We start from the raw sequence: 60,948 nt of genomic DNA on the forward strand, positions 1-60,948 counted from the left end.
TCTGGGCACCACAATTTAAGAAGGATGTTGACAAGCTGGAACGTGTGCAGAGGAGGGCAGCTAGGATGATCAAGAGTCTGGAAACTAAGCCTTACGAGGAGCGCTTGAAGGAGCTGGGTATGTTTAGCCTGGAAAAGAGGAGACTGAGAAGAGATACGATAGCCATCTTCAAATATCTTAAGGACATGGAGGAAAGGAGCATGCTTGTTTCCTCCTGCTCTGGAGCAGGCATCTCCAAACTCGGCCCTCCAGATGATTTGGGACTACAACTCCCATCATCCCTAGCTAACAGCACCAGTGGTCAGGGATGATGGGAATTGTAGTCCCAAAACATCTAGAGGGCCAAGTTTGGGGGTACCTGCTCTGGAGTGTAGGACTCAAACCAATAGCTTCAAGTTACAAGAAAGGAGATTCTGACTAAACATTCAGAAAAACGTGACCCGGAAGCTGTCTGCGGACAAACGGCGGCTCCCTCAGCCAGTAAAGAGTCATCCACGACTGGACTTAACGGTCAAGGCACGCCTGACCATTAGGTCCAGTTGCAGATGACTGGGGTTGCGGCGCTCATCTCGCTTTATTAGCCGAGGGGAGCCAACGTACAGCTTCCAGGTCATGTGGCCAGCATGACTAAGCCACTTCTGGCGAACCAGAGCAGTGCACGGAAACGCTGTTTACCTTCCCGCCAGAGCGGTAACTATTTATCTACTTGCACTTTGACATGCTTTCGAACTGCTAGGTTGGCAGGAGCAGGGACTGAGCAACAGGAGCTCACCCCATCGCAGGGATTCGAACTGCCGACCTTCTGATCAGCAAGTCCTAGGCTCTGTGGTTTAACCCACAGCACCACCCGCGTCCTTTACCTAAAGGGTGTAACTTACCCTGGGACATTCAAGGCCTAGTGCAGGGGTCTGCAACCCGCGGCTCCAGAGCCGCATGTGGCTCTTTTACACCTTTGCCGCGGCTCCGGGGCGTATACTAGCGAGGGGAGGAGGCGCATTGTGCGCCCCGACACTCCCCACTGTGGCGGGCGCTGTACTGGCTGTGACGTCGCATGGGGGCGGTGTGTGCGTTAGTCACGCACCGTCCCGACGTCACCTTCCTGCCCACTGCCAGATCGCGGCTCCGGAGATATATTTGTTTTAAATGTCGCAATGGTTTTGCGGCTCCCAGGTTTTTCCCCCTTTGGAAACGGGTCCAAGTGGCTCTTTTTGTCTTAAAGGTTGCAGACCCCTGGCCCAGTGAACAAACAACAGCCAGCCTACTTCAGAATAATTTAGCTGTGAATAATTCAATTATATAGTGGGTGACCCTATGAAGGCTTTAGGCCTTTGCTGCTTTGCTCCAACCAAATGTGGAATGTGTGGCCTACGGTTTTTCCCCGTTTTAAACTTTTGACCAGGCAGCTTTAAAACGGGCTCTTCCTCCTTTTCAAGGGGGCATCTTCTTCTTCTTCCTGCCTCTATCCCAGCTCCCCATCCCTGCGATTCCTTTTCTTCTCCAGCTCCCTCTCGCTGCACAGAGCCTGGCAGACAACAAAGCCCTCTCCCAGCTCCGATGACCTTTCTTGCCCAGAGTCACCGGCCAGTCTCGCTCTGGACGCGCAGCCGCGACAGCCGGCAGCCGGGGAGGACGCTTGCATAACAAAGGCGGCCCTCCCCGCCGCGCCGGGGCCTGGCGTCCTCCTCGCCCCCCGCCCTGCAGCAGCGGCGGCGGCGGCAGCCCATTTGCCTAACGTTTCCCAGCCCCTTCTATGTTTATCTTCTCATGCAAATGGGGCGCGGGAGGGAGAGAAGGGAGAGAAAGAAATCAGGAGGCCAGACAAGCACGGAGAGAAAGCCTTAGAATCGCATGGCTGCTGCTTCCAAAAACATGCCCCGCGCTCATATCTATATATGTGTACATATGCGTGTTCTTGCAGTGGTAATGTTTTAAGGTATTGTTTGTCGCCTTGTTCATACGCCCAATTTCTTTCTCTCTTTCCGCATCCACATGTACACGTGTACATAGATGAGTGTGTGTGTGTGCGCGCATACATACAGCATGCACACAATATATGTATGTGTTTATGTGTCTAGACATACATATATAGAGAACACACACTATACATATGTAGGTACAGTATATTCCTGTGCATGTATGTCTGTCTGTGTCTCTGTATACACATACTTATGTATATTTCTTTATGTGTCTGCGTGCACGCTATTATGTATCCATCTATGTATATGCATGCATGTGTCTGTATATACATATTACAGTGCTTTTTTCTGGGGGGACGCACACCCCTAAACATTTTGTGCATTTACGTTTGGCCTCATTGAGGGGTAGTATATCAATACCAATAGGAAAACGAGAGTAATTCTTTTAGGGGGGGAAAGCACTGTACATATAACACGCAAACATCTCATAGATTTTGTGTGCTCGCGGGCGCGCGCGCTATATTTATTTTCATTTGTGCGCGCGCGCCTGTAAACGCTATAATCTGCAAGCTATGGATCACCGGAGCCGGAAGATCGAAACAATAAGCAAAATAATCGGTTGGTGTTTTGATCTGCCGGCTCGGTGGATGCGCTAGACGAGGCTTGACTCTCTCGCGTCTTCTCCCCCCCTCCCTCCGCCTCCTAGTCTTTTATTTGGCCCGTTGCTATGGGTTACGGGATCAAGGCCGGCCGGCTCCTCTCCCCCCCCCCCGCCTCCGTCTCCCTCCCCGACAACCAGCCTCCAGCAGCGCTTGGGCACATGGAGGGCGCGCGGAACGCAGCAGCAGCAGCGTCCCCGGGAGGGGAGCGAGGGCGCGCGCGCTGCTGCTGCTGCTGAGCAAGCGCCTTGCACACGCCCGCACTTCAGCGCGCAACATTTGCTGCTGCTGCTGCAGGGGGGGGGGGGTTAGGGGAAAAAGGTCCAGCCATGTGGGTTGGAAGGGGGAGGCGGGGGATGGAAGAGTGGATCGAGGCCCTTGGAGGTAAGGAACCAGCAATCTTGTTACTCCAGGTGGTACCCAGAGGAGCAAAGACTACTTTGGGGCGGGGGGCGGGATGCAGAGGCTTGTTGAGTCTAAGGCAGTCCTCTTTTGGCTCCTCAGGCAAATGGTTAGTAAAGAGATTTTTCCGTGCGGGTTTTGTGTGCCTTAACGGCAACAAAAAGTTAGGCAGTGGAAATCAACTCAGGGGTGTTGCTAAAGTCAACTGTCCCATCTTTATTTTTCTTTTTTTTAAAAAAAAAATCCACCTGGAGGAGCAGCAACTAATCCGTGAGAAGGAAGTTCTTGGGAAAGCGCTGCGATGGAGCGAATACTTGGGAAAGTTGGGTTTGTGGATGCGCGCCTGGTTTCGAAGTCGCAGGAGTCCAGCAGGGAAAGGGTTACTTTGCTTTTGGGAAGTTCGAGACCCTCTCAGAAGGATACTCTCCCTCTCTGTGTTCACCCTCTCTAAACCCCCCCCCCCCGCTGCCCTATTTGTAGTTGTGTATCTGGTATTTGCTGTTCGATGTAGAACCGGAGCGATGCCATTTTTAAGGGAAGAGTAACATTTCAGGCAAAAGGAACTATTCTGTCCGATTGTTTCGGGTTTGTATCAAATTAATATGAGAGAGAGAGAGAGAGCACAAAATATACAGAAGCAGTAGCACTTCTGATTATTTTCAAATAAATGATGTATAGAATTGTTTTTATAGATGCAGTGTACTCAAAAGGAGAGAAAAACAATATGGTATTTTATAAATGCTGATTTTCTCTCTCATAAGTCTGGATTTTTAGCCTTTGCTAAAAAGAAACTAAACTATTGGGACACTATACAATTTAAGCAAAGTTGGATGCATTGCTAAAGCAAAGTGTTCCTTTTATGCGTGAAAACACTTAGTTTCCTATGAAGGAGAACACTTTTTTTTGGTTAATGTTTTTATAACTACCAGGAAGCAAAGGAGCTGAGTACTTTTTTAAAATTTACATTGGGGTGTGTGTGGAAAGACCCTAAACTGTTTATTTAAAATGAAAAATTGTGTATTGTTTCTTGTTTCCTGCAAAAGCTGAGTTGTTCCAAATACCAGGTTGTTGCAATATGTTTTCTGTAAGGTGTTGTGTATTATGCCAAAAAGTGTAAAATAAAAATAAAATAGTGCTCCTGCTACCAGTAGATACTGACAAAGAACAAAAATATTTTTTAGCTGTTAGCCTGCATGAAATAATGGATAAATATAAACTTTGGAAATATAACATTTTTTTCTCCCTTATATTTTGAATGTATACAAAAAGGGAAAGCATTAAAAAATTAAAACTGGGAATTAATTGACATTAAAAGGGGGAGAATGTTAATGATATATGATTAGAAAATGAAATATTATAGTAAATCTCATCATTAATACACTACAAATGTTAGCCAGAAGCAAGTCAGCACCCTGCATTTAAATAAAGAATAAAATAATAAAATACTTACAGGATATTTTATTTTGAAATGTGACAAAATACAAACATTTTCTACACATATTAAAAAGGTAGAACACAGAAGAGTCAGCATGTAAATATTTCACTAATATTTGGTGTACAAAAAAAGAACATCACAGTTACAGTGTGAAAGGCAGCTGTCCAAGGTATAGGAAGCAACTAATACACAGTAACAATACAAAATGTGAATTTGTGCAATGTGTGATAAAGCAAACAACACTCTGACCATAACAAATCCCAAACTCGAGACTGAATAAACTCTGAAATGATGCTCAGGCTGAAATAACTAAATATCAAATGAGGAAATATCAAGTAAGTGCAATCACATCGATGTTGAGAGGTTTTTAGGCTTGGTATCTTCGCAGACTACTAAATCTAAAGTGCACAAATTGCTTCAAATTAACAGTAATGAGCACAGCTATGTCATTTTAAAAAGTAAACAATGTCTCCTTCCAGTTCATTTTAGTCACTGCTGCAGTTTTCCTATTTAATGTCTGTTGCTAATTTTTCAGCAACAATTCCTATCACTGTATATTTAATGGCTCAAATTATTATTATTTTTCCAACAGCAGCCTAAATATGTATCTTGCTGCTAGCTCTCTTTCAGTGATTGGGCCCCTGGATATTTTTGTACAGTTCAACAAAAATATTATCTGCAAGACACTTAATGAAGTTTACCTTGTGCAAATGCTGACATCACATGCACACAAAAATCACTGGCTTGTGGTAGTTATCTGGCCTCCCCATTCCTATCCCCCAAATTCACCCTGGTCCTTAAAACACAATTGGAGTGTAATCCTATTCCTGACTACTTAGAAGTAAGGATCACAGAGTTCAGGGAGGTTTCCTCCCAGGTACTTAGGCACAGGATTTCAGCCTTACTAGATTTGAACACAACTTATTTCCTAATAAATGAAATTTTGGATGGAGTGCCAGTGAAGTTATAGTGAGGCTGTCAAAACATACACAAATTAATTCATGGCACTGCCAAGCTAGATACTTTAAACATCTGCAGTGATACAGTAAGCTTTCATCCAGAAGTTTATTTCTGTTACTTGCTGGTTAACGTGTTCCCTTCCTTCATCCTCCAGCAAGAACATTCACTTTAAAACAGTGTAAATATATATAGATAGATATCCATGTAACAGCACAGGTTTTTTAATGATAGGCCTCTTCACAAGACACGTGTTTCTTAGTGACGCACAAAAAAGTAAGACCTGTTGCCACGGTTAGGCAGGATTATACCACCATCCTATATATGTCTCAACTGGGGTTTATTGCCAGGTAGACTGCAGGACTGCAGCCTTGGAGTAAGCCTAACTGAACTCAATCTGGCTTACTTTTGAGTAGACATATACAGAACTGCACGGTCAAGCCTATTTAATTCAAGCGGCCTGTAACTGGCCATATAGCATTGTACCCAAGCGGTCCCTTTCAAGGTGAAAGCTTAATAACGAAACATACTTTTCAGAATACGACTGAATGGTGTTCTGGTTTTCTGCGTTGCAGCTGAGTTACGTAGTCAACACCACAGTAGAAAGACCACCACAGTATCACCATTTAAAATGCCAGATAAAAATATATTTTGTGGATTCCCAGAATGTTGATATTCCAGGGTTTCCCCACCCCCACCCCTTTCCTTTCCCTTAAAGTGAACCCCACAGTATCACATTAAGAAATCTCATTGATTTAGGTGTTGTGGTGCAGACAGTATTTGTATCGTTCAATATAACAAAGGCTACAAAATGCATACATAGCAAATGAACAGGCTGTTTTGAAAACTGTGAAAAGGCATGCCTTGGAAGTTGGGTGCATGGTCAGTCTATGTCATCTGTAACTTTCGACCAAGATAGAAGCCGTATATCTGTCATTGGAGTGATGGCAACACATAAATGATATTTCAGGGTTCTTCAGGAACTGTGTCTGTGCTTCCTTTACATCCATGGGAAATGTTATCATCACTGCTGTGTCCAAGCCCTGAGGATGAACTGCAGAGGGGGGGAAAGTGGGGGGGAGGGAGAGAAAGAAGAGAGAGGAAATTGGTTTTCACAACACACTCAAAGCCTGAGTAACAGAGGAGAACTTTAATTATCCCCAGTCACAAAAGAGAGACAGGAAATTTGGACTTTTAATTAGCCATTTGGAGTGCAGTTGGATATTTTTTTTAGCGAGATAATTTAAACGCGAATAATTCAAGTCTGACTAAATGAAATTCACATAATCAGAATGCAGATAATTGAATTTCTACTGCATTCATTAATTCAGTGTGGAGGTGTATGTGAAGACTTCTATGATGAGCTGTCACAGCTCAATAAAATCTCAGTCAATTAATTTTTTCATTATCTTAGCACTGCATCAACAACAACAAAAGTGAACTGTGTTTATTATCATATGTGCATGTTTAGCAAAATGTAAGGAAGTAACCTTTCGGAATCGGAGTCTGCATAATTCTCCTTTTTCCTCCCTTCGTCTTCTACAGGAAACCGACGTTTCAAACAGGCAAACTCGTGGATTGCGTCCTCAACGGAATATTTCGTGTGTCCAGATACACATGCCTCAATGTCCTCTGGGTTCAGCTGGGTTTGTACAAAGAGGTGAAGTCTACTATCTGAAAGCAGAAGAGGATTCTGCAGAATCCTTTAAAGAAAATAAAGAGAAAAAATGAACCACCTTCCAATATCATTTTTTCAACATTGTCTTCCTTTTAAAAATATTTTAAACTTAACTTCCAATATAGTTTTGAATCCAGTATATATGTTGGCTTGGTTGGATGTGTGCTTTTCTTTAATAAATTATTTGGAATTTTAGGTGAATAAAAGCATGGCACTAATAGTTTTGAACATCTGTTATAAGAATAATTCCAAGGGCATTTTTTTCCATTTAACCATCTGCTACTACCATGTGGATCAATTACTTTTTTGGCTGGGGCGAAAGGGCTGATATAACATACTACTATGGAAACTGGTTCAGAATCAGTTACTTTGTATACACATCAAAAACATTACTAAGTATAAGGCGCTGTAAGATTTGGACCTTCAAATGCCTCTGTAAAACAGAAATCATTTAATGCACAAATGCAAAAAATATGTATTTTAAAGATATGTACAAATTGAATGCCATGTGCAATTCTTATCTACTGTTACACAGGTTGGGAAAGTAATTTGTGGAAGCTGGAGCAAGGGAACCTTACATTTCAGTGACATTTTAAAATATAATTGCAATACACACATTGAAATAAAAAACACTCAGTTCTGCAAAAAATGTTTAATTCAACTAAATGTGCAATTAGCACAAACTGTATTAAACAGTAACAGCATTCTCCCCCTCCCTGGCAGAACTAATCTGGTTTTTGCAAAACATTTTTGAAAATGCAAGTGGATTGCTCCCAGTAACTGGAGAATTAGGTCCTTAAAATACTACACAGATAAGCTTAGCTGTTTTAATAAATAGTTCATAGCATCCAGCCCCCAACTTTCATTTCTGAAACCAATCAAAGTAAACAATTTTCTCTAAGGGACCATTCGTTCAGTATGGCCAACTAAAGCCATCCCTTGCCTGCCCCATGGAAGGTTAGCATAAGAGCACATTCTGATTGTCTCAAGTGTCATTTGGCCATTAAAACTAGACAATGTTATTAAAATCTTTTCTCAGAAGGGTCCAGTACTTCATACTGTATAATACGTCTTGAGCAAAAGCCTATCGAGTCAATAAATAGGCTAGGCCTGGAAATCTACAGTATTAATTATTATGAGGATTAAAGAAGGAAGTAGGATGGTTCCAGTGTCAGGTGAATAAAAGGAAGTGAGATGGTCAAGCCAAAATCAGTTATGTCTACCTGAAACAAAACGGGGGTGCCTATATATTTATCTGGAAAAAAGGGGATGGTCACCCACTAAACTTTGAGTGCCGTATACTGAACAAAGATTTTGAATACTGCATTCAGACAGGTTAAGAATGCCTGTATATATATCAGCTGTCCATAAACACCAATGGATTAGGGTTCAATGCCCTGTGGCGAAATCCTGCGCACAGCACAATCTTAACTACGTCTACTCGGAAGGCCTACTGAATTCAATGGGCCTTACCCACAGGTAAGTGGAGTTAGGAATGCAACCGAAGAGGATACTTATAGGCAACAGTAGATCCAATGAAATGACCAAACTTAAAAGTCATGACTGACTTTAAGTCCGTTGTTTTCAATGGGTCTGCTCAGAGTACAACTAAACCTTTGGCCATCAATATGCCACACGTTATTTGAGCACTTTCAACTGCAATGAGGCAGGGGAGATATGAAGAATTAAGCAAATATTCTCCGGCTTTCTATTACCCTCCTAATGGTGAGTGAAGCAGCCTTTTTCTACCCGCAACTATCCAAACAACAGCAAGTCTCCAAATACCCCACTTGCTATGAGGTGCAGTGGTTAGCGTTGGACTAGGCCTGAGGAGACGGGTTCAAATCCTCACTCGGCCGTGAAGCTCACTGGGTCGTTGCCTCAGTCTAGCCTACCTCATAGGGTTGTTGGGGATAAATGACGAGGGGGAGAACCATGTACACAAACTTGAGCTTCTTGGATAAAATATGAGATATAAATGAAATATATAAATAGTATATAGAGTATGAATGACTTTTCTTAAGCCATGTGATATATTGAATTCTGTTAATAAACAACGGATCAAATTGTAGCCAAAGTTAAGCATTTTACATTGAAGAAAGGGTTGCTCAATTATTCCATCAAACTCACTAGGTCTTAATCTTAACTCAGAAACCTTTCTTGATGCCTTCAGTAGCTTCTATGGCTTCAAACCATAATTGACACAAAAAAGCAGTAGCATTGGTTTGTTTGTTTTTTAAAAAAAAGAAAACTATCAGTGTTTGCTCTCTAAATTTGTTGCAAGATCAGGAAGAATGAAGGATTTTTTAAAAAAACAACATACTGACATCCCTATTTTTAAATTCAGAGTTTTGTAACAAAAAAGACTTTTGAATACAGCACGCATGCATGCAATTCAGTTCTCAGCAGGTTTTTTTTTTTTTTGTAATAAAATAATAATAAAAAATGGTGCTATCAGTAGTTTGATTTTGCCACCCAACTAAAGCCTAAGTCACTGTTCATGAGAGTATACTCTGTTACTGCTTTGTTGCTGTTTGAAATGTATTTTATTTTCTTTATAAAATAATTGGTAATCTTTAAAATTGATTTTTGATGGTTTGAGGCATTGCGCCACAAAAGTAATGAGCACTAATGTCAATGATATTGGACAGAAATTCATTTTAGCTTTATTTTGTGTCCAGTGCAATTCTGCTAAGCCTTGAACCGACGAAGTCCTGTTATTAACTTGCTGGTAACCTAACACTTGGGAACAGCAAACAGAAGTGATAAAAGCACAGGTTGGTCAGCACCTCAAGGCTACCTTCTCCCCCCCCCCCTCGTTCCCTGCCCCCACCCAATAGCTATAATTCAATTTCCAATTTTATTTTGCATTAGGCTCGTTATTTTACAGTTATTCTCTTTTCTGCTTAACAGTGCCATCTGGAGGTTATGAAAGAAGTGAAGGGACCAGAAATAATAAATCAGAAAGACGCCCCTTAAACAACAGGTACAGGAACTTGGCAGCGCAAACATGTCGATGCTGAGTCAACCTGTGAACTGAAATATGGGTTTTGTTCACCCACATGCCCTAAAATCATCTTTCCCCCAAGCTTTTTATTGTGAAATAAACCGTGGGGCTCCGATATTTTTTGCATTAAGAGGGTCTACTAGTTGAAATGTATATAGTAAGCCCCGTGGGTTATGTTCTGGGAATCATGCCTAATGTCAAAATCACCTTAAAAGACCTTGGGTGCAATGGTGGGAAGGATTGCCAAAGTCTTTTTTCCTGGATGCCTGTGCCCTATTTTTATTATTATTGCCAGGCGCATAAATCTGAATGTGCACAAGTTAAATGCTGGGATAGCTCAGTCAGTAAAGCATCAGACTCTTAATCTTAGGGTCACAGGTTCTAGGGCTGGGCGATATCTGGTTTTCAACATTGTCATATATCACCAGCTAAACATCAGGATATACTGATATATCACAATGTCTGAATGAAGGATGGAGTTATGTAGAGGCATTGGCTGGCTTCAGAGTTTTCCCCCACATTGTGATTTTTGCTTAGCGGGTACACCCCCCCACCCATGTTTTGCAATATATTGCCAGGTCAAAAATTATGAAACCAGTATCACAGTATAGACTTCAAACCAGTTTTGGGTAATATATGATGCCCAGGACTAGGGGGTTTGAGCCCCACATTGGGCAAAAAAATCCTGCACTGAAGGGGGTTGGACTAGATGACCCCTGGGTCCCTTCCAACTCTAGGATCCTAAGTTGCAGGCTTCATGCAGAACTAACCACAAGTAGCTGTAAATGTCTTGCTTGCCTGCCTCATATCTTGAGAGGAACACAGCACATGCGAGAAGGGGTCTGCATGCATGCTACTGTAGGCATATATGAGGGGAGAGCCAGGCCCAATCAGGATCTCCTCTTTGCCTCTACATGTATAAACCCCTTTGGCATGCATAGAAGGTGGGAGAAATCATCACCCTTTATATCAGCAGTGAGGGTTGGCAGGGATAGCCAACACAGTCATTCTCCTTCTGCATTCTTTCAGCACAAAGTGGGGTTGTCTAAACTGTGGTCTAAACCACTGAGCCTCTTGGGCTTGCCAGTCAGAAGGCTGGCGGTTTGAATCACCGTGACGGGTTGAGCTCCCATTGCTCTGTCTCAGCTCCTGCCAACCTAGCAGTTCAAAAGCACACCAGTGCAAGTAGATAACTAGGTACCGCTGCGGTGGGAAGGTAAACAGGGTTTCTGTGCGCTCTGGTTTCTGTCATGGTGTCCCGTTGCACCAGAAGCAGTTTAGTCATACTGGCCACATGACCCGGAAAGCTGTCTGTGGACAAACGCCGGCTCCCTTGGTCTGAAAGCGAGATGAGCACCGAACCCAATAGTTGCCTTTGACTGGACTCAACTGTCCAAGGGTCCTTTACCTTTTTTTAACCTAGCTGATGGGAGCAGGGTATCTTTCAAGGAAAACGCCCCAGGGCAAGAGACATGGAGAAAGAGGACTAAATTTTCACACTGCAGTTTGACGTTACCAGCCAAATCCAAAATGGCAACACCTGCAGAGCACCTGAATTTACAGAAGAACAAATAGATATATATGAGGCTTCAATGCTCTTATTAAAGTGGGATACAATCAAAGGGTTTTGCAGATTTTACATTTTCGTACACACCTGTATGGACCCATGAAGGGCCTGAGGCCTGCTTAGTGGCCGCACTCTTCCCTACCTAGTGGTGGAAGGGAATACCAGTCTGTGCATGCTCAGAGGCACTCTCTGTTGCTTCTTATATCCGTGGGTCAACATCCCGGCTCACATAAAGCTTGGGGCATTTGCAAGCAAAGAGGCTTTTAAGATCCTAATCTCTGCTGGAACAGGAGCCTAAACCCACCTTTTGGCTCCTCCAAAGAACAGTTTGTGCATAAAGTAATCTCTGCGATGTTTGCTTTTAGACCATCCGCAGAGGGCTCAGGATGCGCGAATCAGAATGAATTCCTCCTCCCCAAGCTAAAAACAACTATGTTTTAATAAGGGCAAAACATGTGGTTGGTCTTGTTTGGACAGAGGCCAAAATCTGGTTCTTTTCAACATGATTTTATTAGGTATATTACACACTGTTCTGTTGGAGGAGAGCATATGGCTGAGCAGCGCAACTTAATCCTAACTAAAGATTTCCTGTATCTTCTGTAACCCAATATAGTGACAGATGCAGGCCTGCATGTGTGCAGAAGGTTCACACTCTGATTTTGTTTTCAACAAATTTACTCAGCCCATTTACATCATATTATGATGGGAAGGCAGCGGAAGGGAGGGAGCAGAGGAGGAGGAGGCGAAACAAGGCCGCAGAAACAAGCAAACACAGCCTGTGTTCTGGTGCCCTCTATTGAATGCACACACATAGATGTTTCAGCAGGAATCTTCGCGAAACGGAGGCTACAATAAAGTTTACCAAAAAAAATTTTAAAATGCAAATAATAATAATAAAAGAATACTTTTAACAAAATTGAAAACTGAAATGAGTTTTCCATGTGTAGAAAAAAGGTAGCATACAAATTACATGTATGTTTTCAGGGTCTATTGTGCTGACACCACCTAGAAAGAGAGAGAAAAATTCTTCTAGAGAATTGAGGCAATCCTAGAACTGTAGAGTTGGAAGGCCCCACAAGCGTCATCTATTCCAACCCCCTGAGACGCAAGAAATTTTTGCCCTGCATGGTTCTCGAACCCACAACCCTGAGATCAAGGGTCTCATGCTCTACTGAGAATAAGGGGTTCTTAGCTGCCATTGGTTGAAAAAGCATGAAACGAGTTCCAGTTCTGGAAGTTTCATCCAGTATTTATTGGAGAATTGATTTGTTTTCTATTTGGAGTGTACTGTTTGGATCATTCCAGTGTCTTGTACACAGTGTACCTTGTTTGTTATTATATAGTGGCCATGGTAGGTTTTGTTTCCGTTTGCTTGTTCCACTTACTATCTTAATTGTTTCCTGTGACTTTCTCATTTTGTTGCCGACATTGGAAAACCCCTTCTTGGTTTTGTTTCATTTACAAATGCATTCTCTTGTAGTTATCGCATGGAAAAGAAAAAAATAATAGCCATCCTTATAGTTTAGGGGAGAATTTGGGTCCCTGCCATTTTTGTCTTAAAATCCACAATTTTTCCCTGAGGTGGTTAATAGCAAGAAATCCAAGGAAGGGGGTTTGCAGAGGGGTTCTGACTGCGGGACCCCAATTTATGAAACAGTATCCCCATTCAGTGCCAAATTTACATATAAGCTAAACAAGCTATAGCTTAGGGCCCCACTCTCTTGGGGGGCCACAAAAAAAGTTTAAAGGGGGAAAAACTGGATGTATATTTCCAAAATATAAGATAAAAACCAAATAAAATAAAACCTACATACAGCAACAGTGTTTTGCGTTGTGTATGGACCTATTAGGTCCATAAATTACCATATAGCATATATTCAACACAAAAACAGTGACAATTTGTTGTTGACAAAGGACAGCTGGACATATTACCTTCAGTAGCTTAGGGCAGGCTTCCTCAACTTCAGCCCTCCAGGTGTTTTTGGCCTACAACTCCCATGATCCCTAGCTAGCAGGACCAGTGGTCAGGCATAGTGGGAACTGTAGTCTCAAAACACCTGGAGGGCCGAGGTTGAGGAAGCCTGGCTTAGGGCCTCATCAAACCTAAATCCGGCCCTGTCCCCATGATGTTGTGGGCATTAAATTCCAGCACACGTTCCACAACCCCCTATGTTATGCGGACTCGCCCTTTCTGCAGAAAATCTGGTACATTTTTAAAAAACCTGTTGCTACTCTCAGCAATGGGCAGTGCCGTAATGGGGGTGTGTGTGTCCCCGGGTGAAACCTCCAGAGGAGCACCCTTGAGCCTCCATATGTGTGTCTGCGCGCGCGTATGCGCACACGTGTGTGTACAGAAATGTGTTTTTTTTTTTGGGGGGTGCCAAATTAAGTCTTTGACCCAGGAGAAGTAAAGCCTAGTTCTGCCTCTGGCAACAGGCATTCTTGGCTCGCTCCTCTGCCCTCTCTCCCATGCCAACCGGCAGCAGGAACTATAATGGTGCTGGAGAGAGCAGCAGTGGACCTACCTAAGCTTCCACAACATTGATGGTTGTGTGGAGGTCTTCTTTCATTCCCTTTCCTTAGGAAAAGCAGTTTCCTTTAATTTGCTCCAATAAATGGAGACGACCCCCATAAGAGGCCAGAATTCACACTGCCAACTAGATTATAGACTGTGCATCTGTTCTCAAGGAGGATAGATGTACCATCCTAGCCAGACACTATCAACAGAAATTTGTGTGGGGCCTGGACTTACGGTTTGGCATACATTCTAGTCAGGAACCTCTCACTCTCCTCCCTCTCCTCAGATGTGGGGCGGGGGGGGGGCACAGAAAGTTGGAACTCGAACCCTAGGCTGCTTTTTTGCTGCCCTCCTCCATTTTTCCAGAGACTCAGACTATAAGCAGCTTCTGGCACCGAAACAGCCATGGCTATTTATAAAAGCTGCAGACCGTTTTATGTCAGTGCTGCGCTGGCTCTGCAGAGAGAGACGAAAAGCCTGTGCGTAAAAATTAATTAATTGGGAGCGCCTGCTCGTTCACGTTAATAAAAACCCAGCCTCTGGTTTAGATATTCAAAGTAGGAGAACAGAGCATGTCCAATGTTGAGGGACAGGCTCTGGCCCTTCCCTCAAAATTCTGAGTAGGGCAAGCACAGATTCCGCTCGCCAGGAAAGCTGCAGGCCTCTGAACACCTTTAGCTCCTCTGAAGCATAAGGAGCTGCCTTTCTACCCATTTCTCCTCAGGGATCCAGGCAGAGGGCAGGGATTGAAACCAGGGACCTTTGGCAAGCAGGGAACCTCTGTCCACAAGCCCGCAAACCTCAACCATGGGAACATTTGATCCAACCCCGCACAATAATTTAAAGCTATATTCACTGTAGAAAAACCAGTCTGCATAGTTGTCCCATGAATACAGGTATCCCTAATGCTACTCAGTCTTGTACGTATTTCTAGGGGTGAGCAACTAATGGCCCCTGGGGTAAATCCAGGGGCGTTTTGTGGCCCTCAGTTGACTGTGGCACTGAAAAAAGGGTTTTGTGGGTGGAGAAATGGCTTGTGAGCAGGAAATTTAGATGGGGTGGGGGTCCTGATCTCAAAAGTGGCACAGTTTGGGTGCCAAGAAGGGCACATAATTGCTTTACGCAATTCGGAGGCTATTTTTATGTGAGTGAGGCTTCTTAATTCTAATTTAGGAACATGCTTTCAATTTTCCTGTTGGCTGTAGTAGTTCTCTTACATCTCTGGGCTAAAATCGGTAGTTTATTTTGAGCATTTCTTCCCTTTCCAGGGAATCTGCACCTTGGAAAGGCTGGGAATCCCTTATTTATGAATTATGCTCCATTACACAATGCAACTCTCTCCTCTTCCATCTTCCTGCTCAACCCACGAGCCAAGGAACATAAATACAGGATCCCACACCCCTCACTACACATTGCACAGATGGGGGATTCCCCAGCCCTTCCAGTTTGCGACACCCCAAGGCAGATCCTCCATCAGACGATCAGCGCACTGATGTTTATGTGGCCACAGGATGGAAGGGAATGCCTGTATAAACACTGTAACAGGAGCTATAATCCTAGCTGTTTCTCCCAGACGTTATAAATCCTGCTTATGAATAAGAGTCCTCTGCGCCAGTAAAAAATGGCAGCTGCAGGCAATGAAAGTACATCAGGGCTCTCCCTCGCTGGATCTTTCCTAGGTAATCTCACTGCGGTGAAGAAAAATTATGGGAAGCTTTATGGGACAGGGTAGAAGCTAAAGGTGTGGAGGGGGCAGGGGATCAAATATGAAATGAGGTTTATTTTGGCAAAAATAAACTGTTCTGAGCATGCCAGTAGCAAAAAAAAAAAAAATGAATGTAGTTATATAGCATTATGACAAGAGTGCTATTCACAGCATCTGATACCAATAACACAATACAGTCGTACCTTCGTTCTCAAATGCCTTGGTATTCGTACGTTTTGGCTCCCAAACTCTGAAAAGCCAGAAGTGTTCTGGTTTTCAAACATTTTCAAAAGCCGAACATCTGAAGCGGCTTCCGCTTGAGTGCAGGAAGCTTCTGCAGCCAATCAGAAGCTGCGCCTTGGTTTTCGAATGGTTTCAGGAGTCGTACAGACTCCTGGAATGGATTGAGTTCGAGAACCAAGGTTCCACTGTGTTAGAATAGGATTGTTTTTACAGCTGAAAAAAGTGTTGGCCCATAGACCTGAGCAATATTCTTTTTAACAGCTGAATGGCCATCAATAATGGATTGGCCATGTGAACAAGGGTTGGTGAATGGATTTACAATCGTCGTAATTTTATATAAGAACATATGGGGAGCTCTGGTGAGTGAGGCCATAAGCTCATCTAGTCTAGCATCCAGTGTCGGATATACGTATAAGCTTAAGAAGCTATAGCTTGGGGGCCCCAAAAATGTAAAGGGGAAAAAAACCTGGATGTACATTTCCAAAATATAAGTTCAACAATTACTTTGATAAAATACTACTTTGTTATGTGCAAATGGCTTGAGATACCTATTAGGTCCATAAATTACCATGTAGCATATATTCAACACAAAAAACAGCCAGAATTTGTTGTTGACAAAGGACAGCTGGACATATAAAGGGCCCCATTACCTTCAGTAGCTTAGGGCCTCATCAAACCTAAATCCGGCCCTGCCAGCATCCCATTCTCTCAGCAGCCAAACAGATGCCTAGAGGAAGCCTGTACACAGGATGTGACCATTAGGACCACTGTGGACTTAATGGTCTTACAGAGTTAAGCAGCTCTGTTGAGCAGAGCCCTAGACGTCTGCCCCAAGTCTGACCATAGTGGCACCACTTATTTTCAAGAGGGTTACTAATCGATTTCACCATTCCAAAGGAGAAGGTTCGACAGCAGCCGCATGCTTGCTGGACACAACCAAAATGATCACAGAGATGGAGCAATCCCCCTATGAAACAAGCTTGCAGCGTTGGGGATTTCTCAGTTTAGAGCTCGGGAAACTCAGGTCTCCAGCTGTTTTTGAGGCTACAACTCCCATCACCCCTAGCTAGCAAGACCAGTGGTCAGGGATGATGGGAACTGTAGTCCAGAAACAGCTGGAGGCCCCAGTTTGGGAAACACTGGTTTAGAGAAAAGTTAACTCAATAGTCCTTTATAAAATTATGTCTGGCATACAGAAGGAGGGCAGAGAAGAGGTTTTTCTCCCCCTCTCCCAACCCTGGAACTCAAGGACAGCCAAAGAAGCTGCAGGCTGGAAGATTCAGAACTGAGAGTACAGCTTCACACAGTGTATAGTTGAGCAGTGGAACTCATTGCCACAGGAGGCAATGTTGGACAAAATCATACAGATTAAAGCTTTCAATGGCTACAAGCCATGATGGTTCACCTCTGCCTCCACAATCAGAGCCAGCAACGCTTCTGAATACCACTTGCTGCAAGCCACAGAAAAGGAGAGTGTGGGTCTTGTGTTCAGGTCCTGCTTGGCGGTTTCCCACAGGCATCCGGTCGGCTACTGTGAGAACAGGATGCTAGACTGGATGGGCCATTGGCCTGATCCAGCACGTTCGCCTTATGTTCTTATGAAATCTGAGGACTATGCTTCTAATTTGCAGGTACATTAAAAAAGCAATTATAATAGAAGGTTGAGAAGGTGATTAAAGAAGAAGAATGAAGCAATAATATCAGGAATGTAATGGACATATGTTTGTAACGGGAGTGGGAAACCTACGGTATTTTTTGGGGGGGGAGATGTATTAAATTTAAATAATTTGGATGGATTTGTTAAAATGTGGAAAACTAATAAAAATTAATATTTAAAAAAGAGCAATTATTGCCGTGAAACTCCCATTGATGCTGCAATCCTCATCACAACACAATACATACCGAACACAATACAGTACCAAACACAATACATACGCTGCCTCGTTATTTAAGTAAGGCTTTAATATTCTTTGTGCTGCAAAAAAGGACAATTTAAGCCTCTTGCCTGTTTTACGTCTGCTGAGCTTGCAGCAGGGAGTGGCAATTTAGTTTCTTCACCGTATCACGTTTCAAGAAAAACATACATACATGCAGTGCTCCTTTCAAAGGGTAAAAGGGGGAGGGGATCCCAGAGTAAACAAACGTTACAGGAATGGAAACAGAGTGTGCTCAGCATCTCAGCCACTTTACGCAGCCCCTTACCTGGGAGCTTGTGCAAATGCACAACTGTGGCCACAAGGTGGCTGTCGTGTACAAGGGATGAGGGCCCCGGAAATTAATGAACTCATTAAAACAAGAAAACCACCAAACGGGAAGAATAAGCAAGCGGACTCACTTTTGGAGGAACTGCTGCAAGCCTTGTCGGCGCTGGTCCACGTGTTGGGGATTATTGGTGTTGAAAAAGGGCGTTCGGGCTGGAAGTTCTGGAAGTTGTCTTTAAAACACACATACACACAAACCAGAAAGCGTGAGTAGCCCAAAATGAAAAACATGGATAAAAATGCTTTTGTGGGTTTGTTTGTTAAAAGCGGGGGGGGGGGGGGGGGTTCAGCCGGAACTCAAGTTTCAGCACCTCTTAGGTGGGCGCCGTTGCCATTATAAGAGAACAAGGGAGGCGTTCCTGGTGAACACCTTCTTTTCTAGATAAATAGCACTGGTTAAAAGGATCGCTGAACTCAGATGAAACAATACTGACTTGGGATTTCTATGGGCAACTACTTAACACCTGGCAAAGCTAATAGCCACACACTTTGACAGCAAACTTCAGAGTTGCAGCCATGTTCACTTGTTGCGGAAAAAGCTATGAACCGTTTGAGGGGAAGCTAAATATTAGCTGATAACACTGCAGCAACAGCTTCCATGGGCTACTACACTCTCCTTCATTTGATACATGAAGTGTTAGATGGCGGTATCTCTCCTATCCTTTTCTCCTCCCTCCCTCAGCAATTATGTTGTTTTTTTTACATCGCTATCTCAGCTTTCTTCCATTTTGGAAAACAAGGTGACATATGTTTGGTTCCCAGGCATGGCCTATGCAGGCACTGACCCAGACCTCTTGGCTTCCATGTCATGGTGGCTCTATGTGCTTTCAAGACCATAGTTTCACCGGCAGAGGAGTGTTCTGAATGTGCTATCTGTGTGATGACCAAAGCCAGCTTCCTAAGAACAGTAGCTCGATTCAGACAACACACAAAGCCATAGTTAAGAGAGCTCAGCTATGGCTTGGTGTGATGTCTGAATTGACAAACTATGCCCAGCAAATGAGAATGAAAAATCACAGCTTGTTCATGATTAAAAGGTAAAGGTAAAGGACCCCTGACAGTTAAGTCCAGTCACAGACGACTCTGGGGTTGCAACGCTCATCTTGCTTTACTGGCCGAGGGAGCCAGCATTTGTCCGCAGACAGTTTTTCCGGGTCATGTGACCAGCATGACTAAGCCGCTTAGGCGAAACCAGAGCAGCGCACGGAAACACCGTTTACCTTCCCACCGGAGTGGTACCTATTTATCTACTTGGACTGGCGTGCTTTTGAACTGCTAGGTTGGCAGGAGCAGGGACCGAACAACGGGAGCTCACCCCGTCGTGGGGATTCGAACCGCCGACCTTCCGATCGGCAAGCCCAAGGCTCAGTGGTTTACACCACAGTACCCACACTAAACTGGGATTGCATGTGCATTGCTGAACGGGTGGGTACCCTTCTCATGTGTGACTGAGGTTGTAGCTTCCTCTGTACCTCGTCCACAAAGTGTTCTCCTTCCTTTGTGCCATGTAAAAAAAAATATGTTAAGTTGTTCTGGCAGAGGCCTGTCTGTTTTAATTATTTGCCAGGCACTTAGCAAAACGTTCAGCATCCTTTTGTTGCATAGCACTTAGCGAAACGACAAGGACTTCATAAATAATACAGGATATTATTAATAGCACAAGAGACTTGGGAAAGGCAGGGATGGTCTGAATGGAAGCCTTTGCTTCCCTCTTCTCCACGTTCCCTACCCTGCAAACATATAACGCTGATTAATGGTGCAGGGTCGGTCCAAGATATTTTGCTGCCCAAGGCAAAGGACAAGGAAAAGCCCTGCACATCCTGCATGCAATAGCCAACTGAACTGGCATCTGAATCTTATTTCGACACTGGAAACAGAGCATAGCCTTCAATGCCCTGAGGGAAGCAGGCTGGGGGACAAGGCATGTGGCACACACAGCACAGCCTCTAGCATTTTATTGCCATTCCCCCACCCCAACATCTCCTGTGCTGAGGAGGGCTGCTTCACTCTGTCTATTGGTAGGGCCGGTTCTGACAAGGAGGCAGGAAAGATCAAGCGCTTCTCCCCGCCCCAAACACTAGATCAAGGCTATACAGTGGCACCTCAGGTTAAGTACTTAATTCGTTCTGCAGGTCCATTCTTAACCTGAAGCACCACTTTAGCTAATGGGGCCTCCCACTGCCAAGTGATTTCTGTTCTCATCCTGAAGCAAAGTTCTTAACCCGAGGTATTATTTCTGGGTTAGCGGAGTCTGTAACCTGAAGCGTATGTAACCTGAAGCGTATGTAACCCGAGGTACCACTGTATTTCCTATTCCTCTTTCAGAAAAAAATGAGGTTTTTAACCTACCCTCTGGGAGAGGGAAAAGGCTAGGTGCACACTTTAATAAAGCGAGTTTCAGAAACATTTGGACATTGACTCACATTAGCGCTGCGTTACTCTGAAGTCTCTGGCGAAGCCACACGAATTCTCGAAAGCGCCGCCGGACGCAAGACGTTTTCCTCGTAAAGCACATGCTGTTTGTCTGTAAAGAAACAGGACTTGTTCATCGTGACTCGAAGGTGCACCGCCTTCCCAATACCCAAGAACTTTGTTGTTTGCATCCATCCAATGGAGTGTGCCTCTGGGGGTGAAGTCAAACTGCTGCACTAGCGGCAGTAAAGTGACCTTCCTGGGAAGCAAGCCTGGGCAGCGTGTATGGAGGTCCTAGGCAGTCCCCGTGACAAGACCTCAGCCTCGCTGATGTGGTCCAAAGGAAAGCAGCACAATATGTCCGGCACCAGCTTAGCTTCAGAAGTTGCCGGAAGAAGGAGTACAAGGCATGGCGAGGTAGCAAATGCTCAGCAGGCCCCTTTCTTGACCGCAGGCCTCTGTGCCACCTAACAAGTGCCTTCTAAAACTGCCAGAATAGTGCGAATTGCTGGAGCTGCAACTCAAGTGGAAAACGTGGAGGTTTCAGCCGATGTACTTGCCAAGGCCTAGAAATCCCCTTGATCCCAAAGAGGATTTTAGTTCCCAGACCAGAATCTGAAAACCCCGTCCCAAACAATCCACAGTTAAACAGAGAATCCAGGAGAACCTTGAATCAGATCACGGGAACATCTTTGCATGTGACTGCCAGGTTAAAATAATTATCATCTAAAGCACAAGGCCATGTTTCCACCACAGTTCTTTTGATACATTGAATTTGATACATTGATTGAGGTTGAATCCTGACAAGACTGAAGTACTGTTCTTGGGGGACAGGAGGCGGGCAGGTGTGGAGGACTCCCTGGTCCTGAATGGGGTAACTGTGCCCCTGAAGGACCAGGTGCGCAGCCTGGGAGTCATTTTGGACTCACAGCTGTCCATGGAGGCACAGGTCAAATATGTGTCCAGGGCAGCTGTTTACCAGCTCCATCTGGTACGCAGGCTGAGACCCTACTGCCCGCAGACTGTCTCACCAGAGTGGTGCATGCTCTAGTTATCTCCCGCTTGGACTACTGCAATGCGCTCTATGTGAGGCTACCTTTGAAGGTGACCCGGAAACTACAACTAATCCAGAATGCAGCAGCTAGACTGGTGACTGGGAGCAGCCGCCAAGACCACATAATACTGGTCTTGAAAGACCTACATTGGCTCCCAGTACGTTTCCGAGCACAATTCAAAGTGTTGGTGCTGACCTTTAAAGCCCTAAACGGCCTCGGTCCAGTATACCTGAAGGAGCGTCTCCAGCCCCATCGTTCAGCCCAGACACTGAGGTCCAGTGCTGAGGGCCTTCCCTCACTATGAGAAGCCAAGTTACAGGGAACCAGGCAGAGGGCCTTCTGGGTAGTGGCACCCGCCCTGTGGAATGCCCCACCACCAGATGTCAAAGAGAACAACAACTGCCAGACTTTTAGAAGACATCTGAAGGCAGCCCTGTTTAGGAAAGCTTTTAATGTTTGATGTATTACAGTATTTTAATATTTTTTTGGAAGCCGCCAGATGGGCGGGGTATAAATTATTATTATTATTATTATTATTATTATTATTATTATTATTATTATTATTATTACATGTAATGTTTGAGGAAGACTGTGGATGCTGTTGTGTGTAGCGACAGAACCAAACTATTAAAGTCTACATTTTTTTTAAAGCCCGTCCAACATCCTGATTCTTACTCCTAGAAGTCTAAGTGCTTCCCTATATCTCCACCAATGTCCTTATCCTGTTCCATTAAATACAATGCAATTATCACAGATGCCAGTGATAGCTGCTTCACGAGACCAAGTCAGTCACCCAACTGCTGCCTGAAAGATAAAATGCATCACCTGCTCATGAAATATGCCCCGTGTTATCACTCATGTGATTGCTTTTCCTAGTCTCACTAGCGTACTGGATTAAATCAAGAAGATTATTTCTCCTTACATATCAAAGCTCCAGACCACAGGGAGAAAGGAAGGGTTAGGATTATTCTCCAAACTGCAGCTTGAACAATCAGAAATGACCCTTCTGTGCATAATGCTACACTTCCTTTCCACCCAATTTATGCCAAGAAATCAGATCTGGGCAAGTTGTAATTTGCACAAACCAGGAGCGGATGAAAAGAACTGACGTGTGGGAAAAGAGCAGGTATGTGGATTCAGACAATAGGGTGGAAATTCAAAAGGGTGGCTGCAGCCTTCAGACTTGGCCATTACATCTGCAGCAAGTAAAACTAGGGTACAGGATTCAATAACTACCCAATAATAAACTGCCTTAACAAAAATATCAAGTTATTCGAAACAGCACTCTCCCCAGTGTGGGCCTGGAGTAAGACAGAGTCCCTATGTACTTAAATAAAACTGTCTGTGTTTTAGTAGAAAAAACAACACTCCCAAGGACTCTAATTGTATTCTTTTTAACTTCAGATACCTTTCTGCATCTGAAGAAAGGTGGTGGCTTCTCCTCCACTGGAGGTTTTTAAACAGAGGTTGAGGGGTCATCTGTCAGGCAGAGGGCCTTCTCGGTAGTGGCGCCCGCCCTGTGGAACACCATCCCATCAGATGCCAAGGAAATAAACAACCATCTGACTTTTAGAAGACATCTGAAGGCAGCCCCGTTTAGGGAAGTTTTAATGTTTGATGTTTTAATGTTTTAATGTCAGATGTATTCTAAAAGTCAGATAGTTGTTTATTTCCTTGACATCTGACGGGAGGGTGTTCCACAGGGCGGGCACCACCACCGAGAAGGCCCTCTGCCTGGTTCCCTGTAACTTCACTTCTCGCAGTGAGGAAACCGCCAGAAGGCCCTCGGTGCTGGACCTCAGTGTCCGGGCTGAACGATGGGGGCGGAGACACTCCTTCAGTTATACTGGGCAGCAGCATAATTGGCACTTTCGTAGAAAACATCACAAGGCAGCACGCAGACTAAAAACACAACATTGCAATAAAAAAAATGTCAGACACCATTGGGTTAAGAACTGGCTGGCAGAGGCCCTTTCTGGATTGTATGGCCAAACTTCTACTGGCAAGGAGTTCCACAGGTCAGAGCCTGCCACAATAAAGGCTTGAGACCACAGCTAAACCTCAAGGGCATGTGGAGCCACCAAAAGCATCACATCAGAGCTGATAACCAGGGAAAGGATTGTGTGCGTCAAGACAGCGACCGCCACAGTGCTGTGTCTTCTTTTTCTCTCTTCCTTTTCCTGCTGCCACCAAAAGTGGTGGAACTGGGAAGGAAGGTGGCAGAAAAACGGGCTTGAGGGGCTGATCGGGCCCCTGAACTGGGGGTTAGCACCCCCCCCCCACACACACACACCAGTTTAAAGACACCGCTTGTCTCATGCGCTGTAAGGCACAGTTTGCATATGTACATAGCTATCAAAGGACATGGGCAAAAGTGCTGCAAAAGCATTTCCCCTGTAGCTGGTGTACTTACATGAATGAAGATCTCATAGTCTATATGTGAATGCCAGGAGTCTTCCTTTTTTATCCGAGGGTCTCGCACCAAGACCGTGACAAATTCCTGCAAGCGCATAATAATAATGAAAAAGTGGTGAATATGCAAGTTAAGAATGCTTCTTCTAAGAGAGTTTTGAAGGAGGCCGTTCCCAAGCCACTTCTGTTATCGTTAGCCAATGTCACAGACTTTAAATAAGGGCTCCGGAGGGGGGAGAAATAAGGAAGTAAAATGAAAAGCCATGACTCATCCTGCCCGTGGCACATGTCCGGAAAAACTACTTGTCAGCTCGCCAAAGGGGAATTTCTAAATTGAATAATACAGTGTATTTCCAGCGAACCAATGTGTGATTATTAAGCTACAGTTTCAGGAATTTTCTGTCCGGTTTATGCAGGCAACAGCTGCTGCCGAACAGGTGGGGAGTCTCCTTAGAAAAGCCCACCTGTGTCGCTGTTGCTGAGCAAACAATTTAAGAAGAATGAAACTCAAAGGAGCAGAGAGTGCCCTCGGTTGACACTGCAAAGCAGCGGCTTAAAAGCATTTGTTCAAACAGAAGCATTTGTTCAAAGGAACAAGACCCAAATTCTTCTAACGTGAGGATTAGCTCGCCCCTGGCCATAGCTCAGTGGTTTGTGGGGGAAGGCTGCAGCTCAGTGATAGATCACACACAGAAGGTCCCAGGTTCACTCCCTGCCATCGTCTGGGAGGACCGGGAAATATCCCTGTCTGAAACCCCATAGAGCTGATGACACTGTAGGGATCACTGAGCTAGGTCACTCAGTGCTCTGACTCCGTATAAGGTAGCTTCCAATGTGTCAGGTTGCAAGCCTGAGTTATTCCCATCCTGTGCATAGGACCAGTGCCCACATGACAATGAACAGATCTAATTAAGTGGAGCCTTCTTTCATGGGAACTGACACGTGTGGTAAAAGGTAAAGGATGCCTGGATGGTTAAGTCTAGTCAAAGGCGACTACGGGGTTGCGGTGCTCATCTCGCTTTCGGGTCGAGGGAGCCAGCGTTTGTCCACAGACAGCTTTCCGGGTCATGTGGCCAGTATGACTAAACCACTTCTGGCGCAACAGAACACCCTGACAGAAACCAGAGAACACAAAAACACTGTTTACCTTCCCACCACAGCAGTACCTATTTATCTACTTGCACTGGTGTGCTTTCAAACTGCTAGGTTGGCAGGAGCTGGGACAGAGCAACAGGAGCTCAGCCCATCATAGGGATTTGAACTGCCGACCTTCTGATTGGCAAGCCCAAGAGGCTCAGTGGTTTAGACCACAGTGCCACCCGTGCTGTATGCCCTGATTCACAAAGCTTAATGCTCGTTAAAGTCAATCAGGCCATTCACACATACCATTAAAACAGTAATAACAAAGCAGGTGCATGCAAAATATTTTGAACCATACTGAAATATCATTAAAATTATTCTATTACTACTGATCAACATGTATTAACATTCATTATCATCTCAAATGGGAAGTGTCTTCCGCCTCCCTACAGCCAATGGAACAAATTTCACAGTCCTAAATGTCACATAATAATCTTCTCTGGCCAATACACATTGATGATGATGGTGGTGGTGGTGGTGATTATGATGATTTATAGATCACCCGTCATCCAAAGATCTCAAAGCAGTTCACAAGATAAAAATACAGAAAGAATGCTGAAAGGAGAGCTATTATTAGTAATTCCAACACTAAGGGGCTCAAGGTAGCAGATCCTCAGATCTCAATAGAAAGGACACCCCAATAAAAAGCATACCAGATCCTCTATTTTTGGTGATCCAGAATGGCAATGCTGAGCCGGCCCATACTGAACCCCATAACATTTGTTAAACTCCATCAACTGTACAGAATTTAGTCCCTTTGGTGAAAAGCCATCTCAGCTCCTGTGAGCAAGTAAGAGGCTGGTACAGAGGCAGTTCCCCAGGAAAGGGCAATATAAATTCCGTTGAAATTTACGGAGGTCTTGGAGGGGTAAGGCACCATCTGCTTCTCGATCAGGCACAGGCAAACTCAGCCATCCAGATGTTTTGAGACTACAATTCTCATCATCCCTGACCACTGGTCCTATTAGCTAGGGATGATGGGAGTTGTAGTCCCAAAGCATCTGGAGGGCCGAGTTTGCCTATGCCTGTTCTAGATGCTACCATTCCCCTCTGGGTTTCCATCCCCACACACCTTTCCGGGCCACAGTTTGAGAAAAACCCAGTGAAAAACAGATTCCTTTCAGCACATGAAAACGTTATCCATATTCTCATATCAGGGCGAAGTCCGTTCTTTGAGCTTTGAGTTTAGTGCTCAAACCTATCAGTTTGTGGATATAATTGCTCACCCACAAATTGCCTCATTAAAGAAAACAAAAGATAATTGGGATGTGTGGGGGTGAGGGGGCAGGAGATCAAAAGAAACCTTTGCCTGGAGGCCACAGACTTTTAGTTAATCTTGACAGGCCCAACCTTTTTATTTAAATGATCTGGCTTCAAGTTATCTAAAGGGAAAGTCCAGATGAAGCAAGAGGGACAATTCAACTTTTATTTACATGACAAACCAGAACACTGTCAAAGGCTTCTATGCCCTTTCCCCAGCACAATGAAATGAATGAAAGAAAGAAAGAAAGAAAGAAAGAAAGAAAGAAAGAGAAAGGTATTTTGCTTTTCAAATATAAAACCAATCTGAATGTTAGCCTAATGCTCTAGGTTAACCAAGAAAGCTTCTGCCAAATCATGGTACAGTAGAACCTTGCTTTTCGAATGTAATCCGTTCCGGAAGACCGTTCGACTTCCGAAACGTTTGAAAACCAAGGATCCATGGGTGGTCGGCAAAATCCATTGAAAAAATGGAAAAACATGCAGTGGAAGCCATTCAACTTCCAAGGCACATTCGAAAACAGAAGCGGCGGGTTCTGGTTTTCGGCGTTCGTGTTCCAAATTGTTCCGCTTCCCAGACACTCGAAAACCGAAGTTCCACTGTAATGGACAATGTTTTGGCTTATGACTTACATACAACTTATAACGGCTCTATTTTTGCACAACACTCTTCCCCCTTACCTGACCTCCCATCATGGGAGTTGCTATGCCTTACCCAAGAGACAGGGAAGGTTAGCATGGTGTAAACACACCAGTGCTCTTGATGGTGAGACTGCACAACACGGACCCTGCTGCCACCTCGCTCCTCCACCTCCCAGTAAGATACAGCGATGCCAGTGATGGGACGATCAGGTGAGCACTGGCACCCGCCCACCCCACACCGACCACAACTCCATCCTAGAGAACAAACCATAGAGCAGAAGAAGTGCAGCCAGCCTTTGCCTTCCTAGGCAGGCAGTGCCTTCACCCTCCAGAGGAAGACCCCAACACCAATTGCCAACCTTCGCTATTGCTGTATGAAGTTTTAGCTTGAGGTGAAAAATGCAGGAAACCACACCAGGTAACACATTATGGAAAAACACACAGAGGGATTTTCTCCTTGGAATTTCCCCATTTCATTTCAAAGGGCCCTAGCTAGGTATTTTCTCTTTCATACATGTTGTTTTTATTGCTCGTAGGCTGGGCAGCTTTTTGTTTCTGTATTTACTCTCTCTCTGCTTTCTCTCTTACCTTGATCCTTTGTCCTTCTCACTCTCCCATATCCAGTGCTTAAACAAGCAACAGATCTACTTCTTTTTTTAAAGACTACCTTCTTAAGAAATACAATTTTACAGCAAAATCCTACACACATTTACACAGAAGGAAGTCCTAGTGTGTTTAAAAGGGCTTATACCCTAGTAAATGTGCTTAGCGTCAGGAAATGTGCTTCTCAGGAAGTCTGGGAGCAGGACCTGGGTGCAAAAACATTTCCCCCACTTGTGATTTCCAGCAACTGGTACTCAGCTGTCTAAGAATTCTAAGGTCAAGTGATCAAGTGATCCTAAGTGCACAAGGTAAACACACTTACATATGTATATAAACCACATGTCTGAAATAGCACAGGAGAGCAATCCTGACATCATCTTGACTCTTAACGACCCCAAATATTTCCTCTGCCCAAGGAAATAGACTGGGAAAACCTCTCCTGGTGGTTCTTTTCCCTTACAAATCCTGTCTCTTGAGGGTTTATTTTGTCTATGAATAGGGCAGGTCTGTGATCTGGATTCAAGAACTAAGGTATTTACCATCTCAAAAGAATGGCCGCCTTGGCCAGGTAATGCAATCAGTGACCATTATCCTGACTGATCTTGTCAGACATGAGACAAGCTACAATCTCAAAATTTCAGGAAAGCTTTTAATGCTTGATTTTGTATTATGTTTTACTGTTTTTTGTGGGAAGCCGCCCAGAGTGGCTGGGACAATCCAGTCAGATGGGCGGCATATAAATAATACTATTATTAAACTGTTGTAGCCTGCCTCTTTCTGTAACGTGTGTGATGCTTTGGGTGGTCTTTGGTGAAGGGGCTGGGCAATTTCTAAAGTCTTTAAAAGCCATTAATAATAATAATAATAATAAATTTTATTGCACGCCTTTGTTTGGTGTCTTCACCTCCTTGCAAGGGGGCGGGGGAATTCTATTGCAAAATAAAGATAATGGACGTAGGGGACACTTAAATCCTTTGATGGAGAGTTGGGCTGTAAAAGCCAACCCCAAATTTTAGCGGTGCCTGCTACTAGTATACGTCACTGAACATCTTATCTTCCGTGAGATAAAACTCTTTCAAAGCTGTCCAAGCTGGTGGCCGTCACTGTTTACTGTGGGAGCGAATTCTAGAAGTGTGCACAGTAAAAGCAGCAAAGGATTGTTGTGGCTTCTCAAGAGATTAACCAAAGCAACAACCTCCTTTCACCAGATACATGAAAGGGATTTCCAGAAGAGCGGCCAAGTGAGTCTGGGCAGCAAAAAAACAAGAAATAGCTTTTGAGGCACCTAGTCCCATGGACTGCAAGAAGATCAAACCGATCCATTCTGAAGGAAATCAGCCCTGAGTGCTCACTGGAAGGACAGATCCTGAAGCCGAGGCTCCAATACTTTGGCCACCTCATTAGAAGAGAAGACTCCCTGGAAAAGACCCTGATGTTGGGAAAGATTGAGGGCACAAGGAGAAGGGGACGACAGAGGATGAGATGGTTGGACAGTGTTCTTGAAGCTACCAGCATGAGTTTGACCAAACTGCGGGAGGCAGTGGAAGACAGGAGTGCCTGGCGTGCTCTGGTCCATGGGGTCACGAAGAGTCGGACACGACTAAATGGCTAAACAACAACAAAGTCTAACCAACTGATTGTGCATGTGTTCCACTTCATCAGATGGATGGAATGTTATCCTGAGTTATAGGTACATCCTGAGTTATAGGTACAGACATGATTTGGGGAGGGGAAAATATTGTGCAAAAAAAGTGAGGTCAGAGGGAAATGAAATGCAGACAATGCAGATAGTTATGTACTTAACAGTGGAGATTCACCAAAACCTTCTTGGTGACACAGACATCCTGGCACTGGTAAACCAAATAACACGCTGCCTGTTTGCTAAAAATATTTGGCAATGGTTTAAGAGGGGTATTAAACAGCTAGGCAATATCTTTACTGGGACTACCAAACTGGTCATTTTAGAGTTTTTTCTTGCGGAATCTTGTTGGCTCCAGTTGCTTTCCAGAGCCCAGTTTAAGCACGAGGGAAATGATTTCTAAGATGTTCCTTGAATCATAGACTTGTAAAGTTGGAAGGGACCTCAAGGGTCATCTAGTCCAATCCCATGCGCAATGGAGGAATCCTACCCACAGCCGTCCCTGGATGGACTTGACCCACCAACCTTCTCGTTAACAGCCAGACACACTATGATATTATTATTATTATTATTATTATTATTATTATTATTATTATTATTAATACCCCGCCCATCTGGCTGGGTATCCCCAACCACTCTAGGCGGCTCCCAACAGAATATTAATAATAAAAAAGTGACAACATCAAACATTAAAAACTTCTCTAAACAGGGCTGCCTTCGGATGTCTTCTGGCTTGACATCTGATGGGAGGGCATTCTACAGGGCAGGCACCACTGCCCCTGGTTCCCTGTAACCTCACCTCACAGTGAGGGAACCGCCAGAAGGCTCTCAGAGCTGGACCTCAGTATCCAGGCTGAACGATGGGGTTGGAGACGCTCCTTCAGGTATACTGGGCCAAGGCTGTTTAGGGCTTTAAAGATCAGCACCAACACTTTGAATTGAGCTCGGAAACGTACTGGGAGCCAATGTAGGTCTTTTAGGACAGGTGCCACAGGGAGTGCTAGTATTACATTTATAATAATAATAGTAATAATTTATTATTTATACCCCGCCCATCTGGCTGGGTTTCTCCAGCCACTCTGGGCGGCTTCCAACAGAATATTAAAATACAATAACCTATTAAACATTAAAAGCTTCCCTAAACCTTTCCTCCAGTGAGCTCAAGATGGTGTACATGGCTCTTCACCCTCCCCATTTTATCCTCACAATAACCCTGAGAGGTAGGTTCAGCTGAGAGATAGTAGCTGGCTCACTTCAGGGATGAGAAGGGATTTGAACCCTGCACTCCCAGGTCCTAGTCCAGCACTAACAGCTACATCAAACTGGTTCTCTAAACCTTAAGTACACTTGGCATAGAAAAGCCAGCTAGAATGTTTTCATAAAATGAATAGAGAATATATTTGCATGACCTTGGTTGATTATTTTATTTGCCATAAATTACAGTACCTAATATAAAAACGAGGTTTTGCAAATGAACTGAATGGTGGCAATCAGCAATACCCAAATCGAGAGAGGGGGCAGAAGTGAGGTGGTATTTTAAATTCTTTGTTACTCAAGAGGAATTCCCCTCCCGCCTTGCTTCCCCAGTCTTCTAAGGAAATAGAGGTTAGCACATTATTCCCACTATTGCTACAATGATTTTAGCAAGGCTGTGAAATCCATGAAGGGATAAAGAGAAAGATGGTTGCCATTCTGTGCTTCGAGAAAACCCATGTTCTAGAACAAGCACTCAGAACAACACACACTTTCGCTGAGGAGCTCTCTAGTAGATTATGCATCTATGGCAGAGGTGCAGAAACAATGGCTCTCCTTTTCCTAACAGTCCTAGCCAGGGATGATGGGAGCTGTAGTCCGACAATATCTGAAGGGCCACACAGGTTCCTCAGTGATGATCTATGGCTATAAGCAGCAATAACAGCTAAGTGACAATCTAGAACCGTGTTTTGAAAACCTGAGTCTTCAGCTGTTTTTGGACTACATCCCTAGCTAGCTGGACTAGCGGTCAGGGATGATGGGCATTTAGTCCAAAAACAGTTGGAGACCAAAGTTTGGGAAACACTGGACTAGAATGTGAAAATTAGTATTCTATGGCTATACACACACACACACACACACTGGAAAAATAATATCAGGAAGAATATTAAATTTGCAATGAGTAAGCATTATAAGAAATGGAAGAAAGAAGGAAACAACAGATGATACATAGACTTGTGTTTTGCAGATTCATGGAGCTACAAACTACTGAGTAATCTGAGAAACAATTAGCAATGGGGAAAAACAGAACTAGCTGCCACCTTATCTTCCCCTAGCAGCTCAAGAGATATCATAATGGGCAGAGTTATGCACATGAATTGAGCAGACCCAAGTTCAAAACGACTCAGATATGAAACTTTTGGGTAGCCAGGAGAAGTTATTCTCTGCCAACTGAGGCCACACCAAGAAGCCTAGCTTTTGGTACCCTGAAAAATATAATTTCCCCAGGCCATGGCACCTGAGCCCTGGGAAAATTACATTTCCCCCGCCACCTGCTGCAGTACTGCCATAGTAGGGAGACACATCAGGGACAGAACAGAGTGGTGGCCAGGTCAGCGGAAGGGACAGCACAAGGCAGGCTCCAGTACCCGGAAAACTCTTAGTCAGATTTTGGATGATTGGCAGCCAGTTAGAAAATGTGCAGACTCCAGGAGAGGATGCACCCCCACAGGCACATACTTCCACATGTGGTGGGAATGTCCTGAAATCCAACTCTTCTGGGCATCAGTCATATAAGAAATATGCAAGATAACTAAGCAAGTATTAGAAGTCACCCCAGAATGGGCCCTACTAAGCACCTTCCAAGATAATAATGCCCACTCACATTATAAAGAGCTCATAACCCACCTACTCTCAGCAGCCAGAAGCATCATAGTCAGACACTGGAGAGACCTGTCAGGAGTTAAGCATGGACCAATGGTATCACATAGTATGGGAAACAGCCTTATTGGAAAAATTAACCAATACAGTGGTACCTCGGTTTAAGTACTTAATTCGTTCCAGAGGTCCGTTCTTAACCTGAAACTGTTCTTAACCTGAAGCACTACTTTACCTAATGGGGTCTCCCGCTGCCCCCGCAGCATGATTTCTGTTCTCATCCTGAAGCAAAGTTCTTAACCCGAGGTACTATTTCTGGGTTAGTTTAATATTTTTATTAAATAGAAAATGTGCAGACTTCAGCGCACTCCTAAGATCACTGGAGGCACAATCTGGAGCAATCCAGATATTTACTTTTTCTCGTCTTCCTGTTTACCAAGCCCAATTCCCAATCAAGCCAGGGGGTGTTTCTCTACCAAAAAAGTGGGCAAGAAGGGGGTGGTGGAACGCCTAGCATGTCACCAATTGGAGGTCAATATATTGGGGGTTGGGGTGTGAGAACATTAGAGCAGAGGGGAAGTGGACTGGCCAGCTACTACCATAAGCAGCAGGCCACTGAAACGGGATGGAGAAGTGGCAGCCCGTCTCTCAGCCGTGTGAAACATTTCAATGTGCAATTTTCAAATTTGCTAACTTCCCCAAACTACACCTGCTGTACAAAGAGCAACTCAGTTTGTGGATTCCATGTCAATTATTTCCCCACAAGCTTGCCACTAATGAGCAGGACCTTAAATGAAAAGTGAAAGTTAAAAATTCCTGCTTCCCTCAAAATACAGTAATCCTTTGCAACCTGGGAACTGTGCTGCCTTGAGGACATTCTGGAGGCCAGAGCCAGAGGCAAGGGTGAGTGCAGAAAATGTAAATTTCATCTTGGTAGGTTTGTTTTTACGACTCTCTCTTATGAGGCCCTATGACTCTCTCTTATCTTCCTGCCAGACAAGCAAGAAGCATGAGTTCAAGGAGACATTTCAATCAAGCAAAAACACTCAGAGGGCGGAAAGGCTGGGAGGGAGGGGTGTGGCAATAATAATAATTTATTATTTATACCCCGCCCATCTGGCTGCGTTTCCTTAGCCACTCTGGGCGGCTTCCAAAAAAAATTGAAAATACAATAAAATATCAAACATTTAAAATTTCCCTAAACAGGGCTGCCTTCATATGTCTTCTAAAAGACAGATAGTTGTTTATTTCCTTGACATCTGGTGGGAGGGAGCTCCACAGGGCAGGCGCCACCACTGAGAAGGCCCACTGCCTGGTTCCCTGTAACCTCACTTCTCACAGTGAGGGAACTGCCAGAAGGCTATTGGAGCTGGACTTCAGCGTCCAGGCTGAACGATGGGGGTGGAGACACTCCTAAAGGTATACTGGCTAGAAAGGAGGTGTGGTTTGGAGAGGACCTGGGGCCCATGATTCCCACCCACTTTAAAAGACAGACAGCTGTTTTTCATGCTAACTTTCATTCACTGAACCAACAGCTCACAATAAATTGGCATTGTTATGTCCCTAACATTAGTCCTAAAGATTCTCAGAAACATCAAGGTGTCGCTCCGTATACAATTATAACCACATTATTTGCCATTAGCAGCATGTGATTTTGGTTCTGCCTCATTGAACCTAAGTGTCCATTTGGTTTGGGCTCATTAAAAAAATAAAACACCAGGCCCATATATATACGTATTATTTCTACATTTGCTGCTTGCATGAATGAACTACAAATTCTTCTTAATGCCACTGTGTCTCTATTCCAATGCCTTTTTAATGGGAAGATTCATCAGCAATAATGTAACAGGGGTTTTGCATTTTAAAGGCTGTTGGCTGTTGCCTGGCCCCAAACATTTAACAAGGGCAACTTGGGACTCCCTCCTTGTAGGCTTATTTGCACACAAAAAGTTGTTTTGATGAGGGAAACGAAGCTCCCAATTTCCTCTTCGTTAAAGCCCATGTGAGAGCAATGTTGGCGACAATTAGCAGGGCCGCTGATCAATGGGAGAGCACACATTCAGCCCCCTAAGTCTCCAGTTAGCAGGATGTCAAGAAGTCAAGCTGAAAATGACCTCATTCTAGGAGCTACAGACCCTGTCAATCAAAGGAAACAGCACTGATCTACATGAATGATTGGCCTGACTCAGGATAAGCCAGAGGGTGCACATGTCGTGATTGTGCATAAGCATGAGATGCATTCATTGACAATATTTCCCCTAAGGAGTTTGATGTGATATACATGGCCTCCTCTTTTATCTTCACAATCCTTTGAGATGTGTTAGGCTGTGAGACAGTAGTTGTGTTCACGCCAAACCATGGTTTAGTGTGAGAACAACTACTGTCTCACACTAAACCATGGTTCAGTGTGAATGAGCTAGGTCCTGGGGGAGGAGTTTGCAGCCCTCCCTGGTTGTCACGGACTGGTTGGATGCAGAGGAACCAGTTGGCGAAGGCTCAGAGTTCAGAGAGTGGTGGTGGGACAGCAATGAGTGGTCAGAGGGAGAAGAGGGAGCAGACTGGGAGGTGGTAGTGTTGGAAGCTGAAGAGGCAGCAGGGTTTACTGGGGGGGGGGGGAGGTCTGAGGCAGAGAGAAGTCCAGAATGAGAAGCAGGAAAGGAGGGAAGACAAGAGGCAGAGATGAGGCCGTCTGGTGAAGAGGCACAGGCGTCTCCACAACTGCTTCAGGGGGCAAGTCCTGGCGGAGATGAGTTGCTGTGCTCATTAGGCCTGACACTCCTGTGCAGGTCCTATTTTTGCTAATGGTCAACTCCAGCTTCCTTGGTGTAATTTACTGCTGGCTCGCTCCCGTCACTGGTCCTTTTAGCTCAACACAGCATGGCAGCCAAGCCAAAGGTTGGCTTAGCAAGAGATCCAAGAATCCGGGATCACAGTTAAGGTCTCCCCTCCTTAACCACAATCCTTAGGTTGGACGACACTCTGAGTCTAACCTTGGCTTAGCTGCCATGTCACACTGAGCTAAAAGGACCAAGGAGGAGATAGCAGGAGTCAATTCCTGTCTGGGAACCAGCCTGTACACATGGCTCTTATAAGCCAGAGGTGGGGAACCTTTGGCTGTCCTGAACTACAACTCCCATCAACCTCAGCAACCAGGGCCAATGCCCAGGGATGATGAGAGCTGTAGTTCAGCAGCATCTGAAGGGTCAAAGGTCTTCCAAACTTGCTTCCAAGCACTGAGGAACAGCCTATGTCAGCAGAACTGTCCTTCGTTGTGACCCCTGCTTGCAAAAGAGCCAGATACCTGGGACTTCCCCCATGCGCCACATTACAACATACAAGCCAGGGGGACTATTTCTGCCATCTCTTCATTGCAGCAATTGCACAACCTACTTTGTCTCCTAAGATGCTACCCCAGATATAAGCTGCCCTGTTTACTCAGTGCTGGTTGGTGATATAGTCACACCCAAGGTGAAAGCTGTTCGCTGAATAGTGGCTGATCAACGCAGAAGCATTTTTGCAGAACATTTCTGCTTTTAGTAGTATAAAACAAAGTTCCGTATTTCTAGGAAAACACCCCCTTCCAAACTAAGAAAGCAACACACGCAGAAATTGAAGCACTTACCTGTTTTTCATGCTTTGGCGTCATCTTGCAAACTGCATGTGAAGTCTATCTAAAAAATAAAAGTGGAAAGCCTAAGTAATTAACATTGAAAACAGATTAACAAGAACAAAAACTACTACTACTACCACTGAGCTGTATTGAATGTGATCTTTTTGTCCAAATTGAAATGGGTTCAGAGGAAGGCAACAACAACAAGAAGCACGGCAACGGAAAGCAATTCTTATGAGCAACAATGGAAAGAACTGAGTATCTTTAGCCTGGAGAAGGAAAGGTTGAAGGAGGGACATGACGGCATTCTTCAAATAGCTGCATGGTTGACACACAGAAGAGGGCACAGACTTGTTCCCTTGTGCCCCAGAGGACAGGGTCAGGTCTAATAGAAGGGTGGATTTGGGTCAAGCACTGGAAGAGCTTCCTGATGGTCTTATTAATGCTGCCTAAAATTGCATTAGCCTTGCAAGGGCAATCAAGAGGTGTGCTTAATTAAGCCTTCTCTGTACCTTTCTACATCCTCTTCTGTTGTGTTCTGCTTGTGGAAGTTAACTATGGTTCTCTGACATAAGGTAAGGTGCATTGCTGAGAAAAAAACTTGTTCCTTGACCTGGGGCAGGATCTACTCCTTATGGGAGGTCACAGGCACTATGAGGTTCAGGGGAGAGAGAGAGAGAGAGAGAGAGAGAGAGAGCGCAACTCTGCCATTTTATAGGATTTCTAGAGCCAAACTACTTCTCAAATTTTATTCCATGCTCCTGCTAAAGCCGTGCTGTTAAAAAGCATCTTTTAGATGGCTGTTTCTTCCTTGACCACCGATTAGAACATTTCCAAGAAGCCACTTCCCTCATTCATAATAATGAACTGAATTTACTCAGTTTAAGGAAGGTCATTTAAAAAGCAAGTTTACATGGTGCAAAACCCCACACTGCTTACATATAACTGATCGGCACAACCTTGGGCAGCCTAGAGTTAGCATGTTCCCCCCAAAAATTCCTCCAGGATCAGGAAGGAATTTCCAAGGGTGTGCTGACAGTGACACTTTCTGCTGCAAAAAATGAAAATGAAACGGGACTTGGCACGCCGGGATGTGGCAACCAATTGACTCTTGTTTTCTTTTATTATTTAATGGTGGAAGAAACTTATGTAACATTTTGGCAATTCCAAAATAACTCACAATCTTTATGAAAATACAGGGCAAGGCATTTCCTTCCTCTGTATTCTTATCCCATTGCCCAAAGTTGAGAATCAGGAAGTTCAGCGTGCGCCCAGACAAAAGCAATCATCAAAAGAAGAAATTTTTCACAATTTTGCAACTTTCTTAGGGAAGACCACATAATGGGGCTTCCTTTCAACATCAGATGAGCCTGGGAATAGGCCACATTCAATACTGTTTTTCAAGCTACATGGCAATTTGGGCAGGGCAGAAAGCTTTTCTGCATGAGTCTTCTGTTGTGCTCTTTGCAAATGCGGGCTTAATGCATGTGTACTTAGTAACAAGCTCTGAAGGGATCAAGCACACTCTTTTTTTTTTTTTTTTTTAAGGTTAATGGGCTAAATTAAGCCACAACTTTATTGGTTACAGGCGATGAGCGGTATTGGCTTAGGCATTGGTCCTAACTTGATGCAAGTTTTGCCCTTTATATGGTTGTAAAGAATGCAGAGAGAATTACTGGGTGCACTCTTCCCACCTTGGATCAAATCTATGCTTCCAGGTGCCACAAGAAAGCTGCAGAGATAGCGCAGGATAGTGCGCACCCCGGAAATGATCTCTTTCAGCTTCTGCCTTCTGGAAGAAGGTACAGGGTTATAAAGACTAGGACTAGCTGCCTGAGAAACACTTTCTTTTTTTTTTTTTAATAAATTTTTATTGGTTTTACAGCCTTTTTAAGAAAAACAAACAAACACAAAAAATGACAGACATACACGAATAGTTTCAAAGATATTTTCATAAACCTCTTTTCTTGGACTTCCCCATACCCCCCCTCTCTGCATCCCAATGTCCATATTTAAACTAGCAACTCCCAATTGTTACTTTCTAATCTCTGTCATCTTAGTCCTCTTTTATTGTCTAACCTTGTATCCCTGTACCCTATTGCTTCTGGCAACCACAACATTTTAACATTCATTCAGTTTATAGTAGTCCTTAAGATAGCTTTTAAATTTTTTCCATTCTTCTTCCGCCGTCTCTTTTCGTTGGTCACGGATTCTGCCTGTCATCTCAGCCAATGTCATATAGTCCATCACTTTCATCTGCCATTCTTCCAAAGTAGGTAAATCTTGTGTCTTCCAATACTTTGCGATGAGTATTCTTGCTGCTGTTGTGGCATACATAAAGAAATTTCTATCTTTCTTTGTCACCAATTGGCCGACAATGCCCAAGAGAAAGGCCTCTGGTTTTTTAGGAAATGTACATTTAAGTACCTTTTTCATTTCATTATAGATCATTTCCCAGAAGGCCTTTATCTTCGGGCATGTCCACCAAAGGTGATAGAAAGTACCTTCAGTCTCTTTACACTTCCAACATTTATTATCGGGCAAATGGTAGATTTTTGCCAGTTTGACTGGGGTCATGTACCACCTGTAAACCATTTTCATAATGTTTTCCTTTAAGGCATTACATGCCGTAAATTTGATACCGGTGTTCCATAACCATTCCCAGTCATCTGACATAATGTTGTGTCCAACATCCTGCGCCCACTTAATCATAGCCGATTTAACTGTTTCATCCTGTGTGTTCCATTTCAACAGCAAGTTATACATTCTAGATAAATTCTTAGTATTGGGTTCTAACAATTCGGTCTCTAGTTTTTATTTCTCCACCTGGAAACCGATTTTCCTATCCTGTTTAAAAATTTCCATTATTTGGCGATATTGAAACCAATTTTCTACTTTGTGCTTCAATTTCTCCTGACTTTGTAGTTTAAACTTGTCTCCATCCTGTTCTAAGATTTCCCAATACTTCGGCCATCCGACCTCCATATTGAGTTTCTTCACTGCTTTAGCCTCCACTGGTGACACCCATCTAGGGGTTTTATTTTCCAATAGGTCTTTATATCTTATCCAAACATTAAATAATGCTTTTCTAACAATGTGATTTTTAAAAGTACTGTTAACTTTGTCATACCAAAGATATGCATGCCAACCAAAAGCATTATTGAAACCTTCCAGATCCAAGATGTCCGTGTTCTCGAGGAGCATCCATTCTTTCAGCCAGCAAAAAGCTGCTGCCTCATAGTACAATTTTAGGTCCGGCAGGGCAAAGCCCCCTCTTTCTTTAGCGTCAGTCAGTATTTTGAATTTAATTTGGGGCTTTTTGCCCTGCCAGACAAATTTTGAAATGTCTTTGTGCCACCTCTTAAAACATTCCATCTTGTCAAGAATCTGCAAGGTCTGAAACAAAAATAACATTCTAGGCAATACATTCATTTTAATTACTGCAATTCGGCCTAACATTGACAGTTTCAGATTTGACCATATTTCTAGATCTTTTTTAATTTCTGACCAACATTTTTCATAATTGTCCTTATACAAATTGACATTCTTAGGTGTTAAATAAACCCCTAGATATTTCACCTTCTTGACCACTGTCAAACCTGTTTCCTCCTGAAATTTCTCCTTTTCCATATCTGTTAGGTTTTTCCCTAAAACTTTAGTTTTTTGCTTATTCAACTTAAATCCAGCTACCTGGCCAAATTGTTGTATTATTTCTAAGACCCTTTTCGTACTAGTGTTTGGCTCTTGCAAAGTCAATACTAGATCATCTGCATACGCTCTTAACTATAATGTTTAGCTCCGACCTGCACACCTTTGACCTGCTGGTCATTTCTTATCATATTCAGCAACACCTCCAGAACCGAGATGAAAAGTAATGGGGAAATTGGGCACCCCTGTCGTGTTCCTTTTTCTATCTTAAGTTCCTCAGTCACAACATTATTTACAATCAGTTTAGCTTTTTGTTCAGAATATATTGCAGCCATACCGTTCTCAAAACCCTGGCCTACCCCCATCCCATGAAGATTCTTCCTCATAAAACTCCAAGAGATGTTATCAAAGGCTTTCTCCGCATCCACAAAGATCAATACTGCTTTAGTGTTTATATTCACCTCCAGCTTTTCCAAGATGTCTATTACATTCCTTACATTGTCTGCTAGGTGTCTTTTAGGGAGAAAGCCTGCTTGGTCTTTATGAATCTTCTCCATCAAAACTCTTTTAAATCTTTTTGCCAAAATGTCTGCAAAAATTTTGTAATCCACGTTAAGGAGTGATATTGGGCGGTAGTTCTTGAGTTGGGTCTTTTCAGTCTCTGACTTTGGTATGAGTGAAATATATGCCTCTTTCCACGATTCAGGTGCCCTTTTTCCCTCAAGAATCTCGTTACAAACTTCTCTTAGTGGTTGAATCAGCCATTCCTTCAGCGATTTGTAGTATCTAGAAGTCAGTCCATCTGGTCCCGGAGATTTGCCCAGTTGCATATTCTGAATGGCAGCCTCTATCTCTTGTTCTGAGATTCTCTGGTTCAAGTCCATCTTACTTTGCTGAGAGATATTTTGTAATCCATATCTTCCAAGGAATTTGTCTATATCTTCTTCATTTTGCGGGCCTTGGGTGTAAAGTTTTTTGAAATAACTTAAAAAGCAATTTCTAATTTCATTGGGTTTAGATATGTTCTTTCCATCCACCTCTAGGCTTGTAACTGTATTTAGTTTCTGCCTTTTCTTCAATTGCCATGCCAAAAGTTTACCACATTTATTTGCTGATTCAAAAGTCTTTTGCTTCATTTGCTTTATCTTCCATTCAATCTCTTGGTTCATCAATTCCATATATTGAGTTTGATATAACTTGATCTCTCTTAAAATGTCCTGAGACTTTGGTTTTGTTCTTAATTTCCTCTCTCCTTCCTTTATCATCTCCAAGATCTTCTCTTTTTTCTCATTTTGTTTTTTCCTCTTTATTGAATTTTGTTGAATCAAAAATCCTCTCATAACCGCTTTACTTGCGTCCCAGATCACTCTTTTCTCCACGTCGGCCCTCAAATTTATTTCAAAATAGTCTTTTAGGGTCTTTTGGGCCTTCGTGAGAATCTCCTTATCTCGAAAAAGGGTGTCATTCATTCTCCATCTAAATTGACCAGTTATTGTGAGTTTCATCTCCATCTTCACGGCGTTATGGTCGGAGCAAGTTTTTGGGCAGATTTCCACTTTCTTAATCTTTGGAGCCAGTCCACTAGTAACCCAGATTTGGTCAATTCTGGTCCAGGTCATCATTGCTTGGGAGAAAAAGGTTCCCTCTCTCTCCAGAGGGTTCCTTGTTCTCCAAATGTCTATCAAGTCCATGTTTTCTGTCATTTCGAAAAAAGTCTTAGGGAGTCTCCCTTCTTTAGTGACTGTTAGTCTTTGTGCCTTGTCCATATTAGTGTAGACCACGCCATTCATGTCTCCCATGATTATCATATTGTAATCCAGATAGTCCGTCAAAGTTTCATGAAGTCTCTTAAAGAAGTCAGATTTGCCTTCATTTGGTGCATAAATTCCAACAACTAGAAATTTTTCTCCTTGTACTTGTATCTCCACAGCCAGATATCTCCCTTGTTCATCTTTGAATATCATTTTTGGAGCCCATTTCTCCTTCACATATATTACCACTCCTCTCTTCTTAACTTTGTCTGATGAAATAAATTCTTGTCCTAGCCTTTTATTTGTGAGTAATCTCCTGTGGGCTCTGGTTATGTGAGTTTCTTGTAAACATATCAAGTCCAATTGTTCTCTGTTCAGAATATGAAATACTTGTCTTCTCTTCAAAGGCCCATTCAGTCCATTACAATTCCAACTAAGGAATTGCAAAGCCATCTTGTTATTTTCTTAAGGCTCCTCCAACAGCTCCAAGTTGTTGCTCTTCTTCTGATGGTGGTGGTTTTTGTCCAAACGAGAGATTCAGGATATCCAGTGCTCTCCTCTGTTCTGCAAGTACGTCCACAGTCCCCTTCTGTAGGTCCTCCTGGTATCTTGCCAAAAATTTGTCTTTATCTTGAATTGTCTTTATTTTCACTTTCTTTGCCTTGTAGTCGAATGACAGTCCTTGTGGGAACTCCCACCTGAAGCGGATAGAATTTTTCTTTAACAAAAGAACCAAGTCCTTGTAGAAGTTTCTTAAATCCAAAATGTATTTTGGTATGTCTTTAAAGATCTGTACAGCTGAATTTCCAATTTGCAAGGCCTTTTCAAAGTGTAGTCCTAAAATTTTATCTCTTTCCTCCTTAGATCTGAGTGTGATCAGACAATCTCTCGGTGTCTTTCTATCTTGCTTTTTACCCAGTCTAAAGGCAGTTGTGATTTTGAATTCGTCTTCCTCAAGGTCCCAGCAATCCGCAAACTCCCGTGTCAAATATTCCACAAGGTTGTCTCTTTCATTCTCCGGAATCAGTCTTAATTTTAAGTTTCTCTCTTTCCTCTGTAACTCCCACAAGGCCAAAGTTGCATCATGCTCATAGACCTTCTTGGCAAGTGGCTCTAATTTCTCCTGCGTCTCTCCAGCAGTGGCTTTGGCCTCTTCGGCAATCTGACGCGTGGTGGCGTTTTCCTCGACCAGTTTGTTTATAGATTCTGTATTCTGGTTTAATCTTGTTGATATTTCTGTTAATTTTTGTGTGTTCTCTGAAGTCTGTTTTGTCAGAGACTCCAGAGTCTGGTTTATCTTAAGCAAGGCTTCTGTCACAGCTTCCATAGAAACGGCTGCTCCTTTGTCTTGTCCTGTTGTTCCAGCTAATCCGGCTGTTGCGCCTGAGATTGAGCCTCTTTTCTTTGCTTGTTGCAGCTGCAACTGTTGTTGTTGTTGTTGTTGCTTGATCTTGGCTCTTGTAACTATCTCTTCTTGTGGTCCACTCATGTCAAGGTCAATTCCCACGGGATTTATTCTCCCTTGGAAAATTCCACTGTCTTAAGCCGTGCCGGACTTTACTTTATCCTCTAGAGGGAGCAAATCAAAATGGCCATAGAAGGAAGTTTCCAAATACAAGAACAAAGGAGACAGTCCAAGATGTAAAAAGAAAGGAGATTAACACAGTCAAAGTCAATGTTGCTAAAGTCTTATAACTTCCAATTGCCACAGTTGCCCAATATACTGTTTATACTGTTTCTTCTTATAATATACAAAAGTCAGGCACTGTGGAAACTTTGTATCAAAGTGTCACTTCACAGGAAAAAGTCAGATCAGTGTACTAAAAAGGCAGACCGTTTCAAGTTTTCAAATAGATGAGATGGCAGAGGTTTTTTCCTCCAAATAAATCATGCAATTGTTAGTCAAATTCACCTCCCCTCTGCCCTGCTTGCTAGAGGGGAGATCAAGGGTCTAAATGTCCGGTTTATATGATCAAAGAGCAGGTCTAAACGGATGCAAGTTTAGAGTTCCGTTGCTTTCACTTTCATGCAGTCGGGGGGAGGCAGACTTCCTTTGTTTAAATCTCCCCGTTTTTAGCCCAATTTCTGAAATTTAAAGGGTCCCGATTGTTTTCCAGCTCTTACTCACGGGAATTCAGTCCAAATTTTCTTTTCAGGAAGGAATCGGCGCTCTCCGCTTATGGCGACGCGGCTTCACTTCGCAGGCTGGGTAGCGACTCTCAGCACCGCGCTCTCTCCCGATGTCGATCCGTAGCCTTTAAAAAGGCTCTTTCACGGTACCGGGGGGCGCGAAGGTGCCCACCGAGTCTCCTTGTTCTCAGGCTTCAGCGCCTGGGATTTTAGGGGTCCCCCGCTCGCCGTAGCGGGTAAGACCCGAACTTGCGAAGCAGTCCTTCTCCGGAGCTCGGAGGTAGGACCGCCATTAAGCGCTGGCACCGACCGGAAGTCGGGATCAAGCACACTCTTGCCCGTTTGCAGCTGGGTGCAGGAGTTAATGAAGTCGAAAGAACAGCATAGGAAAACGGAGGCTTAAAATAAAGTCACGGGTGTTGCGCCTAGAAATGGCTAAGAGCAACAAATGAGAAGGCTGTTGATTCTGTCGTTTGGCACCTCTTCAGGGGTCCAGCACAAGTAGAGGAGATGAAGGCAGCAGACAGTTATATTCCTGTAAGACAGATCTTTCCAAACTTTTCATGTTGATGACGCACTTTTTAGACATGCATCATTTCGTGACACAGTAATTCAGTTTTACTAGCAAACCAGAGGTTAAGCTAGGCATAGGCAAACTCGGCCCTCCAGATGTTTTTGGGACTACAATTCCCATCATCCCCGAGCGCTGGTCCTGTTAGCTAGGGATCATGGGAGTTGTAGTCCCAAAACATCTTGGGAGGGCTGAGTTTGCCTATGCCTGGGTTAAACTAACCCCTTTCCAGCCCTGGGAGGTGCGTGGGGAGTGCTTGTGTGACACACCTGCGCAATGCAGCCAACATTTAGTTTGGAAAGCTCTGCTGTAAGAGTCTGGTGTGTAGGCATTAAGTCAGGGTTTTCCAGGAGCAAAGCCAAGGCACAGAGCTGCCCTGCAGGTCAGCTTTCAAAAAGCATGCAGATCTAGAAAATGGGCATTGGACATTCTTAGCATGCAGTAAAAGGGATCTGCTAGGCAGAAATATCCTGCCTATAGGCTTCTCAGAGCCATCTGTTTGGCTATGCTGAAAAACAAGATGCGAGAGACAGTGTGTGATGGTTAGAGTGTTAGAAACTGAGATTTAAAAGCTGGGAGCCAAATGGCAAATTAAACCTCAGCTTCAGTCACCACAACGGAATGCCTAGGTGCCCCACAGACCAGCTGATCTGTGCAGCTGTCTTTGGGTGCAAAGCTCCTGCGCAAATCAATTGGCTTGTGCAGAACCAAAATGTGTTTTTGTTTGGAGCTGTGCTGCCCCACAAGCCAGCTGCCTGGCAGCTGCAACAGCTAGCCAGATGGAGATGCTAGTGGCCAAACTGTTGATTCTGTCATTTGGCACCTCTTCAGGGGTCCAGCACAAGTAGAGGAGATGAAGTTATATTCCTGTAAGACAGATCTTTCCAAACTTTTCATGTTGGCGACCAGACATCTCCAACTCCTTGCAAAAGGCTGCTTGGGCCTGTCGTGAAACGTGACTGGCACCCGGTTAGTTTCCATCTCTGGATGGTTGGATTAAGGCCCGGGAGACCAGGGTTTGAATCCCCACTCAGCCATGCAGCTTGCTGTGTGATCTTGGGACAGTCCCTGTTAACATTTCTATTCCACCCTAAGGAGCAGACGTGTGGAACTGTTGCGCGTCACATGTCTGTTTACATTCCAGCACAGCTTGCTGGGAACTTCCATTGTGTGTATAGCTTTTGCTTTGCCCGTTCTCTCTCAGAAGACGAGAGAGAGACATGTTTCGTTGTCCTGATTTATGATTAATAAATCTGTAGCTGTAGTATGCTTTCGCAAGCCTCGCGCCTATTCTGTGTGCGCAGTTAGCTCTGCTGATAGTGTGCCTGGCTTTGAAGTCTGGGTCGCTGGTTTACATCGGAACAGATGCCGATGGTCTTCGAAGCGGGAAGACTGGAGGGAGACGGCCCAGTTGGGACTAGCCACCTGGCCTCCCGGCCCTCTGCATGCCGACAGTCCCTGCCTCTCAGCCTAACCTACCCCATAAGATCGTTGTGAGGATTTTTTTTAAAAAAGGGGGAGGGAGAGAAGAAAACCATGTACAGGTTCTTGGAAGAAAAGGTAGAATGTAAATGTACCAAATAAATAAACAGCCTTGATAGCAGGACTTTTCTTCAATGGCCTTCTGAGAGTTTTGAGACAGTTCTTATGGGGCACTGAGAATGCTAGCAAGACTTCTCCTCAAAACACGCTCACTTCACGGGTTCAGAAGAAGTTATAGTGACTGGAAACAAGAACAAGGATAATCTGCTGTACACAGTTTTACAATAGAACAAAGAGATGCCAGAGGAACAATATCGTCATCGGTATAATTTACTGAATTCATTGCCAGCCCTTTTAACATCAGGACCCAGGGCAGGTAACAACAATGTAAAATTCAGTACTGTAAACAGTTTAAAGCAGAAAGCGTCAGTCAATGGGTACGTTTGGTTCTTGGGGGTAAGGGTGATGACAGACAAGCACAGGGCTCTTGGTATTGCTGGTTAAAGACTTGCAGTAAGTTGCCCTGATTACATAAGGATGTAGGGAGATTGAGAGATCCTTCCATAGCTCATTGAATTTAGCTCAATGAACCATAGCTCAATGAACTTAGGGGTTAGGCCGCTCTCTTTTGCATTTCAATGGAGGGTGGAGGCTAGCACACGATTCCTATCCTTCCAAGTTTAGCAACTGCAGATAGCTTCATGGCAGAGCGGGTATTTGAACCCTGGCCTCCCAGGTCTTAGCCAAAAACTTTAACCACTACACCACTCCGGTTTGGGATTCTTTGGGGAAGGCAGAACTGTCAAAGCAGTACAGTAGTGCTTTAAATGTATTGGTGCAGATGTGGCCTCAGACATAATTATTGGTTACCTATAAAGGTAAGAGGGACGCGGGTGGCGCTGTGGGTTAAATCACAGAGCCTAGGACTTGCCGATCAGAAGGTTGGCGGTTTGAATCCCTGTGACGGGGTGAGCTCCCGTTGCTCAATCCCTGCTCCTGCCAACCTAGCAGTCTGAAAGCACGTCAAAGTACAAGTAGATAAATAGGTACTGCTCCTGCGGGAAGGTAAATGGCGTTTCCGTGTGCTGCTCTGGTTTGCCAGAAGCAGCTTAGTCATGCTGGCCACATTAACCGGAAGCTGTACACCGGCTCCCTCGGCCAGTAAAGTGAGATGAGCGCCGCATCCCCAGAGTCGGCCACGACTGGACCTAATGGTCAAGGGTCCCTTTACCTTATAAAGGTAAGATGTGTTTCAGCATTAGAATTAATACCAGTATTATCATTAGGTAAAGGAGCCGGTGTACAGCTTCCGGGTACCTATTTATTTCCGCAGCGGTCACTATTTATCTACTTGCACTTTGACGTGCTTTCGAACTGCTAGGTTGGCAGAAGCAGGGACCGAGCAACGGGAGCTCACCCCGTCGCGGGGATTCAAACTGCCGACCTTCTGATCGGCAAGTCCTAGGCTCTGTGGTTTAACCTACAGCGCTACCCGTGTCCCAGTATTACTATATTATTATTATTATTATTATTATTATTATTATTATTATTATTATTATTATTATTATTATTATTATTACAATTTTAATAATAATAGATTATATAATGTTGGAAATGTGATGATCCTTACATCTCTGAGTGTGAAGCAAAATACAGTCGTACCTCGGAAGTCGAACGGAATCCATTCCAGAATGTTCAGAAACCAAGGTGCGGCTTCCAATTGGTTTCTGATTGCACAAGCATGCTGGAAAAAATAGCGGAAGCCACGCCAGATGTTCGGCTTCTAAAAAAACATTCGAAAACTGAACACTCGCTTCCGGTTTTCGATTGTTTGGGAACCGGAGCGTTAAATTCCCAAGGCATTCGGGAGCTGAGGTACGACTGTAGGTTACTGTTGTTTCTCCAAAAGAACATTTTCTTTTGCAATAAATGCCCACCTTCTCCAATTTTTCAGTACCCCCTCAAGGGAATTTGAACCTGGGTCTCTCTGCAGTCCTTGCCCATCATTCTCTAACCACTAACCTTCTGATCGGTAAGTCCTAGGCTCTGTGATTTAACCCACAGCGCCACCCTGCAGAGAGACCCAGGTTCAAATTCCCACACAGTCACAAACCACACTACGAAAGTCACTATCTCTCAGTCAAACCTACCCATCGGGACCACTGCCAAGAAGATCTAGTGGAAGGGCAATGCCTGTCTTCTTGAAGGAAAGAAGTAGAAATGCAATACAGTGGTACCTCTGGATACATACTTAATTCGTTCCGGAGGTCCGTTCTTAACCTGAAACTGTTCTTAACCTGAAGCACCACTTTAGCTAATGGGGCCTCCTGCTGCTGCCGCGCCACCAGAGCACGATTTCTGTTCTCATCCTGAAGCAAAGTTCTTAACCCGAGGTACTATTTCTGGGTTAGCGGAGTCTGTAACTTGAAGCGTATGTAACCTGAAGCATATGTAACCCGAGGTACCACTGTAAATTGTTTAATGAATAATTAGAAGGAGTTAATTGTCATTATAATAACTTATTTATTTACATTGGTGGAGTGTGTTCCACTTGTTTCTAAACATGCCAGCGCAATTCTCTTTATGCATTTCCTGAGCACATGTACAGCTTAAACCTCCCGCTTGCTAAGAGTTGGAACAGAAAAGACATCCCACGCCACACCGGTCCGGCAAGGGCTAAAAGGTTTTGTGAAAATCCTTCGAAGACAAACAACTCTTACAACATTCCAGGATGTTGTTTTTGGAACCCCTGGCAAAATAATTTTTTTGGATGAGGGCCACTTCCATTTCTCAACACACTATCTCCGCCCAAAGATACTAAAAAGATGATCTGATTCATTATCATGCATCCACCTGACACACGGGCAATTAGCACTCACACATTCCTTTAGTAGTTACCCAGGAGTTAATTGTTGTTGTTGTGCATATGCAAAATGACTGACTACTGAGTTTAACCCGGAGGCAAAAGAAGCTGGAAAAGAGAACCAGGATAGTCACTGGAATAGTGTCACAATGTTTTTCTTTTCCGGAAACTTAGTCAGACTTTTGGTAGATAGGATTCTTTCTTACATAATGAAATGCATTGGAGCCAACTAAGTTTTACTCAAGAGTAGTCCCACTGGAATTAATAAACCTAAGTTACTCTTATCCTCTCATTTCAACAAGTCTTCTCTGTGTATGCCTAACATGAGATTCAATCCCTGTGTCTTGTTTTTCTTCTTTGTAAATGGAGTATGAGAATATGGGAGAAATTAATTTTCTTCCACAAAAATCAAATGGTAGAGACAGAAAATATTTTAATACGCAGAGGTCACTGCGGCTGACTCACACATTAGTTGTTTTGCCTCACCTTAATCTCTGTTGAACATCGAGCAAGCTGGGATAAAGCAAATCATTAAGAGATAACATATATTTTGGCATTTGGACTGAAATTAAGTTTATATCGATGTCTGATACCTGCCTGACTGGAGCAGGATCTAGGTTTTTGAGCAGGTGGATTAACGGTTAGAGTGTTTGACTAGAGCCTAGGAGCCAGGGTTCAAATCTTGGGCCACCCATTGCCTCAGCCTAGCCTACCTCTTAGGGCTGTTGTGGGAATTAAATGAGGAGGGTAGATGTATATACCATCCTGAACTTCTTGGATAAAACCCACCTCACAGAGTTCTTGTGAAGACAAAACTGAGAGCGGGGGGGGGGAGGACGGACACATCACCTTGAGCCCTTGAAGAAGAGGTCTACTCAGGTGAACAGTTTAACATAAGAGCAGGGAGGTTGTACAAAACAGTAGATAGATAGAATCCTAGAACTGTAGAGCGGGAAGGGACCCAACGGGTCATCTCCCCCCTATACAGGGGGGAGAATCCCTAACATTCAAACTGTATTTAAAAATATCCAGTGGAGGATAGCCTGCCACCTTCCAAGGCAAGTCTGAACAGCTCTTAACCATCGGAAAGCTCTTCCTAATGTCTTTCTGTGGAAAGAGGAGACGTGGAAAGAGGATAGTGGCTCCCAGGGGTGGCCCGTCCTATTTTGCCACCCGAGGCAAAACAGGAATTGCCCACCACCCCATCCCACCAAACACACACATACTCTTCCGCCAGGGCACTCCAGATGAGCAGCAATGCCATGTGCCAGAACACCTCCCTCTCAGTGGCGGAAGCAGTGGGGTGGCTGGAGCACTGCCTCTTTCACTTCCAGTGCTTGAGGCAGGTCGTCCATCATGCCTCATGGGCGGGCCGGCTCTGGTGGTTCCACATCTATGAAATGAACTATCTTGGGAGAGGGGTTTATCTCCATGTCGACTCCACACATTCCAGCCCTCCTATGAGCAGACTATTTCAAGGATCAGGGTGGTTTTTTAGGACACAAAGAGGCTCTTCAGAACCACTTCACAATCCACCACATAAAAGCAAAGGAACTCCACAACCGCAGCTACTGGTTCTCATGACTTGCCACAGCACTTTCCGTTTGGGAAGTATCAGACAGACTGGCCTGTGTTTCCCCTTACAACAAGCTGGACTACAACTCCCATAATTCCCGGCCTGATCCCTGGCAATCAAAAGCGCTGCTGCCTGGAGCTGATTGAAGATGGCATCCAAAAGAATCGGGGGGGGGGGGAGTGGCGCAGGTATAAACGTCCAACGTCTGAAAGGCCATCCCTGCTTTACAAACAACCCTGTGACACTTGGACATCTTCATCTCTGAATGCATAGATGTGAAGCCTGAGGCCAAAAACAGTTCTTCGTTCAAGGCCTCGCCCTTTGCCAACAGCAGAGGTGGAAGCTAAAAATAGCTCTCATTAATCCGCGCCCCATTGAAGCACAAGTCATTGATAATAATCAACACATTCCATTTGCCTAAACCCAGCCTTCACCAACCTAGTGCCTGCCAGATGTTGATGGACTACCAATCCCATCAACCTTGACTACTGGCCATGTTGGCGGGGGCTGATGGGAGTTGGAGTACAAAATTTCTAGAGGTTGGGGAAGGCTAGCTTTACCTCATGCATTAATAAAGGGGGGAATAGTAGTTATTTTATAAAATAATAAATTAATATAAATAAATTTTATAAAATAAAATAAAAAATACTCAGTTTAAGGGGTTTCCTGCATGTCCTGTAGAGGGAAGTGAGGGGTAGACGAGGACCATAATGGGAAGCTAGCCCACCTAGAGCAGGGATGTCCAACAGGTCAATCGCGATCTACTGGTCGATCGCAGGGTGTCCCTCATCCCTGGTCGATTGCGTGATCCTGATCGATTGCCGCCCCCCCCCCCCGATAAAACTCAACAACTTTGGGTCTTCCTCCCCCAAAATGCTGAACAACTCTGACCAATGCTCCCCCAAAAAGCTCAACAACCTTGGTCAATCCAATGGGTAGATCACCGCCAGGTTTTTTTTTAGTGGGAGTAGATCGCAGTCTCTTGGAAGTTGGACATCCCTGATCTAGAAGGGGGGGGGGGAATCTGACCTTAAACCTCCACTGCCTTGTGGGATATCTTCAGGAGAAGGAAAGGCTAAGGAGTAAACCCTTCTCAAATCTGGAGGGGAGTCCCTAAGACGGCTGGATGATGTCTTGTACACCTCCTTCCAAAAACTCATGAAGCCAAGCTGGTGTCAAACGTATCGCTCACTGAGGCCAAGACTAGGGGTCTTGTCAGGGCAGCCCCGGACCTCCAGACACACAGCTCTGCCTTGCGCCCCAGTGCTTCTGTGCTACTAATGCAACAGTGTGACTTCACTCCCGGAAGCGCACTCTACAGCATGGGTAGGCAAACTAAGGCCTGGGGGCCGGATCCAGCCCAATTGCCTTCTAAATCTGGTCCATGGACGGTCCAGGAATCAGCATGTTTTTACAGGAATAGAAAGTGTCCTTTTCTTTAAAATGCATCCCTGGATTATTTGTGGGGCATAAGAATTCGTTCATTTTTTTTTTCAAAATATAGCCTGGCCCCCCACAAGGTCTGAGGGACAGTGTACCGGACCCCTGCTGAAAAAGTTTGCTGACCCTGGTGTTTCTTGAGACAGACCGATGCCAACAACCTTTTATAATGGCTTCCTGACAGCGGCTATATAAGGTTATAAGCCAAGGCCATGATTTGCCCTCCAACCACTATGTAAGGGTTGCTCCCAGTCAGCTCACCTGGTCCGCCCCCCAATGTCTCTCTCGGGCAGGCTACAAGTCTAGCCAAAGAAGGCAACCTGGTCTCCAGGCTTCCCCTGACTTGTTTACTGAGGCTGCTTATCAGATGTTTAACCCACATGTTTAGTGTTTGGACAGGAAAGGATCAGAGGGAATCTGGCCCTTTTGCAATGGTCCGTCTGAGCTACTGTTTTCAAAAGGGTGCAGGGGAGAGGTATGATTTGGTGAAAATTGGGAGATGTCAGGGGTAGGACTGGTCCATTCATTAAAGGTAAAGGGACCCCTAACCATTAGGTCCAGTCGTGGCCGACTCTGGGGCTGCGGCACTCATCTCGCTTTATTGGCCAAGGGTCATGTGGCCAGCATGACTAAGCCACTTCTGGCGAACCAGAGCAGCGCATGGAAACACCGTTTACCTTCCCGCTGGAGTGGTACCTATTTATCTACTTGCACTTTGACGTGCTTTCAAACTGCTAGGTTGGCAGGAGCAGGGACTGAGCAATGGGAGCTCACCCCGTCGCAGGGATTTGAGCCACCGACCTTCTGATCGGCAAGCCCTAGGCTCTGTGGTTTAACCCACAGCGCCACCCGCGTCCCTGGTGCGTTCATTAAGGCCTCCTAAATTAGCATCATAACTGAGACCCTAACATGAGTCTTCCTGGGTCACTCCTGCCTTCTAGCAACTGCGCTCACTGCACACTGTAGAAGACAAATCCAAGGCTTCCCAACTGCAGAGCCACTTGCAAAGAAATTCCTGTGAACCGACTCCCAAGGGAAAGAGGAAGCAACAGCCACTTAGGGCACTGTAAAGCCAGGAGAAATACCTCTTCACCTGTGACTGCGTCATCTCTCTATCCATAATTACTCCACTGTGCTCAGGGCTACTTCAGATTTTCCATGCTTCTGACTAATGCCAAACAATTATTTAGGTAAGTGTGGGCCTGCCAGAGGCAGCATGCAATGAAGAAGCCACGAGAACTGGTGAAATCAATCATGAAAGGTAAAAAAGGAGAAGCAACTGCTTGCAGAAGGAGCAATATAGTATGGGGGAAATGGAAGAATACTACAAGACATCCTACGCATGTTTAGAATAAAGGAAAACACAGAGAAAGCTCCTTGGAAAACCATGGTTTGCTGTTGCAGCAAAAGGTGGCAAAATCTGGTATACCCAAACCATAATTTGCTCTTCAATCAGCCTCTCAAACCAGTGTCAAACTGTTGTCTGAGATCCTGGTTTAAGAGTAAACAATGACTACAGCAAACCAGAAATTGCCGCCTTTGAACGCAACTACAAACTCTGGCTTGCCAACAAACAAGAAGTCAGTTTAGAACCTGCAGCTTGTGGAGGGAGGAGGACGAGGGAACATGTGCGCCTGAGGCTCCCGGCGACTCTGCTTGTGCATTGTAACACGGGAATGGAGAACCTTAGAAACTGCCAGATGTTGTTGAACTACAACTCCCATCATCCCCAGCAGGCATGGTGAATGGTCAGGGATGATGGGAGTTGTATTTCCACAAAACCTGCAGGGCCAAAGGTTCCCTACCCTTGATGTAACGCCAAACCACAGTTTGGTGTTACATCTGAGTATGCACATTGATAGGTTGACCCAGATGGGTGTTCATTCTTTATTACTTCCAATTAGGCCAACCTAAATAAATTAAATTTTATTCCATGGATTATTAACTCTTGACTGCAAAAGTATTTATCTTAGGCTGCCTATACAGCCACCGTCCATAGCTTTTATTTTTGTTACAGACAGATGCCAACAAAAAAAAGTACTGCTTACTATTATCTAAGTGCCACTCCTGTTCATTTATTTGACTTGGACAAGCAAATGTCCCAGAATCAGAAAAGGCACAGCCATAAGCATTATCTAGTTAGAACAAATCCTCTTACCTAGTGTCAATGGGTACAAAATTGAGCAAGAGGCAAGAAGACACATTCCTTTGACTTATTTGCTTGCTAATGAGGACAGACCAGTTGCCTCCATAGAATAGCAGACCATGAGAGTAGAATCACAGATCTGGGGTGCTTGGCACCTGACTTTTCTCCTACAACACCCATCAACTAATTTCCTGAAATGTTGGCTGGGAACAGCTTAGGAATTTTTGAAGAAAACCTAAAACAAACAGCCTCCTCAGTCTGCTTCCTGCTGATAGCATCACCACCTACTCCAGGGGTGGGAAACCTGTGACCTTCCAGATGTTTTCCTTTCCAGATGTTTTCATAGAATCATAGAGTTTAAGGGACCCTGAGAATCACCTGCAATACAGGAATATGCAGCTGTCCCTTATGGGGATCAAACCTGCAACCTTGGCACTATCAGCACCACGCTGCAACCAACCAAGCGATCCAGCCCTTGCTGGACTACAACTCCCATCAGCCTCTTCCAGCATGGCCATTGGCCATGGAGAACGGGAACTGTAGCAACATCTGAATGGCCACCAGTTCCCCATCCCTGGCCTATTCTTTGATCTAGGGCTCCTGACACAATCAGTTCCCTTTCTGTAAATGCCCACAACTTTCATTACTTGCTGTGGCACCAATGCATATTACAGTACACCATATGTATCAACACAGTAATCTCAAAAAGGAATATGAATCTCAAGGCATCATTGAGTACTTACCCAGGGTTAATGGGAGCTTGTTTTGTACACACAAACTTGTTGATAGGATTTAGCAGGCAACGACCCAAAGCGGATCAGTCAAAACTCCAAATGTTTGTTGAAAACTACAAGAGATGCAATATAAGCGCATTAGTAGCTGGTACGCGAGGCCATCTAAATTGCAGCTATTTCAAATGCACTATAGTTTCCACTGATGGAAAATACTCGCCAGGTAAGCTCCAGTTTGCTGACTGTGCTAGGAGCGCTCATTGTTGCTAAATTCTCAGTCGTATTATACAATGCCCAATTGCACAAGATGCCAAAGTTGTTTTGCTTAACCTTTAACCTTTGAACAATCCCACAGGTCCACATAGGGAGCTTCGGTTCAGTTTATTGCTAGCTGCCCGGCTGTGTTTGACCAGTATGCGGAAGTCACCTAAGCCCAGTGCAAACTGTCAATGCTACAGCAAATAGATGCAGGGCAGCAGTTCTCAAAATTATGGTCCACAAACCACTGCTAAATCCAGGTGGTCTACAATGTGCTTGTGGATGTGTGGTTGAAGATCAGACATGGCACGCCCATTGCAATAAACAGCTGTACCGATTTATTTGTTTTAATTAAAACACATTTATTCAAAAGTTACAATGCAGCTTTGTCCGCTGCCATAGTATCACAGAATGATCACTCCAATCCTCAGTCCCTCATCACTGTCATGTTGGCTCATCAAATAGAATTATAGAGTCACAGAATTGTAGAGTTGGAAGGGACCCCAAGGGTCATCTAGCCCAACCCTCTGTACTGCAAGAATCTTGACTAGATCATCCATGACAGATGGCCATCCAACCTCTGCTTAAAAACCTCCAAGGAAGGAGAGTCCACAACCTCTCTCAAGTGAGACCCTCAAAAGGATCCCAACTACTGATCTAATTTACTAGATCAGTCTGATTTTTGCTTCTATTATTCCTTATATTGTGCTTTGTTGTATTACAGTTTGGATTCTACAGCATACAATAAATACAATCTATAAGAAATAAAAGAAGCAACAAAAATACAGTGGTACCTCGGATTAAGTACTTAATTCGTTCCGGAGGTCCGTTCTTAACCTGAAACTGTTCTTGACCTGAAGCACCACTTTAGCTAATGGGGCCTCCTGCTGCTGCCACGCCACCAGAGCACAATTTCTGTTCTCATCCTGAAGCAAAATTCTTAACCCGAGGTACTATTTCTGGGTTAGCGGAGTCTGTAACCTGAAGCGTATGTAACCTGAAGCGTATGTAACCTGAAGCGTATGTAACCACTGTACAATTAATGGTCGTACAGCATCTAACACAGTACATTGCAATTGCTGTCAAAAGCAGAAAACTTATTGTGTGGGCTACAACGGAATGTCTAGGCAACTTTTTTTGCAGTGAAATGTATTATTATTGTTATTTCCATTTTCATAACACTTTATATTTTTAAAAGAAAATATTTCAAAGCAGTTTGCAACACATTAAAACATCAGATAAAGCAATCCAGAATAAAACAAATGCAAGCTTCAAGGAAAATATTTCAGATCCTTCTCTGACAATTTGCTTTCCCCATATTTATTTACCCACTTGATTTCTAGAGCTGCCCCAGGGCAGAAGTTCTCTAGGAAGCCAGTATAATGTTGACGCCAAAATTTAAAAGCAAGATCCAAGAAGCATAGAATCCTAATCCTAAATCTGATTTCCACTCATCACCTACCTAAACTTTCAGGAAGAGGCTGTTCCACCTCCCTTTCAGTCTACAGTGGTGCCTCGCAAGACGAAATTAATCCGTTCCGCAAGTCTCTTCGTCTTGCGGTTTTTTCGTCTTGCGAAGCACGGCTATTAGTGGCTTAGCGGCTATTAGCGGCTTAAAGAAAAAGGAAACAAACTCACAAGAACTCGCAAGACGTTTCGTCTTGCGAAGCAAGCCCATAGGGAAATTTGTCTTGCGGAACGACTCAAAAAACAGAAAACTCTTTCGTCTTGCGAGGCATTCGTCTTGTGAGGTACCACTGTATATGCATATTAAATATTTGAATGCTGTTTTGGCGTCCCACTTTTCCTTATTCCAGACAGCCCATTTTTATTCTATTTTGAAACAGCATTTATTTGTGTTTTTTAAGCATAATATTGATTAGAAATGTGATTGCTTTCTATAGGTATCTCATTTGTTTTTATTCTTTATTTTTACGTTTATATACCACCCTACATCCAAAGTTCTAAGGGCGGTTCACAACATAAAAATGCAAAATGAAAACACAAATATTAATGTCTGGATGTGGTTTGGCTCCCAATTTACTCAAGACTGGTTGTATTTTGTAATGTCGATCATTTTTAAAATTTTGGTATCCATTAGAAATTGTGACTGCATCTTCCAGAAAAAACCGGGAAAGACCCGTCTATGAAACTCTGGGGAGTCCCTGCTGGCCAAAAGAGATAGCACAGAGCAAGGTGGATCAATGGCATGATTTAGTTATAAGGCAGCTTCTTAAATTCCTAAAGTAGCGATGGAGAACCTGTAGCCCCCATATAAGTTGCTGGACTCCCAAAGTCCATCAACCCCCAGCCAGTAGGGCCAATGGGCAGTAAGGATATTGTCTTCCAGCATCCTTTGAGAGCCATCAAATCCCAATCCCCACCCCTTACCTAAGGAGACTAGTGTGCCTGTGGAAATGACCTGGAACACATCCAAACCTAAAAGCAGACACAATCTTCCTATCACTTCCAGCGCAAGGCTTTTCGTCACCCCGTCAGCTGTGACAAATGCCGGGCTGGGCACGCCTATGAGGTGACCCACAAACTGACCTCGTGCATTTTCCTCTTTGCTAAAGAGCTTTAATCTCCAGAGGTGAATCACAGCGACGTCCCAGCAGGACGAGCAAAGGCAGCGTTATTGTTGTTGTTCATAGAATCATAAGAGTTGGAAAGGGTTGCCAGGATCATCTAGTCCAACCCCCTCACCCAACATGGGGCTGAAACCCATGAGCCTGAGATTAAGATTCTCATGCTCTACCGACAGAGCTACTACTACTATTTACTACTACTACTACTACTATTTACTACTACTACTAGTCTTCTGTATTCATTTTTTCACCCTGGGCACCAGCAACGCGCTTAAAACAAAGGCACCCTTGCCGGAAAGCCACCAGATCTCTTTAAAAAAAGATCCCCCGGGGCTCTTCTTAAAGCCTCCTGCCCTAAGTGCACTCAGGACCGGGGGATGTGGGTTTGAGCCCTACGATGGGCAAACGATTCCTGCGAGGGGTTGGACTAGATGACTTTCAGAGGTCCCTTCCAATTGTATGATTCCTGCCGCTGCCTTCCAAGGAGGCATCGCTAGCGGTCTGAAGCGGGTCGGGGAGAGATCGATGCCTCAGCCCCCTGGGGGGGGTGACGGCGGGGGAGAGACCACCTCCAGGACCAGCAATCGGGGAAAGACCGGGTTCCGACGTTCATCCCGCGCAGCATCAGCGGCCAAAGCCACCCTGCTGGGTTTCCTCGTTCCCGTAGAAACCGAAACCGCGAGGCAAACCGAGGCGCTTTTGCCCTGCCTGGTGGGGCTGCTTCTCGAGGGACTTACCTGGGCGCCGTTTCCCGCAACGAGACCGGCGGCGGCAGGAGTAGCCCGAAATTGTGCGCTGCCGTCGCTAAGACGCGCCGACGAATGAATAAGAAGCAGCAGCCGAGGCGGCTTCGGGGCAGGAGCTAAGAGCTCGCAGACACGTGATCGCCAGCGAGAGGAGGAGGAGCCGCGGAGGGCGGCGTCACGTGATGCGATTGCGATGAGGAGCCGAGGGGGGGGGGAGGCGGGAGGGATAACAATGGAAGGAGGCCGGGGGGGCGCCTGGCTTGATCGGAAAGACCACGAGGAAGGCGGGGGTGGCGGGGAAATGAAGGGAAGCAGGATTGCAGCCTGTCTGGGTCCTGCAAGTTTGATAAGGAGGCGCCTAGGGCTTGGGAAGATCAGTTCAGTGGGGAAATGCTTTATTTCGCAGAAGCCACTTTTTTAGTGCTGCACATTTAGCAGATATTTAGCAGAAGTCACATTCATATATGTATATATGTATGTATATGTATATATGTATACGTATATGTATATAGGTAAAGGGACCCCTGACCATTAGGTCCAGTCATGACCGACTCTGGGGTTGCGGTGCTCATCTCGCTTTATTGGCCAAGGGAGCCGGTGTACAGCTTTCGGGTCATGTGGCCAGCATGACTAAGCCACTTCTGGTGAACCAGAGCAGTGCACGGAAACGCTGTTTACCTTCCCCCTGGAGCGGTACCTATTTATCTACTTGCACTTTGACATGCTTTCGAACTGCTAGGTTGGCAGGAGCTGGGACCGAGCAATGGGAGATCACCCCGTCGCGGGGATTCGAGTCCTAGGCTCTGTGGTTTATCCCACAGCGCTACCCGCGTCCCATATATATATATATATATATATGTTTGCTTTCGTAGATTTTCACGGGTACAGGAATGCAGGTTTTGGTGTCTTCGGGTGTCTTCCCGTGTAAGAGTTGGGGTGTCTAGGCGACGTTTCGACAAGGTCTCACTCGTCATCTTCAGGCTGGTGCTTTCGGCTTCTTGTTACTGGAACAGAGCAGGATCTCAGTGTTTGAGTTCCTATAAATACTGTTGAGGGGGTGTGGTGTATAGCCTCCAACGTTCTGGGCAGAGAGGAAGTTCCCAGGTTAGTGTGTCTTTTCTTCTTTTGTTCATTAATTACTTGAGGGATATCTTGAGTGATTTCTTGAGTGATATTCTGAGTACCACTTAGGAGGGTCATTAGGTGTGGATTAGTTGCTAAAGCTTTCGTGTCTTGACCTCTTGACCTTGTGAAGAGTTTTTTCTGAGAAGATGGCTGTACTGCACTTAGTTGTGCTCTGGCTTGGCTTCGTGTATAGGGGCGAGCTGTGGTTTTGTGCCCTGTGCCAGCCAGATCTGTGTAGGGATTGCAGGGGGGTGCAGCATCCGGAGGTGCCACTATGGTTTGGCTACTGGATGGTGTCTGTAATTTATCTGTGGAGAGGGTCTGGGTTTGGGTCTGGTGTGGTTGATTGGAGATGGCGTTCTGTGTGCCTCTGGTTCTGGTGTCGGTTTTTGTGGGGAGGGCTATTTTCCAGATGTCTGGCAGGCGGGACGTATCGTCACGCTTGTTCATGTTGTGAGGGTGTTTCTCTATCTCGATGGCTTCCATGATTATTCTCTTGTGGTGGTGTTCCATGTTAAAGAGCAATTTGGAATCTGAAAAATTAATTTCGTGTCCTGTTTCTTTCATGTGTTGGTAAAGAGAGGAAGTTTTTTCTTCTTTTTTGACGGCATTCTTGTGTTCTGCGATACGTGCATTTATTCGTCTGTTTGTTTGTCCAATGTACGTGGCTGGGCAGACTTTGCAGGGTATTTCATAGACCCCTTGGTTTTCTAACTGGATTTTATCTTTGGGGTTTCTGAGGATATTGGCTATTTTTTGGTTGGTGCAAAAGGCTGTTTTGATATTGTGTTTATGGAGGATTTTGCTAATTTTATCTGTAGTGCCCTTGATATAAGGAAGGAGGGCCATGCCATTGTTTTCTTCTGTGTCTTGCTTTTTGGGGGGTGTTTCTTTTTGGATTAGCTTCGTAACCCTGTTAATCGCCAACGGATACCAGCAAAACCTGAAGATGACGAGTGAGACCTCGTCGAAACGTCGCCTAGACACCCCAACTCTTACACGGGAAGACACCCGAAGACACCAAAACCTGCATATATATATATATATATATATATATATATATATATATTAAGCAACAATTGTGCAATTAAAGAAAATGAAAATCAAAAGTCGGACAACAAACAGCCACTTTCTTGCAGTGACCCAAATACAGAGAAAAAGATGATTGTGGCACTTGAGGACATCAGAAGCAGATATTTAGCAGACGTCACATTCTTTTAAATATATACAATACACAATTGCAGTTAAAGAAAATTAAAGTCAAACAACAGACAGACACTTTCTTGTGGTACCCCAAATAGAGAGAGAGAGAGAAAGATGATTGCGGCACTGGAGAACATCGGAAGCCTCAGGGGTCCAGACCAAAGGCCTATAGCAGGGATAAGGAACCTCACGCCCGCAACCCAAATGCTCATTCCAGGCTCATTCTCCTTCCCAGGCCACGCCCTTGCCTTCCCTTGCTCCATCCCCAGTGGCTTGCGGTCAAGATCATGGGAACTAGGCTAGTACCCCAAATGTTCCCCTGGTGCCTCCTGCCCAAGGCCTGGAAAGCTTCTGAACAGCTTAGGGGGAATGTGCAATGCTCACCCTTGCAATCAGTCTCCCTTGCAAGCCTCCGGCCCAAGGAGTTTAAGGTGGTGTACATGTTTCTCCTCCTTTTATTACCTCCTCACCCAGTTAAGCTGAGAGGCCCAAGGTCACTGTTCTAAGAATTTTAAGGTCTCAAATATAGAATAAATATTCATAAATGCACACATATCTCAATATATGAACCATGTGTCTGAAATAATGTGGGAGAGCAATCCTGAAGCCCTTTTGACTCTCCCAGTGACCTCAAATATTCTTTTGCAGTCAGGGAGGCAAATGGGGAAAGCCTTCCCATTGTCATTTTTTGCTTGCAAATCCTGTCTTAAGGGCACATT

At 44.4% G+C, this 60,948-nt stretch overlaps 1 protein-coding gene across 3 annotated transcripts; it reads right to left on the bottom strand.

Annotated features, from left to right (window-relative positions):
* Positions 1-4,420: 4,420 nt before the first annotated feature.
* Positions 4,421-58,047, bottom strand: SNX10 (sorting nexin 10). Of its 3 annotated transcripts, none has more exons than XM_081164963.1 (8): positions 57,893-58,047; positions 54,322-54,425; positions 35,984-36,028; positions 24,229-24,315; positions 20,772-20,872; positions 18,423-18,521; positions 6,860-7,072; positions 4,421-6,423 (listed from the first exon to the last, which is right to left on the bottom strand). In XM_081164963.1, exons 3-8 carry the CDS (start codon positions 36,005-36,007, stop codon positions 6,336-6,338), a joined length of 612 nt encoding a protein of 203 aa, XP_081021089.1. In that variant the 5' UTR covers positions 36,008-36,028; positions 54,322-54,425; positions 57,893-58,047; the 3' UTR covers positions 4,421-6,335. The 3 variants fall into 3 exon arrangements, with proteins under 3 accessions (XP_081021089.1, XP_081021088.1, XP_081021090.1); XM_081164962.1 differs by having other exon boundaries at positions 35,984-36,032; XM_081164964.1 differs by lacking the exons at positions 35,984-36,028; positions 54,322-54,425; positions 57,893-58,047 and adding an exon at positions 33,859-33,866.
* Between the last annotated feature and the right edge of the window lie 2,901 nt (positions 58,048-60,948).

This window comes from Podarcis bocagei, assembly GCF_964188305.1.
Source record: "Podarcis bocagei genome assembly, chromosome: 12".
Classification (NCBI taxonomy): Eukaryota; Metazoa; Chordata; class Lepidosauria; order Squamata; family Lacertidae; genus Podarcis; species Podarcis bocagei.

What these genes read in the sequence shown, in the direction of transcription:
- SNX10 (XM_081164963.1), bottom strand. Translation starts at nt 36,007, where the DNA reads ATGACGCCAAAGCATGAAAAACAG. An exon ending in ACTATGAGATCTTCATTCAT is followed by an intron (nt 20,873 to 24,228) that starts GTAAGTACACCA and finishes GTTTCTTTACAG; the next exon opens with ACAAACAGCATGTGCTTTAC. An exon ending in TTGCAGCAGTTCCTCCAAAA is followed by an intron (nt 7,073 to 18,422) that starts GTGAGTCCGCTT and finishes TTTTCTTTAAAG; the next exon opens with GATTCTGCAGAATCCTCTTC.